This window comes from Curcuma longa, chromosome 7 (assembly GCF_044706935.1).
Source record: "Curcuma longa cultivar G26 ecotype Majalengka, Jawa Barat chromosome 7, ITB_CL_G26_1.1, whole genome shotgun sequence".
NCBI classification, from domain to species: Eukaryota; Viridiplantae; Streptophyta; class Magnoliopsida; order Zingiberales; family Zingiberaceae; genus Curcuma; species Curcuma longa.
The window spans coordinates 8,003,317-8,070,775 of record NC_133867.1 but is presented as its reverse complement, the minus strand read 5'-3'; the positions used below and the strand labels follow the sequence as shown (position 1 = coordinate 8,070,775).

General features: G+C 39.1%; 15 protein-coding genes and 2 non-coding genes across 17 annotated transcripts in view; 9 read left to right on the top strand and 8 right to left on the bottom strand.

Moving 5' to 3' along the window:
- Positions 1-1,286, top strand: part of LOC141832658 (cystinosin homolog) — a 3,644-nt gene extending 2,358 nt beyond the window's left edge. The window contains exons 6-8 of the mRNA XM_074720117.1: positions 463-580; positions 671-720; positions 1,143-1,286. Of these exons, the coding sequence (XP_074576218.1) occupies positions 463-580; positions 671-720; positions 1,143-1,286 (312 nt within the window). The remainder of the gene's footprint in view (positions 1-462; positions 581-670; positions 721-1,142) is intronic.
- Positions 1,287-5,000: 3,714 nt separating this feature from the next.
- LOC141832574 (galactolipase DONGLE, chloroplastic-like) lies at positions 5,001-6,400 on the bottom strand. The gene is made up of 2 exons (XM_074720059.1): positions 5,105-6,400; positions 5,001-5,015 (listed from the first exon to the last, which is right to left on the bottom strand). The coding sequence occupies exons 1-2, from the start codon at positions 6,398-6,400 to the stop codon at positions 5,001-5,003; spliced, it is 1,311 nt and encodes a 436-aa protein (XP_074576160.1).
- Positions 6,401-14,177: 7,777 nt separating this feature from the next.
- LOC141832573 (amino acid transporter AVT1H-like) lies at positions 14,178-16,183 on the bottom strand. The gene is given in 5 exon segments (XM_074720058.1): positions 14,178-14,711; positions 14,869-15,074; positions 15,077-15,475; positions 15,574-15,736; positions 16,058-16,183. Coding segments are annotated over 5 exon segments (1,428 nt in total).
- A 2,222-nt stretch (positions 16,184-18,405) lies between these two features.
- LOC141832346 (uncharacterized) lies at positions 18,406-21,453 on the top strand. The gene is made up of 2 exons (XM_074719848.1): positions 18,406-18,460; positions 19,603-21,453. The coding sequence occupies exon 2, from the start codon at positions 19,688-19,690 to the stop codon at positions 20,960-20,962; it is 1,275 nt and encodes a 424-aa protein (XP_074575949.1). The 5' UTR covers positions 18,406-18,460; positions 19,603-19,687; the 3' UTR covers positions 20,963-21,453.
- A 452-nt stretch (positions 21,454-21,905) lies between these two features.
- LOC141831549 (two-component response regulator ORR41-like) lies at positions 21,906-22,862 on the bottom strand. The gene is made up of 4 exons (XM_074718929.1): positions 22,724-22,862; positions 22,492-22,638; positions 22,262-22,381; positions 21,906-22,176 (listed from the first exon to the last, which is right to left on the bottom strand). Exons 1-4 carry the CDS (start codon positions 22,850-22,852, stop codon positions 22,105-22,107), a joined length of 468 nt encoding a protein of 155 aa, XP_074575030.1. The 5' UTR covers positions 22,853-22,862; the 3' UTR covers positions 21,906-22,104.
- A 1,356-nt stretch (positions 22,863-24,218) lies between these two features.
- Positions 24,219-30,739, bottom strand: LOC141831548 (cysteine synthase-like). Its single transcript, XM_074718928.1, has 10 exons — positions 30,401-30,739; positions 29,607-29,716; positions 29,450-29,507; positions 27,864-28,127; positions 27,642-27,779; positions 27,496-27,547; positions 27,336-27,415; positions 26,404-26,463; positions 24,809-24,889; positions 24,219-24,425 (listed from the first exon to the last, which is right to left on the bottom strand). The coding sequence occupies exons 1-10, from the start codon at positions 30,650-30,652 to the stop codon at positions 24,333-24,335; spliced, it is 1,188 nt and encodes a 395-aa protein (XP_074575029.1). The 5' UTR covers positions 30,653-30,739; the 3' UTR covers positions 24,219-24,332.
- A 1,308-nt stretch (positions 30,740-32,047) lies between these two features.
- On the top strand, positions 32,048-37,387 carry LOC141831876 (2-alkenal reductase (NADP(+)-dependent)-like). The gene is made up of 5 exons (XM_074719291.1): positions 32,048-32,299; positions 34,368-34,545; positions 35,422-35,588; positions 35,968-36,050; positions 36,798-37,387. Exons 1-5 carry the CDS (start codon positions 32,054-32,056, stop codon positions 37,174-37,176), a joined length of 1,053 nt encoding a protein of 350 aa, XP_074575392.1. The 5' UTR covers positions 32,048-32,053; the 3' UTR covers positions 37,177-37,387.
- A 697-nt stretch (positions 37,388-38,084) lies between these two features.
- On the top strand, positions 38,085-39,053 carry LOC141832672 (uncharacterized). The gene has a single exon (XM_074720131.1). The coding sequence runs from the start codon at positions 38,126-38,128 to the stop codon at positions 38,981-38,983; it is 858 nt and encodes a 285-aa protein (XP_074576232.1). The 5' UTR covers positions 38,085-38,125; the 3' UTR covers positions 38,984-39,053.
- A 409-nt stretch (positions 39,054-39,462) lies between these two features.
- TRNAL-UAG (transfer RNA leucine (anticodon UAG)) lies at positions 39,463-39,542 on the bottom strand. The gene has a single exon. It is a non-coding gene; the product is annotated as a tRNA-Leu (tRNA).
- A 279-nt stretch (positions 39,543-39,821) lies between these two features.
- TRNAL-UAG (transfer RNA leucine (anticodon UAG)) lies at positions 39,822-39,901 on the bottom strand. Its single transcript has one exon. It is a non-coding gene; the product is annotated as a tRNA-Leu (tRNA).
- Positions 39,902-42,086: 2,185 nt separating this feature from the next.
- LOC141832199 (uncharacterized) lies at positions 42,087-46,082 on the top strand. Its single transcript, XM_074719685.1, has 3 exons — positions 42,087-42,867; positions 43,420-44,674; positions 45,593-46,082. The coding sequence occupies exons 1-2, from the start codon at positions 42,207-42,209 to the stop codon at positions 43,476-43,478; spliced, it is 720 nt and encodes a 239-aa protein (XP_074575786.1). The 5' UTR covers positions 42,087-42,206; the 3' UTR covers positions 43,479-44,674; positions 45,593-46,082.
- Positions 45,451-46,699, bottom strand: LOC141832198 (uncharacterized). Its single transcript, XM_074719684.1, has 4 exons — positions 46,355-46,699; positions 46,136-46,279; positions 45,990-46,055; positions 45,451-45,907 (listed from the first exon to the last, which is right to left on the bottom strand). The coding sequence occupies exons 1-4, from the start codon at positions 46,697-46,699 to the stop codon at positions 45,569-45,571; spliced, it is 894 nt and encodes a 297-aa protein (XP_074575785.1). The 3' UTR covers positions 45,451-45,568.
- A 2,348-nt stretch (positions 46,700-49,047) lies between these two features.
- LOC141831821 (protein GL2-INTERACTING REPRESSOR 1-like) lies at positions 49,048-49,634 on the top strand. The gene is made up of 2 exons (XM_074719220.1): positions 49,048-49,134; positions 49,211-49,634. The coding sequence occupies exon 2, from the start codon at positions 49,223-49,225 to the stop codon at positions 49,550-49,552; it is 330 nt and encodes a 109-aa protein (XP_074575321.1). The 5' UTR covers positions 49,048-49,134; positions 49,211-49,222; the 3' UTR covers positions 49,553-49,634.
- A 2,678-nt stretch (positions 49,635-52,312) lies between these two features.
- LOC141831819 (transcription repressor OFP13-like) lies at positions 52,313-53,201 on the top strand. The gene has a single exon (XM_074719217.1). It carries the CDS (start codon positions 52,313-52,315, stop codon positions 53,012-53,014), a length of 702 nt encoding a protein of 233 aa, XP_074575318.1. The 3' UTR covers positions 53,015-53,201.
- Positions 53,202-54,641: 1,440 nt separating this feature from the next.
- Positions 54,642-55,420, bottom strand: LOC141831820 (uncharacterized). Its single transcript, XM_074719218.1, has one exon. It carries the CDS (start codon positions 55,418-55,420, stop codon positions 54,809-54,811), a length of 612 nt encoding a protein of 203 aa, XP_074575319.1. The 3' UTR covers positions 54,642-54,808.
- Positions 55,421-56,288: 868 nt separating this feature from the next.
- LOC141831440 (uncharacterized) lies at positions 56,289-56,925 on the top strand. Its single transcript, XM_074718792.1, has one exon. The coding sequence runs from the start codon at positions 56,289-56,291 to the stop codon at positions 56,841-56,843; it is 555 nt and encodes a 184-aa protein (XP_074574893.1). The 3' UTR covers positions 56,844-56,925.
- A 1,721-nt stretch (positions 56,926-58,646) lies between these two features.
- LOC141832366 (WAT1-related protein At5g64700-like) lies at positions 58,647-60,263 on the top strand. Its single transcript, XM_074719869.1, has 7 exons — positions 58,647-58,819; positions 58,907-58,969; positions 59,047-59,163; positions 59,237-59,471; positions 59,548-59,706; positions 59,782-59,933; positions 60,006-60,263. Exons 1-7 carry the CDS (start codon positions 58,647-58,649, stop codon positions 60,133-60,135), a joined length of 1,029 nt encoding a protein of 342 aa, XP_074575970.1. The 3' UTR covers positions 60,136-60,263.
- Positions 60,264-67,459: the final 7,196 nt, after the last annotated feature.

The following is a 67,459-nucleotide window of genomic DNA, read 5'->3' as shown; positions in this document are numbered from 1 at the left end:
GTAGATATTCCAACTTATAAACCAATTAACAAGAGGTAGGCTTTTTCTTATTGCAGATTTTCTGTAGCTGGAAAAGCAGGTATTCCAACTTATAAACTAATAATAGGTAGGCTTTGAGAGTAATATAATTGCACCTCTAAGGAGCAAGGTTTCAAAAATCGTATGCAGGTTTAATACAGTCGACAGATTAACTTTGTGAATTATGTCTTGAATCGAAGGATCCTAATTAACTGAGATAAAGAAAAATTAGTGAAAGAAATAAGGAAGCCATTAAAGTAGAAATAAATACACTATCTTGAACATGGAAAACACCTTTATAATACATGATGTGTCATTTTATATAACAAAGCTGGTCATATTTTTGACTCCTTACACAATTTTTTTGGATTTTGGATTGGTGGAATTCCTGATACCTTGTTTCCCTCCCATATTGTTCTTTAACACTGCTAACTTAATTGCTAGGCATTTATGAACTTCCAACGCAAGAGCACAGTTGGCTGGAGTATTGGCAATATCCTGCTTGATTTAGTTGGAGGCGTGCTGAACTTTGCTCAGATGGGTATCCAATCCATAGACCAAAGTGAGTAACTGGTTTTTCATGCGACAGGATGACCTATCCTTCGTACACTGGTTTCGATATTTTCCTGACACGTACATAATTTTCCTGCAGAGACACTAGTTAACTTCTATGGTAATATCGGCAAGACACTTCTTTCGGTGGTACGTAATTGCTTTCTATGGAGTCATTGTGTTTCTTTCACCAATCGCCACTGTCTTTGTAGTCCATGCCTTATCAATTTACACTAGATTTGCCTGATGTTCTACAGTATTCAGTGTTCTTAAAACCAGACAGTTCAACAAGTTAAACACAATGAAGCAATGAAATCATTCCGTTTGAATGTATCAAAATCTACAAAGTATATTGCAATTTTTTTGTTGTAAAAAGATAATTACATGCATATATTGCACTCGACAAGAAAGTATAGAAACCTTTCCCCTGATACTAATGTGCCAATAAATTTATTACAGAAATCGCCCTATTATCCACTACTCTCAACAGTACTGTTCTATATATATTCTTCAGATATATATATATTTTCTTCTCAAATTTCCTAACATTTTTATTTGGTTTAATTTTGCAGGAAGTAGTAGTCTTTGATGTCCTCTTCGTTTTGCAGCACTATGTATTCTACCCGGTGAAGAATGAAGTCGACACAACCACACTAGAAGGGAATGTAACTTCCCTTACTGACTCAGAAGAGAAACCTGAGTTGAACAACGTATAGGGGAATTAAATCAATGTATATATATATATATCAATATATATATATATATATCAAAATTCCCTTATTTATTATGCAACTTATCTAATTCGACATGTTACCAAGTAGACGTTACATCTGTCTAATAATAATAGGACAGAATGTACATAGATGAATCCTATTTCTTAATACCAAATTTTAAGACAGTGCTAGATATTTAAGAATTATTTTAAGTATTGCTTTGTATTTATGTAGTGAGCTGGCGTTCTCCTATACTTTTGTCCTTTTAAAAAATCGTGATTTGCTACTATTCAAAGATGGCCCAGATCTATTTACTTCTGGACAGTAATAGAAACCAAATCTATTTAACGTTTTCAATTATTGCGGCTGACCAATCACAAACCGATCGATCGTACATGGGAACCATAGATTTCCTACTTTAAATAGTAATTTAGTTAAAAGGAATGTATGTTATTATTAGTATTGATGAATAATTTTTTATGGATTGCAAACTTCTAGAAACGTGGGAAATGATTTTATGTATTCTAATTCTATTTATTTGTCCATGGCTTTGCGTCAGGTGACATGATGCTCAAGGTAGCTAGCAACGTGATGCATGCATGAGCAAGCTGGTCGATTGACTTTACATTTTTTGGTTTGGAAAATTTTAAATTAAAATCAAGTTGAAACCATTCAGTTTAAAACTAGATCGATAACTTAACTATTTTCTTCTATTTCAATTTATCATGAGTTTATTAATCAATATTCGAAGATATATATATATATATAGAGTATGCAGTCCAAGATATATATGTATCATGAAGTTTTGTGTTTTCTCTCATATGTGAACTTTCAGAGCTCTTTCACTTTCATGCCACCATTCACAATTTGAGAAGTTGTTAGTTAATTAGAAACATACAATTTGAGAAGCAATTAATTATGTATCATCATTATCAATGTATATTTAGAGTATTAAACGTAACCATCATAATTAATTACGTCTATGTAGGCACAGCATGAAACGAGGTAGCTTTAATTTCATTTGCTAGCTATACTTTGGTTTAATTTAAACCAACTGTTTTCATATTAATTAATTAATCTATATTAGCGTGCATTTATTAATAAACATGCCTGTGTACATATTTTCTAGCTCAACGGGAAAAATGATGTCAAAATTAATGTTCATAATTAATTAAACTGATCGATATTAACGATGATATATGTATGAACAAGGAGTTAAAGGTATCGACTTGTGTAGGGTTGGTAGAAGAGAAATTAAGAAACATGGAGACATGCACACACTCAAGAATTATTATTGAGTTTAATTAAACTGCAATAGTTAAATATATATAGTTAGTACAAGGTTTTGAAAATGAAAGACAGGTCATGGTTTTTATATGTGATATTCAAAAGATTTAGTTCTTAAAATAATTATTCAAAAGTTTAAGATTGACTATACGTCGATAATGTAAGAGCTAGGGAAGACAATTCCTATGAAAACATGGACTTCGAGTTTGATGAATGCTCAATGATTCAATATTTTATGTCATGCTTAATTAGAAGACCTTGGATGAGTTGATTAATGATCGAGGAAGTAAAATAATTCTCTGCTTTTTTTAAATTTGATCGAGTAGAAACAAGATCGATCAAAATATTAAATCTATTTTTAGGAATTTTGTGAATAAAAAATCAACAATGGAATTAAAAATTGATGATTTTGAGAAAGAAAAGATGAAAAAAAAATATGAAGGCTCTTGATGAAAATGAGAAGAAGAAAATGAACAAATGGTAATAACAGAAATTTGGAATAGTATTATATTTGCTTAAGTAATAAGAAGTTTGATATTCTTATCCATGCTTATCTTAGAAAAAAATATTATAATGTCTTCATTGATAATAACTAAAAATGTTGGACGTATGTTATTATTCCAACATGTATGAGGATTTTAAGGACCGGAAGAGTGAAATACATGTTAAATGTATGTATAATGATATTCCACTATTAGAAATAGAATTTTCTTAATTAGATTGATTAACAAATGATCTTCAAGTAAAAATTCTATTTCTTTTTTGTTTAAAACCTTGGCGGATCTAAGCTACGATCTCATCAAAGCTAAGAGATCCAATGAAATAAAATAAAATAAGAAAATTTTAATTTTTTAATAATTTTGGGTCTGCTCTAACTCTACTTTTTTTTTTTAACTCAAATATAAAGAACTAAAAAATTATTCAAAAAGTAAAAAAAATTTATTGTCTACCCTCTAAAAGTAAAAGTTTTAAAATCATGGATTATCAAAATTTTTCCAATTCTAAAAGGAATAATGAATAAATTTGAAAAAGTAAACCTAATTTATTTATTTAAATTTAAGAAGGTGAAAGTACATGAACTAAATGAAAATGCAAAAGATTGAAAATATAATAATAAAATTATTCTTGAATAGATGGAATTGGATAAATTTTTTATTCATAAAAAATGCAATGAAATGAAAGATCTGGTTGATAAGATAATCATAATCAAGAATCAAATAGAAAAAATTACTAAAAAAAAGAAAAATAAATTTAACTTACGATGATAAAAGATCAGAATTAAAGAAAGATATTTGATGGATACTCAAAAGAATAACTACTATATTAGTATGAAAATCATATTATTTTATAAAATCTTTAAAAAATATAAATGAATATTATGGTTAGCATTTCGAATTGGATAATATTTATAAATGAACATCATAATTTAATTAATAAAACATAAAACTAATCGACATCCGACAGCTGGCCTGCGGCTTAAGGTGCGCTCGACGACTAGCCAATGGCTTAAGCCAAATCGAGCGACGACAGCGACCTAAGCGACGATCGATCAGTCAAATCGGACACAGACAACAAAATCGAGCGCCGACCAGCTAAATCAGACTTCAACCTAATTAAGCCGTCGCTGGTGGCCAGGCAGCGGCCTAATCGGTGCTAGGTGACCAGGCAACGACCTAATCGGCGCCCGGAGGTCGGCCATCTATCGGAGCCACGATCAGTGATCGACTAGTGGCCTAAGTCGCGGCCGGTGGCCTTGCAGCGATCTAATCAGTGCTCGGCGGTCGGCTAGCGGCCTAAGCGGCACCTGACTGGCCAAATCGGGCGCTGGCAGCGAAAGAGAGGGAAAGGAGGAGATTTTACTGTGTTGCACCATCGCCTAGCTCGTTGTCATCGCAGTCGCTGGAGGGATTGGGGAGAAGAAAACCAGAGGGATTTAGGGTTTAAGGATCGGGATCAAGGACGTCGGTGAGAAGAAAGCCAAAGAGAAATCGCATTTTGAGAGAGAAAATCGTGAAGGGGAAAGGAAAAGTCATGGGTGTTGGGTTAAGTGAGGGTTTTTAGTGATGAATAAGGACTCGTCGTCAAATTCATGGTAAATTTAACGATGAATCTGTGATTCGTCATGATTCATCATCAATTTAGCGATGAATCAATAAATCATCGTCAATTTGTGATGATTTTTGCACCAAACATTAATTTTACGATGATTTTTACGACAAACATTAATTTTACGATGATTTTCATAACGAAAATTATTACATCGCTACTTTTACAACGAAATTATTTTCATCATAAAATTAAAATCCATTATAAATTTACAATATTGAAATAATATTTCGTTATTAATTTTATCGTTAATTTACAATGAAAAATCATCATTGATTTTCATTGCTAATACATTATATTTTTATAATAATGACCTGCACTCGATCACTCCTCATCCTCCTATCAAATATTTTAGGACTAAGTGGGTGCCTACTCTAACTAGCTGTGCTTCATCATCCTGCATCAGTTATTTATATATATATACTTACTTGCATGGCGGCGTGCAGCCATGCCCACAAAATCAAATCCAACCTTGGCTCTTCCAAAAACCTCCTCGCCATTGCCATGAAAGCCTCCATCACTCCATGACCACCATCCTTATAATTATTCAAGAGCTGCTTCTTCTTGCTCTTCTTCACTTGTGGGCATTTGAGCAACGCCAAATACTCTTCTATGTCATGCACGCACATTGGGTAATTCCTCACGTCGAAGAAATCCAGCGCCACCTCCACCCCCAGGTGAGTGTAGTACGCGCCGGCGCCGGCGCCCCACGGCAGCTTGCTCGCTGAGCCCTCGTTCAGGAACACACCCGGCAGCTTCGTCACCGGATCGTTCGCGTTGGCCACCCGCAGCACCTTGAGCCCCAGGTCCTCACACCGCCTCCGGAAGCCGGCGTTCCCCACCCGAGGCCCCCCGTAGGAGTAGACCGTCACCGGCACCTCCCCGCTCCGGTTCAACCCCAGTTCCACCAGGTCGTATCCCAGCAGCACCGCCAAGGCGCTCCCCATGCTGTGCCCGGCCAACGTCACGCTCACCTCCTCCTCCTTGTACTCCCCCATCAGCCGCGCCACCTCCGACAGCAGCTGCTGCCGGCAGCTACCCCCGTTGAACCGGCTGCCGGACTCATCCGACGTGTAGAGGCTCAGGAACCCCGACTCGACCCTCACCTCCGGCCGCGGCTCGCTCGGGTCGAGCCGGGCAGGCTCCAGCGCGCTCATCAAGTTGGCGAGCCACTCCGCGTGGGTGACCGTCCCGCGGAAAGATACCAGCACGTCGCGGCGGCCGAGCCGGCGGACTGCTTGGTCCGAGGCGACCGCCACGTACCCGATCCACCGGCTGCAGCCATTGGCCGCCGGGGTGGCGTACACGTAGCGAGTGACGACGTAGCCGGCGTCGGGCAGGCCCACCTCGCGGAGCAGGCTCCCCTTGCCGTACAAGCAGTTGAGGTAGCGGGCCGACGCCGGGTCGAGATCGAAGCCTCTGTAACACGCCGCCACCAGCTCGCCGTAACGGACGATCTCGTCGCGGAGGAGCGGACTCAGCGGCTCCACCAGCCCGGCCCAGTCGCCCTCCCCCTGGATCTGTCGCCACGCGTCGGCCAACGACGCCGCCTCCCCCGCGCGCCTCGCTGCAGGCGCCGGAGGCGAGGTAACTGCCACGGCCTCCCTCTTCCTGGTCGACTTGACGGCAGCCGTCGACGACGATGCTGATGGTTGAGCAAGGGCCCGCGGTCTGACTCTGCGTGGCGGCGCGAAGGAGGGCGGCGGAAGGTGGGAAGCGGCCATGACGCCGGAGATGGAAGAGGTGGACGGCGAGAGGAGAGAGATCAGCTTAACGGGCAACGATCGAATGTAAGCGGGGTCTGGTGTTGGTGGGTGAGAAGTTATTGAAGTAGATATAGAGCGACGGCCGTGTCGGAAGAGGACGGCAACACCTTGAAACTTGAGTTGAAAGTTTTAGCCGCAATGCAATTTTAATTTAATTTTAATTTTTATTTTTAATTTATTTTTTAACGTTGTGTTTTTAGTGGTCGGTTACCTAGCAACTTGGTCATGACAATGACAAACAACGCATCATCATCGTGGATTGTGAAACATGGCCCCATCTTATTCAATAATAATAATAATAATAATAATTGTTAATTATTGATCTGAATTTCATTGCTAATGGAGAACATTTTTGATATATTTACATCACGAATAATCATGTACACAAAAGAAAAGAGTATTTTTATTTGTGTATAAATTGTAAAGTGGATTTATACATAAATTCTAAAGTATAATTTATTAGTATTATATATACAAACACTTAGCTTATTATAGAATATTAGAATTCTCGCACAAATTTTTTTTTTAAAAAAAACTTCTTATGATCACATGTGAAGAGAGAGTTTTGTTAGTATAATTCTAATAATTTTATTTCTAATTGTGATGCTATATATAACCTACCTCATGTTCTAGATATATAGTAAAAATTAATAAAAGAAAAAATGATAGGAATCAAAAATAATGTAAATTGGTGGATCGATGTAAAATGTTTAAAAGTAAGAAAGGGTTGAGTAATTAACATGCATGGAGCGAGTAGTTGATCATGGTGTTTAGGGTTGAGTTACACGTGGGACATTTAATTAATTTTGACGGTGGTGAGTGAGTTCTCCGGCCATTTGCGTCGCTTTCGCTGAATTTTAGCCCTTGAACGTGGACAAAGTAAGACGTAAAGCTGTGTGTTTGAATTATTGGATCGTCTCTAGCAACCCCGCACGTCGACCTTCAATCTTACCCGCATCAGCATGCTGCATGCATGTTCCTTCACACAAATTTTATATGTATACGCAAATATTAATTAATTCGTCGACCAAAAGAAAAAACTTTTAACTACGTATTTGTTCCTTTGCATGAATGAGTAGTGAATAAGGACAATTAAAGCGGTATATTAAAAAAAAATACTATATATATATATTAGAACTCATGTGAATTAGAGGATGAGAGTATTTATCATTTGAATATGCAACGGAAATTTAATATAAATTCAACGCCTAATGTAACACGTTAATAAAATCAGTTTTTAGTACTTAGTTACCGTCTCGACGATTAGTTTACCGTCTCGACGATTATGTTCAAGGTCTAGTTTTATTAACGACTGTCACATTATCTTTCTCTTTTTCGGATACCTTTTGGAAGTCGAGAAATTTCTTATAATAAATTTGCACAATAATATAACGCAAAAAATGAAATACAAAAGTAAATACACAAAAGTACATTTTTACAAAAGTAAATTCAACGCCTGAAAAAGGAGAGAACTAAATGAACGGATTAGCAGGGTACCGGAGATTCCTGGCAGGTCACTCCGACGCTTAAGTCAATCACGAGAAGTAGTGCAATGGAGAAGGAATAGTGTTTTGAATGTATGGGATTCGAGAGAGTTTTCATACCTGCATACGAGTTTATATACTCACTGAATTGAAAGAGGTAGTCTTGCTGACATAGGAGTAGGCTGTGCCTGTATTTGAAGAGACAGGTTCTGCGCATTACTGACAAGCGAGTAGACAGAGCGGCATCTAGGGGCAAGCTCTGCGAACCTATCAACCACCTGTCTTTTAGCCAAGAGTAGAAACCCGTAGGGCTTAGGGGACCAGGCCTGGCAACCTAGTAACTACTTCCATCCAGTGGCAGAGTTTACACGCTTAGTTGTCTAGCTGCTATATATATGTTGTCCTTTGGTGGGGAGGTATCAGAGAGATGCTGCGCCAAAGTGGAGCAGAGTGAACGAGCTCGCTGAGGTGGAGCTGATCGAGACCAAGAACGAAATTGAGCGACCGAGCTGCATAAGGTCGGGAACAAGATTGGGCGGTCGAGTTGGCCGAGTTCGAGAGCTTTATAAGCAAGGACGAATCTAGGAATCATAGATGCATTGACACATACTCTATTTCACACATATTGAGGTCTATTTATTTTAATATATAAAATTAATTTGAATAATTAAATCCTTCTTACTCATTTTTTTATATTCTACTCCGGGTTAAGACAAGTTGATATTTTTTACCTATATTTCATATTTATTAGAAAATTATTTTTGATAAATTTAATTGAGATTGATTGTATAAATGTAACTTAAAATTAATGGGATTATAATATATAATTATCTCAAAAGATTACTATATATATATTAGGATTTCGGAAGAGAAAATTTTCTATTAATATAATAAAAAATTATAATTATAAAAAAGGAAAAAATCTTTTTTTAGTAATGAAAGTGTTTTAAATTAAAAATAATAATAATTACATAACATACTTGGAATATGAAATGATAATAATTAAAAATAATAATATTAAAAATGCTATCTGATTGACAACTTGAGGGAGAGATAATTAATGTAAGATCTTTCTTCTGCATGATTCCATGGCACATTTGGTTGGTTCGCTGTAGGATTTGAAGTAAATGATTTAACATGTATGATTTTTTTTGACTGGGCTATAGCCCAGGACGGGCCTAATATAAATCCGTCTCTGTTTATAAGGCCGGACTGAGTGCAACCGTCGTTGGACCAGTCAAACAGGATCTGGCCTTTGACCTATTGACTTGCCAGGTCAGATTGATTATTGACTTCCATTTTACCATGTCAGGCCGATAAAGAACCACCGTATCACCCATCAATTGATTGATCTACTGTATATTCGAACGTCACTCTAACCTGTCAACCTAACGAGGCTATTCATCTTAGCATCAGTCGACTATTCATTAGTCGCTATTAGTCGAATAATGTCATCAGTCAGTCGAATCAATTTATTTCTGTTCAATTTTTTTATCGCTATTAGTTCGTTTAATTCAATTTATTTCTATTCAATTTTTTTATCGCTATTAGTTGAATAATGTCAATAATCTATTAAAATATCTCCACAATAATATGATATTGTCCACTTTGAGCCTAAGCCCTCATGATTTTATTCTTGGGCTCAACCCAAAAGATTTCATACCAATGGAAATATCTTCCATCTTATAAACTCATGATTTTTTTCATGTATTTTCAATGTGGAACTTTGATTGTATCACAATAGACTGATGCAACCCATCAGTCGACTATTAGTGTAGTAAATTATTGCTCATTATTACTACAGTAGTACCGTAGCACCACTATTGCAACTGTATTTTTGGAGTTTTACGACTATTAGTAGATCGATACACTCTATCAATCAATTAATATTCCTATTTTAATCTTACCAAAGTTGAATTCTCATATTGTCTAGTATTCAATTGAATGTAACCTATTAAAACTTTCTTTATTCAATATTCGATTAATCTTAATCTGTGGGGACTTCATTATTGTCTAGCATCTGATAAACTTTGACCTACTAAGACTTCATCATTATTTGACATTCGGTCAATCTTGACCTGCTGAGACTTCCTTATTGTATATCATCTGGTCAATTTTGACTTATCAAGATTTCATATCTCATGCTAACTCTCTATTAGATTTTTTATCATTAGTATCTGATCAATCGTAATTCATTTGAATTTTTTATTTCTTTATCAAGTATTCGATCAAAACTTAATTTATTTGATTCTTAATCAAATTAATATATTAATCAACTATTAAATATAAATCGAATATATATATATATATATATATATATATAAAATAGAATCTGAGATGGATAAATTTTGATTTGAGATTAAATCGACACAATATATATCTATATATATATCACAAATTAAAATTAAGCATCAAAATTAAGCATTCATGTGACATGTGATACGCATGCATGCATAATTATAAATTATTTGTCCAATCCTACCTTTGTATATATATATATATATATCTTCATTCCCTAATAAATAGATCATTAATTATCACCCTTGACAAAAGTGTTCAACGTCCTTGTCAGACTTTAATTCGTAGGTTCTCGATCGTCAACGACCTGCCCGAGTTGATAGATGTCATATAGGACACGTACGTGGCAGCGATTGTATGAATGTGCTGATGTACGTACGTAATTGATTTCAAGCCATATATCTCCTCCTCAATCTAAGCTCTGTTTAGCTAAGGCCGTGGAATTCATGTGTCACTTCTGTTCCACATTTGAAATCAAGTAACTTCAATTTGTTACGTTTTGCTGTTCTTGTTTAAATAAAAAAAATGCTATCATATATTAATTAATTAATTAATTCCATATATTTTCAGATAGAGGGCGTGAATCGGTAATTGGAAACTAGCTCCATATATTTCATTTCTTGGTAGTGTCCTTGTAATAACTAGCTAGTTGACAAGGTTCATTAAATACACTCATTATATAAAAGAAAACCACAAAATGTCAAAGGCCACGACCGCTAATTAAATTAAGGGCATCGTCGAGTTCGATTCTTCAGTCGACTTCAAACAAACAGACTCAGCACTCAGCGATTCAATACTGACCGACTCAGTAGTCGGGTGACATATCTACTCTACTCTACTCAATTTCCCATTCGAACTCGGAAAGTATCGGAATAACGACCATGTACACTAGGGAAACACAGGAACGTACATCACAACAAGTTGCACTCAAACGAACTTCGAAATTAATCAGAGCAACTCCATTATTGAAATAGGAGCCTACCTAGTTTGAGATTCACTACAAAAATTAAAGCAAATAACGACGGACGATTTCCGTCGCTATTCGGTCACTAATCGAGCTTAGCGACCGAATAGCGACGGAAATCATCCGTCGCGTAAAATTCCATCGTTGACGTCACTTTAGCGACGGAATTTAAATTTCCGTCGCTAATTAGAGACGGAAATTTTTTCCGTCACTAAAAGTAGCGACGAACTATTATTTCTTAGAGACGAAATTTATATTTCCGTCTTTAAAATTAGCGACGGGAATAATAATCCGTCGCTAATTTTAGAGACGAAATTTAGAGACGGAAATTTAAATTCCGTCTCTAATTTTAAAAAAAAAATTAAAAAAAAGTGTTTATTAGCGACGGAATTTATCATTCCGTCGCTAATAATTTATTTATTTATATATTTTAATTTTTTTTTGAATTTCCTGTTTGTATATCAATCAAACAAATATAACAGTAATACATTAATAACCCAATAATAATAAAACAAAATACTAATACAATATTTGAATACACGACATGTCAATATATCTGAATACAATATTAATACAATCTGAATACAATAATATCTGAATACAACACAAATCTTTAGATACACTGATCCTACAAAATACAATAATATATCAAAAACTTATCTAAACAAGCCCGGCCAACCAAAAGAGAAGATCCTACAAAAAGACAATAAAAATAGGTTAGTAATAATTTAATTATAACAACCTATTTGAAAAATGCGCATTTGAATACAATATCTAAATATAAAATCTTACAAAAACGAGCCATATCGATAAGTTGAAGTTGAATTTTGATTTCAATTCAACTATTTTTCCTCTATCTCCGACAACAAAATTATCAAATATATAGTAGAAAAGTTACCTATAATAATATATCGGTATAGAAATGAGACATGCATCATCCATTTTAGCTGGTTAGAAAATAACAATAATGAATTTGCTTTGTGAAAGGAGTTCTCATAAAAATTTTAGAAAAACTCAATACAAGAAAGAAACGTATTGTGCCAAGATCTCTAATGATAAATTCTTGATTAAGAAGACGAAGAAGGATATATAGTGATATCATCTTGATCATTGTCGGCAAGAAGAATATATATCATTCACATAATTAAATTAGGAGAAAAAGGATAGAGCCAACATTGAACTTATAAAATAAAGAGAAGTCTGTCTTTAAGCCGAAGAACACATGAGGGTGTGGCCTAAGTAGAGAGACGATGAAACAATGCATGAGAGAAGAGCTTGTCGAAGACCATACTAGGATTTCTTCAACTAACAAACATGTCTTGAAAGTTGTGGATGAATAAATCTAGATAATTGACCCATAAACACACAGTTTCTTGAAGATGACCAACAAAAACATTCAGAATATGATCTGATTGGTGTATCAGTTTATTAGAACTAATAGCTATAGATGATAATAATTTGATAGTTGTAATCTTAATAATTGGACTACTGAATGTATCATTAAAGTTAATATCTAATTGTTGATTGAATCTTTTTGCTACAAGACAAGCTTTATATCGTTTAAAAGAGCGATTAGCATGATACTTGAGACGAAAGACCCATTTGGAGCCACAACGTTCATGGAGGCAGTGGAACTAAGCACAAGTCCCATTACAAGGGAGAGCATCAAATTTTGTGGTCATCTCAGCATGCCAATTTGGAGAAGAGGTTGAGGAAGCTACTGAAAAAGGGAAGAAAGACTATCACATAAAAAAAATAACATCTTAGGGAAATATAAATCCACCCAGTTAATATATGTAAGCAAAAATACTCATCATGCAAATTACTATTACCATGAAAAATATATTGTTGAGAACTAGAGTCTAATTTATATTTAGAGAGGGACGTAGCCACGGATAACATGTGTAGCCAAAGTCTCAAAGAAAAGTATAGTCGAAAATTTGATTATAAAATTTCTTTAGTAGACACTTTTGATCAAGTAATGGAGTAGGAAGGCGATTTATGAGGTAAATTGAAGTGCTAACAACTCCATCCTAGAATTTATGAGAAATTGATGCATTATTAAAAAGAGCTAAGGTTGTTTTTCCTACATGTAGATTTTTTTTTTCAATAGCTAGAATCATTTTGTTAAGGAGTAATGTGAGAATAAAAGACTAGTAAACATTCCATAAGAAACAAGATGGCGATGAAAAGCTTGATAGTCATCTCCCCAATCAGAATAAAAAGTAAGGATTTTGTGACTAAAATAATTATTATTTACATTTATATTGAAGGATTTTATGATTAAAATATTATTTTTTTGTCCTGCTTTTTTTTTAAAAAATTTTAAAAAAAATTACAGCTAATCAAGAAACTAAATGGAGAGAAAAATAAATGAAGTTGACATCAAACCCAAATAAGGAGGCGGGGCTTTCTTAGACTCCGACGACGATGGTTGTTTGCTATTGCTTGTTGGAAAAAGAGGGAGAAGCTAGCCGCTGGTAAGAAGAGAGGCTGGAAGAGGACAACGGCTGAATTAATCTGCCCTAGCTAGGTGCTAATTAGTCCATGTTTCCTTTCCACCTTCGTCTTTATTCCTTGACGTTTTCGTTTCGACGGCTGTCTGTGGCGGTGACGGCAACGGAGACAGCGGAGGCGGGCAGTGGCTGAATCTGAATGATGCTGGAAAATTGATAATGTTGTTGTTGGCGGAGCCGGCTCTTGCTCGTGCTAGTACAGGGCAGCAGAGAAAAGAGAAGGTTGCTGGTACGGGGTTGGTGTTGAGTGCTTAGCTTGCTGTTGGAAGAAGAGTGGGAGAGAAGGGAGAGAAGAAATCTGGTGCGTGGGAGGAGGAGAAAGAAAGAAACAAGGTCGGCGCGAGAACAAACTGTGTAAATCCGTAAAGGTCATCTTTTGATATTGATTCATGCCAATGATATCAAATATGATAAATATTTAATCAATTGAACGTAATATGATCTATCGAGGGAAATCCACTTATACAATTTGTTTAATGGCCTCTCTGAATGCTTCGAATCAGGGCCTTCGAGGACGAGACTGTGCCCATCACCGTAATCGCAGCTCCGAACACGATGAGCCCGACGTGGAAGGCGACACTGACTCGCGAGGCGCGGGCCCAGTAGATCCTGAGGTAGAAGGCGCAGGGGAAAATGATGGAGATGGCGACGCTGACGAGGGAGCCGGTGAGGCTGAGGACGTGCTCGAAGTAGGGGACGGCGAGGGCGATAGCGAGGATGAGGAGCAGCAGGGCGGAGCCGACGGCGCCGCGGACGATCGTGCGGGCGCGCGAGGACATGGCAGGGGGCAAGCGACGCTCCAGCTGGATGGCCAAGGGGGCGAACTCCAGCGCGTACTTGGTCATCGGGGTCAGCACGGTGGCCCAAAGCGCCACCTTGGTGGCGCCGAGGCGTGGCGGCATGCTGAGCGTGATTTGCGATCTCACCGCCGGGCCGAAGAGCTGTGCGCCCATGAAGGCTAGTGCGGCGTAGAGCAAGGTAACAATGGTGAAGCTTGTAATGGACACCTGCACCATCATAGATTCTCTCTCTCAAGTTCATCCGTGTCGCCCATCAATTGGATAATAAAGCAGGAATAAGATTTATGTAGACGATTGAATTAGTTTTTGGCAAATTATAGCATTTCCTTTCCTCCTCAATTGGATGAAAAAGGAATTTCTATACCTTGGTGAAGTTGGAAGGGTCTTTCATGGCGGTGTAGATATTGGGGAACACAATGTGGCCGGCGAAGCTGAACATGTACAAGCCCGAGATCCTCGGAAGCATCTCAACCCTCAGCGCCGGAATCTCATGACTTCCTTCCACGCCGCCGAACGCCGCCACCCACGCAACCGTCGCAAACATAAGCAGCGACATGAGGATCCCCCCAAGGAGAGGAACGAGATCGACGACATGTTCCGCAACCACAGCGTCGGCAGCGCCACCAGCACCGCCGTCACCGTCAGCAGCTGCGCAGTCGACAGGTGGAGCCACGGCGCGTGAGCATGCACGCCGGAGAGCACCAGCGGCAGGTTGTCGCTGAGCGAGATGGTGTAGGACACCAGCGCGAAGAAGATCTCCAGGTAGATGAAAGCAGAGGCTACGATCCTGCCTTTGGATCCGAAAGCTCGCTCGCCGATGTCTAGGTAACTCTTGGAGCCACCGCCGTCGTCGAGGCACCTGCCGATGATGTGCGCGGTGTACGCGCACATGATTCCGAAGCCGATGAGCAGCAGCACCGAGCTCCATCCTCCGTTCTCCAGTGCGTAGGGAGCCGACAACTGCCCCAGCCCTGAACCGATCGACAAATCAGTTACGGAAGCCAATTAACTTTAACTGCAGTAATCAACGGAAAATCTAGGAAATTCGAGGATCCATGCATGCGTGTACCTATAAGCATGCCAATCATGTTGATGACAGAATGCGTGAATGAGCTGGTGGCCTTGGCATTTGGCTCACTCCGCGACTGAAGGAGTACTTCATCGTCTCCACGCACACAGGCACATACTTTGCTCTCCTCCAAGCAACTCACGCAGTCCCCGGCCTTCATGGCCTGATTCCGACGAAGTTTCACCGAGATATATGAATGCTTGGATCGATGTTAATTGTGGGAGGACTTGGCGGTGGCTCTGCTGGAATTTATAAGGTCGATCGACTTGAATATAATGCAATGACTTGGTGGTGGATCGATTGGACTGATCGCATTGCTATCGTTGCTGGGAACATTAATTCTCCTGATCACTGCTTGCTTTTGGTTCTTTTATTTGTGTTAGTTGCAAGCAAAAGGAACTATTATTTGATGTATTTAATGGGAGTGTAATCCGTCTCAGAAAATCTATTATTGGTGATTCACGCAAGTGATTCAGATATATACATGCATACATGCATAGTCATGGATCAACGTACGTGAAGATGATCGCTTTAGCCACTGAGATATGAGTGGCCGGAAAGAAGAATCCCATTTGGCTTCCAATTCCTTGTGATGCTTATCAGCATCCATGCACGCATCATGCTTAATTAAAGCCGTGTGAGTAATAAACCAATTATACTTCAATCTTCATATTATGCAGGTGTTATAGGTGACGTGGCTTCCTCTATGATAAAATTCAATAGTCAAGCGAGGGTCAAAGTTCATGCTGAATTGGTAAGATTGGTGATCAACATGAATCCGGATGAACTGATTCTACCAATGTGGAATAGATGTCGCTTTCGGCTCAGACCACACTTCAATCTTGACATGGATTCAGTCGTCCTTGACATCGTGTGGGCCTCCAAAGCAATCTTGATCTCGAACCTACCTTGGTTTTAGAATCGTCTCGGTCCTGAGTCTCGTCTTGGCCAGTCTCATCTCGGCTAGCCTTGTCTCGATCGTCTCATCTTGGTCTAGCTGAGTCTCGTCTCGGTCAGTCTTGTCTCGGTCGGCCTTGTCTCTGCCGTCTCGGCCAGTCCCGTCTCAACTAATCTCGTCTTGGCTAGCTAGCCTTGTCTTGGTCGTCTCGATCATCTAGGTCCCGAGTCTTGTCTCGACCATCTCAACCTCAAATCTCGCATCGGCCACACCACCTCAGCTAGCTCCATCCTAGGCCCTACTTTTATACCGTCTATGAACCACTGTCTTATATGAGCCTAAAGGGGAATGCATTCTGTAGACACGCGACAACCCAATAATGAACAGGGAGTTACTAGGTTGTCCTTGGCCCCCTCAGATATTCCTTTTTCTACATATAAGGTTAAAAAGAAATGACTGTCTCTGATCCCCTCGTAGATTTCTATAATGACACTATCCCATCCGATGTGGAGATGCTCTTAGCAAGCTATAAAAAGTCTAACACACAACCTTATTCTAGGTTCGACTCAAAAAACTCTTCTAAGATCATCTTCTTTTTTGTCTACATTCATCCATTCTAAATAACCCTAACTTGAACATCGGAGTGGCTTGCTGGGACTCCCTGGCACCAGTCTAACCTCTCTCTGAAGTGTATTTCAGATTCTCATCATCTTCTTCGTTGAACTCGTTCGAGAGATAGCACACATCGAACTGTTCGTTGACTGGTAGCTTAACCATCTGAGGTATTTCCGGAACAATCATTATACATCAATGCGTGCAAAATTCTAAGCAAATCTTTCTTCGTCTTCCTTTATTATGTAAGGATTGCAATGTAGAGTATACTATACTCGCAATCAAATAATCACTAAAAAAACCTACAAATAACGACCGATTTAATTTTATTTGACTCCGGTCGCTATGTAATCCCTAGCCAAATTCATATATATTTTTTAAAGAAAATCAATTCCAACTACTATACGTATAATATGTTTAGAGTATGGTATTTTACAGTCTGATTGGTTTTATTACGTGTCTGAGTTTTTTCTTGAATGAAGAAGACTTGAATTTTATTTTAAGTTAGAAGACTGAAATACATTTTCTCAATTAAATCTATTGCCAAATGCTCTTAAAGACTTGGATTTTTCGACTTTTCCTACCAACTCCTCTTTATGGGAAATTAATACTCAAATGAAGTCTCCTTTGTAATAAAATTACCAACAATAGTAAGGAAGAAAAGATTTTCTTTCGTCATGCTGATGTCATTTTTGACCCGGTGGATTGGACCGGTCGGGTTTCAAGTTTCAACCCAACGAGAAAAAAAACTGCCACGTCAACAGATGAAACGGACTTCAGCAACCACTTCCGATACCCGTCCAACCAAAACTTGCTTTGGGTCAAAAGATGAAACCCACTTCAGAAACCACTTCATACCCGTTCGATCAAATCATTGGTTCAATTATCCAGAGTGGGATCGGGCCCATATGCCAGTTCAATAGAGAGAGAGGTACATCTTTGAGTGCCTAGAACGGCGTGTGAGGAAGATTTTTGGCGCGCGCAAAGCCAACTCCCACTGTCCTACGATGGTCCAGTGGCCGTCATCTTTTACTGACGGCGTTTATGGTTCACGTCTCATGTTGAACGTACGATTTCGATCGAACGGTCTGTGACGGACCTCCGTTACTTGACACCTTTTCGTTCTTCCCTACTCCCAAGCTACACGGCCTCCACAGTCGCGGGAGTGAAATGACTACCTTGCCCTCATGTGACTGCTCTGATCACCGTCTGATCGTTATCAGACCGACGAAATTGGATTGAATGCATCAAAAGGTGTGCATCGACGGGGCAGACGGAGTCTATTTCAGACGCGGGAAGGAGACGCCCTGCTCTCCGGCGCGCGCTCGCACCTTGACGAGGAGATCACCCGAGGTGATGACTTTGCTGTTGGCAATGGTAATCTCTGAGGATGATTCGCCACTAGCTCTTTCGATATGATCTGATTTTTCCTGTGTTTTTCGTTGTTTTTTGGGATAAGAAAGTCATCTTTTTTGGGTGCTTTTGAGAGAGCATATAATCGCCATTTAGTTGTAGCAGTTTTTTTTGGGGGAGTTTAAGTAGAAAAGATTGTGTCTGGGCATGTTTGTGTTTTAGCTGTAGGGCAATTGAGGTTTGTAGTGTTTCTTTCTTCTGGTTTTTAGGTAGATGATCGTGATCTCTTAGGTAAGAAAATGAGTTCATTATTTCTTTTGTAGATATTTTATACATGTTCTTCCTATTAGGTCTTATGTGTTTGATTTGTTTTTAAAATCTTACTTTTGGACGACATGGTGAAACCTAATTAGTAGAAGTCTGTGTCTGTAACAGAGGAATGCCTCTACCAGTGTTCTTACATGGTGTTCAGTTTGCTTCTTTGTTTGTTTGTTATCATTTATAAAGATGTTAATTGATGGAGAAGAAACTATAGGTCCTTGCTTTGTTATTGAAAATCTTTCATACTTATTTGTTTAAAGAAGGCCATCTACCATGTTTCCCCTCTTTTCTTTCCGTTTTAGTTTATTGAAGCATCAAGATGGCATTTCGCTGCATTAGTAAATGTAATCTAATGTTTGAAACTTATTTTATTACCTTTAAGGAACACCGAAAATAAGTTTCAGTGTAGAGTGATTTTCTCAAGTAGAATTACTCTAGTAGTTGATACCCGAATGAAATAATATTGGAGATTGAAAGAAACACAGAATTGTCCTTGCAACCTCTATGTGAAGTTTGGTTTGTAATATACTTTCTTGGAGAACAACTCGATCTCTTTTCCTATTCATTCTTGCCCATCCTCACGGATATGTGGATAGAGCATTTTCCACTATCGATCAATTACAGATGACCACTTGTGGTAACTTGGGCATTGCTATTTTCCAGCAAACAAATGGATCCTTAGGGCATTGCTGTTTGGTTTATAAGACGATTTCACAAGCATAATTGATCCAAAGCATATGCATAGTTGATTTGTTCAATGTAGTACTTCTTAGCCTTTTCCTTTGTAGCAGTTATACAACATTCCAATATAAATCCTGCATAATGATTTTATTTATGTTATCTAGGTGGATTAGCAAATGGTATTCGCCGGCAGCAATGGCTCTTTTTGACGAATGACTCTTGTCGAAAATCAATACTGACTGTTAAAAAATGACTGAAATTAAGAAGTTAGGCGGCGCTCAACCTTGTCTAGAAATGACCTCTTTTGATTTGCCAGAATGTGAACAAAGGGTTATTGATGTGGATGATCCAATTAACTTCACTGGTATTTTCTCTGAAGAAAGTGAGCACATGTCAATATCTTCAGATAGCTTGTCTTCTTCTATCCTAAGCTCTGATGGGTCACAAGATGTTACACAGTGTGGTAACTTTAGACTCTCGCTGCAAAGTCAATTCTCCTCGATGCCATTGTCGACAATCCCCCTTGTTTCTTTAGACAAGGGAGATATTTCTGAGGGAAAAGATGAGGAGGGACTACAAGCAGGTGTCATCGGAGGTGAAGGGAAAGAGATCTCGGTTGTCTGTCAAGAGAGTTGCAATTGTCACCAGATTGAGAATTCGACGGGCAGCAGTATGAGTTCAGATACATCATCATGGGATTTTGATAGAATAGATATTTGCGTATCATCGTTGAATCTGGAGAGGGAGGATTCTGGGCTTGTTCAGGGTAGAGAAACATCACTCAGCATTTCTGATTCTGTTCTTCCCAGCCCTTCTTTCGGCGCCGTAAGTGCTGTGAGAAACTTCAAACCTTGGCTGTCCAGTACATCCTTAACATCTGTTGATCAAGGGGATGAAGTCAATACGACAAGTACCGACTCAGATGAACCACTTTTTTGGCCACTTGACCACAGCTTGTACTACTTCCTGGACTTTGAGAAGTTTCTATGCCCATCTCCCTGTAGCAAGGAAGATAAAAATGTCACGACTACGGGAATTCCCTCGTCAAAGCTCACTAAGTTGGGGATCCATCAGCACAGCCCACAAGCCAACAAGAAAGATGTTCGAGGATTTAGAAGGATCCCATTCAATACAGCACTGAATTCTGCTGCTAAATATGATTCAAAAATTCGGGGCAATGGAGCTCCAAAGGCTGCCTCGATGCCGTCTAGGTTAAACATATCTGCAAGAACTACTCCACCTCAACATCCTTGCAATATCTCCAAGAGAAGAGGAAAGCCTCGGTTGAAGATAGACGTGGCAAGGGAAGACTATGATAGTAGTGAACCAGTGAATCTACTTTCAAAGGAAGCTGAGCTATTTGATTGCATGTTGGAAAGGGGATCAATTGAAGACTTAATCGGTTTAAACGAGTTCGATGGCCATGAAGGGATTGATGCTAATCTTGGGGAACAGCTTACACTTCTTTTATCTCCTTGTGGAGGCCTGATTCCGCGGGACACTGAGTTCGTCAAAGGGCGGTAGGGATCGTAAGTGAAACAAGCATGAATAAGATGAACTTTGAGCAACCTTTTCTCCGTTTGATTTTTCATAGAGTGGCAGGACAACTACAGCACCGGGTAGGTCTCAACATGGAAAAAAAATTACAGAATCCTGCATAAAGATCTAGTTCATCACGAAGATGATCCATAACATTGCCACTGTTTAGATCATATAAGTTCTGCCATGCAACATAATAAGGGAAAGTTCAACCAAGTTATCGATATTCAGTATTAATCCCAAGCTTGAATTGTTCCCTGAACACAGATAAGAGCTGTAAGTGTCATGGTTTAGTTAAGTTCCTCGAAAGCATTACTGAACTCTTCACGTACCTGAAGGGCTATAAATTGTAAACATAATATCGACATATAAACTTATGTAAAATTCTTAGCTAAACGATGAGATCGATCAGTATTTCTTACCTGCAGAACTGTAAGTGGTGCTCAAAGTGAATTTACCTGTAATATTGTGTCCAAAGAGTGTTTGAACTTTTCTTTCAAGTAGTGCAATAATATAAGTTGTGCTGAAAAGGGAGGTTACATCTTTTTAGAGTGTTTGTACTTTTTTTTCTCAAGGAAAACAACTCAATCACAACAGTTGATGTTCATGTCTCTCTTCCGATGTATAATTGCCACGTGCCTGTAGGTCCCTGTGGTCCCCATGGTTATGAAGAAATTGCCACGCACGTCGTTGCATAAGAGGAGAAAGGAACATGAGCCTCTGATTTCTTCATTCTTTTCTCTAATTTTTCTGATTTATTTTAAGTTGTTTGCTAATTAAGAGTGAAAGAAAATTAAAAGGAATTAGAAACAGTATGAATAATGGAACAAAATAGCATCATCTTTAAACTCACTCGATTAATTAGATATATATATAGATCTAAGCTTCATAATACGATCTGGAGCATGACCTAAGGAACCCACCAGTAGTAGTGATACTTACATATACATACTAATTTCTGTCCAGTTTATTACGAAGATATATATATGCCAAACTCGATCGATAAATTAAATATAGTGCTTCATAAAACAGCAGCTAAGCTAGCTCCTCACTGATATATTATTCAGAGTGGACAACAACCGGGCTGCATGCGCCATGCAGGGATGAACATGCATGCAGAGATACGGCTACTGATCAGCTTGGCCATCCTGAAGGCCATACTTCGTCAGAACCAAAGCAAACTTATCTATATTTAGAGGCTGCAAACCAAACACATCCACGGTTACAGATTCTGTCAAAAAATTTAACTTCGAAGATATTTCAGTAATGTGTATATATATATACCTTCTCTACGAAGTCGTCAGCCCCGGCTTGAAGGAAAGAATCCTTGTCAGACTGCATGGCGTCGGCCGAGAGAGCTACGATGGGCGTCGTCACTCCCAGTGACCGCAGCTGCTTAGTGGCCTGTGAAATTCTCTGTGAGCGAGAATGTGTGTGTAGTATAGTATATATATATGCATGCATGTCGTCGTAAGGAGTAGTTGCTGCATGCAGCTAGCAGTACTGTTCATTACCTGAGGACCATCCATGATGGGCATTTCCCGGTCCATCAGGATGAGATCGAAGACCCTGCCTTCCTTGACCAGCTCCACCGCCTCTTTCCCGTTCTCCGCCTCCTCCAAGGCAATCCCCTGCTCCTCCATCAGCTTCCTCACCACCATCTGCACGCCACGCACGCACCCATTAAAACAAGATTTGTATGTTTATATAATTAATCAGTTAATTGCTTCCAGTGCAATTAATTACTCGGTTGATGACATTGTCGTCGACGAGGAGAGCTCTCCGGCCGCAGGAGGAGATCGCCAAGGCCGCCATCGGAGGAGGAGGAGGAAGGAGAGAGCCAGCTGCTGCAGAGAAGAAGAGGAGACGGTGCATGGATATAGTAACTAACATAAATGTGCATGGATTATATTCCTGCAGGATCGTGGGCGGGCCCGTGCGTGCCCGGGCGGCGTCTGTGTCCCACGCGGGCAGCGCGCCATGGAGCAGAGGCCGGTTATGGCAATCCAGCGACCATCCTACTTGCTACTGCTCGCTGCATTAATGCGCCCGCGGCGGTGCCGTCACCGCCCGCGCTGACCTGCCGCGCGCTCCGTCGCCCGGGATCTCTGGCTAGCTGCAGCTAACGTTGCCCGTGAGCGGGGCGGCGGTGAGGATACCCCTAGACGGCCGGGCCGGGTCCCGGCGCCGGCTCCACTGACACGTTCGCTACTGTGCTAAAAGGAGAGGAGTGGGCTTTATGATTAAAGGAGCCATTTGCAAATTTAGCAGGCTCTCAACTGCCAGTAATTTAATATAAATGTATATATTAGCACCGCCACCTGTACAGTCAGTGCCGTGATCTCCTCCTTCCTTGAAATGGTTAAGAATCTTTGCCGCCGAAATTTTACTATCAGAATTAAGGAATTACCGATCGAGAGAAAGGAATCGCAAGATCTGCGCAGATCCTTTGTGACGACAACGTGTCTCATGATTAAAGAACTGCCTTGCATCATGACAGATAGAAGAGGGGGTGGCTATGACTAGACAATTTGCAACGATCAAAGGTTTGTAAGAATTCTTAACAGGGTAGTTGAGGAAGTCGGTGTGTTCAAGGACGAAGAGGGTGGAGGAGTCGTTGATTGATTTCGACGAGCGATGAGCTTAATGACGTTGCCATGTCAATGAATGGTAATGGCAAGGTGAAGAAGAGCATGCATGCTAAAGGATAGGGCAGCACCTAATTCTCTAGGCCATCTAGACAGTCAATGGAATCTCCAATAATAGACTTCATTTTAAAGATATCTTCCTTCAAGCTATCAATTAACACTAAGCTCTATTCTAATTAATGTACCATTGAAAATAGTTTACTCCAAATTAGCAATCCAACTTCAAAAGCATTCACTATCATTGTCTTACCATTATCACATTTGCTTGTGTATACATATATTCAAAAATATTCTTATAAAACATCTAAGATTCTAAAGCATGACCAAAGAGGATAAATCAAAGAACAGATAAACAAAAAGGCGGCTAACGAGTAGATTAAACTTATTGTATTATGCATATTATGATAGAAATATAAACTTGTAGAACAAAAACGATCAGCTTTGTGCACATTTTTAGACCGAGTTTAAAACTTTGTGAGTTGTGCACAATTCTATCACTGCCTAAAATCTCAGCATACGACATGTATTCAAAGAAAGTGAAACTAATATACCATCTATGCGATTAGTTATTTGCTTACTTTTTTTTCTCTGAGAAAAAAAAACAAAACCATGTGTTTACATTTTATGCATTAAAAGAGTATACATGTATGCTTATAGCTATTGCCAACAAGCTGAATAAAATGAGTTGAAGATGTTACAAGTTTGCATCAGGGCTCAGGTTGCATCTTCTCGCATTCATCTCGAATTGATTGGAAAAGGATAGAGGACAGGTATCTCTCACCAAAGCTAGGGAACACAACCTAACCAATGAAGAAACAACGGTTATATAATTTTGTTTAGTTTTGTGCAGAACTCAAGAAATAACTAGAAAGAAAGCACCCAAAAAAACAAAAAGCAAAATCAATATGATAGAAATAACAAAATATAACAATGCAATATCAATAAAGATGCATGAAACAATTATAGAATAGGCGACTGAGAAGGGAATCCAATATTTCCCTATTCCTTATAGTTTAATAGAGAACATATATTTCAAGCATGATAAGTTGAGTTATTTTTATTCTTTGATTAGTACTTGTCTTTTACTTGCTATATCATTGTGATCACAAAGTTATTAGTTTAGTTTTATTTTCCACAAACGTCTATAAAAAAAAAAGAACAAAAATTGTAAGCAGTGACATACCACAATAAGTTTCCCAGCATTTTCTGGTCTACTTGCAACCTTTATTGCTGCAGCTGCTGCTGCTCCGGAAGAAATTCCAACCTGAAGAGTATCCAAAATACTAAGGATCGCATGCTGAATGAATTTGATTGTAAGTTCATTGCAAGATGGAGCATCTCAAAAATAAAAACGGTTTGATATCTCATCTAATGTTTTTGGTGACACATGCAATGAATAAATTCCTATTGTTTATGGTAAAATAATAACAAATCATATATTTATGAAAAATATAAAATTCATAGAATACCAGTCTTCCTACATTAATCCTGCAATGAATGAACTACATACACTACACGATGCTCATAACACAATCCTAACAACAGAGGAACCTTGATATTTAAAATTAGAATTCAAATTTAATGTGAGCATAAAATTTTACTTCGTCTTTTTTTATAATTTAGGGACTTTAGGTCTGATCAACTTCTAGTTGTAACATTATCATTCTATAAATGCATTAACTAGGAAAAATTCAATAGCAGTATGAATCATGTTTCAATGAATTTAATTCTCTTTAGAAGAGATTCAGGAGTTACATCAACTATTTCTAAAAAATTGAAATAGCTTTCTAGACATTGGTAGTTGACCTGGTCAATGCCAAGGTCAGACATTTTTTAGAAGAAAGAATATACAGGACGCAAGAATGAATAATAGGTACCAAATCTCCATCATCTCTTCAACTTTTCATCTTCACATAGCTCTCATACTTCAGTTTACTGATATTAATGTTTCTGCATGCTTTGTATAGAAAAGAAGAGTTGCTTTGAAACATGAAATTAATTATAATTTAAGTAGCTTCAATTATTCATATTTACATAAAGTAATATCATAAATTGACTCCTACAGCCAGCTACGAGGAAATTTGAGGCAAACACTCCTATCCATCAGAAGCAATAGGTGACTACACTTTTTTTTTTTTGAAGGTTAACTACCATGCTTCCCAAATCTTCATACTCTAGAGAAATCTATCATGATAAGTAACAAGATTGTCAGTTGCAAAAAGATGAACAAAATATGCACGACTTGGGAGTATGACAATATTGAAGGATAATTGATATAATTGCAAAATAGTTGCCTGAATTCAGGGAATTAAACAAAATCAACAAAAGATTTATGAAAGAGCCGCATGAATCCATAGAATTAAACATAATCAACAACAATTAAGAAAGAGTTCATGAATTCAAAGAATTCAATAAACAGACCACCATAGGAAGGCATAGCCAACTAGTACAGTAATGCAGGTAAGCTCATAAAACATTTGCATCCAGAAGAAATTTGGAATATCTTTACACCAAATAATCAGTTTGAAACATGCCCCATGGGCAGGTTATTTTCCCAAAAACTGGAAGTATTAAGACTACAGGCAAATCTTAAAAACTAGGTTTTCTTTTTCAGTAAATTTGAGAAGAAGAAAATATCACACAATGTGACATGAGTTACAAGTAATACAGCACTTAAACATCATATATTTAAGGTGATGGTCATAAGTTAACGAGCAACTATGAACATAGGCTGACAACAAAATTTGGAACCAAAAGTCATAAAGAGGGTATAGATACCAGCAATCCTTCTTGGAGAGCCAACTGTTTTGCAGTTTCAACAGCTTCATTGCTTGATATCTGCAGCAAAATAAGTAGGAGATGATGAAAAGTGAACTAGGAGAGTGTTTCAGTATGTGTCAGCATATGTATAAAAAAAAAACTGTCATGTCATTCATACAATGTAGATTGCAGTAAGTTCCCCCACACAGATCATAAATGAAAGTGAAATCATTTATCTATCTTATTGCATCATCAATGGTTTAATCTGCAGAAGTTTAAAAAAATAAAGCAGTCTAATTAGATTACAAGGTGCAAAACCTTGTCACCATTTATGTAAATCAATGCCATCAAATTTCACCATATATAACATTGCAAAGTCTTCTCCTTAGGAAGTTGTATCTTAGCTGACACAATTTAAGTTGCATATAAAATTGTCATGGCTTACAAATGCAGGTGTTGCCACTAAATAATGAATATTCAGACCTATTTATTTGGCACATTGTTCAACACCTGGAGACACATAAAGAGTAGGTTCCAATAGGCAAAGGAATTGACAATGGCATTCCAAGTTAACTCAACAAGCCACGGTGGGAATATAGAGGAAAGTAGGAAAAGGATAGTGTACATCAATATTGAGGTAACCATATATTCAGATGGACCCGACAGAATGAAGGTTTAAGAGAAGAACAATTTAAACTTTATTTTTAGTAAAGTTTTAAAATGCTCAAATTTTTTAGACTATTGACAGGAGAAATAGAACTTGAAAAGAGAAGTGATCAGAAACATAATTGAATAGGATATGAGCTTGAAAGTATGTACTCTGTAGATGCACTGCTAGCAGATGAAGAAGATTTTATCCATCAAATGCAACGAGAAGATGACTAGTGAATAATTCAATCATCAATAACACAATCAAAATGCCAAAGCAAATAATTTTCACAAGCTCATACCTCTAAAATCTCATCTACTACTTCAAGGTCCAAATTCCTGGGTACAAAACCTGCTCCAATTCCTTGAATCTTGTGCGGACCTATATGTGAAGAGTTTTGTTTAAGGGGATAAAAGCATGTTGAAGCACAATAAGAAACACCATATAATGGCAGTTCATACCAGGTTTCCCTCCTGAAAGAATGTTGCTTTCAGCAGGCTCAATGCCAATGACCTGAAGAAGTGATGGAAGAATAGCAAGATTGAAATTCAGGAAATAAAAAAAGGAAAAAAGGGCAATGATAAGGAGAAGAATCATAAGGAAGAACCTTAATGTTAGGATTCTTTTCCTTTAAATAATGGCCAACACCAGAAATAGTTCCGCCTGTGCCAATTCCAGCAATAAAAATGTCAACCTTCCCTCTAGTATCTTCCCAGATTTCAGGACCAGTAGTCTCATAGTGTATCTGTAAGAGTATATTGGAATGAAATAACATAGCGCTGGTAATAGAACAAGAAAACTTCGAAGAATTATGTTGGTAGAATGTCACCTTTGGATTTGCCGGATTGTCAAACTGTTGGAGCATGTACGCACCAGGTGTTTTCTTCAAGATGTCTTCTGCCTTTTGAACTGCTCCCTTCATGCCTTTAGCAGAATCAGTAAGGACAAGTTCTGCTCCAAAAGCTTTAAATAGAACTCGTCTTTCGATGCTCATAGAAGCAGGCATAGTCAAAATCAGTTTGTAGCCTTTGGCAGCAGCAATGAATGCAAGACCAATCCCCGTATTACCACTTGTTGGTTCCACCAATATACTCTTTAGAAACATCAATAAATAAGCTTTTAGTAAGTAATTATGACTATGAAATTGAAGATTTATATAGTAAACTACAATAAGATCCTACAAAAAAACCTCAAAAGGGCAAAAGAGGCAAATATTTAAATAAAAACTGATACCATTATTGAAGCATTTACTATGACTTAAAGCCGCCAAGAAACTCACTTTTTCAGACAACATGACCAAAATTTCAACAATTAAATTTTATATTTGATTGTTAAATTGACTTAGCTAAATAATTGCTGCTATATTCATGCATATGATTATTGATTAGTTTCTTTTTTTCCATTACAATGGATGTTTTAGTTCCAGTTTTTTGAGTTTTCTTTTAAAGATCATTTATAGTATTTTCTTTTTCTTCCTTTCACGAAGATCAAATATCTTTTCTGTATATTTCTTTTTAAAAATTATTGTACAAAGTTGTCATAAATCTGTAGACAAATATTTGCTTTTATTTTTTCCTTTTCGCTTTTTAGATTTTTTTTTCAGGGAAACAAAAACTGAAATAGAAATTTTTCACAAACTAAAAGATTTATTACATCTCCTTGTTCAATGTTCAGCATCTACTCGTGTTAAGACAAATTGTCAGTGCCATCTAATTCCGACTCTAATTACATATTTAACTAGTTTTACATTGTCAAATATGTCACAACTCCCAACAAGAAAACAATCAAGCATGTACCAATGTTAAATTTGACTCGTCTTTCTTCAACTTCAACACCTACTAATAGGAACTACCAATGTTATTGAATTATATGTACTGTGCTGTCAATAGACAAAGAATCTTTTTTCAAAGTTCATTCAATTTGTTGTACAAGTGCACAAAAACCAAGTCAAGTTTTCAGTCAACTAACGGTCAATGTCCTTGCCATATGGCGCTACATGTCAAGGAGAAAATTACAAGGAATTTTGTGTCAGATGCTCAACCTACACATCAGGTTTTCACCATGTAGATGTCACAGGTTGAGGCATTAGGAGCAAATCAAATGGAAAATAAAAAAAAATGAAATTCTCTTTATAATAGAATATGTGTACCATCTCCAACATGTTAGAAATGTAGCATCAACCTAGCTGCCATGTGGATGCCACATGGTGTCGACCATTACATAATATAACAGAATCTAGCTTGAGCTTTAAACCAAAAGCAACTCACTTAGGAAGGAATTAAGATTTTTTAAGGGCATTTTGAAAATAAAAAAAATTATGTGAACAAAGTGAAATTATCCCCTATACAATTTTATGATATATTGATATGGAAAAATGGAAGGAAACAATAACAGTGAAAAAAGCCATTTGATTACCTTTCCAGGTGTAATGAGCCCTTTTTGTTCAGCATCAGCTATCATACTGTGTCCTATCCTGAAAAAACGGAGCAAATATATTATATAACCTTGTATAGTTTCTTGTAAAAAATACATTAACTGTTCTAAAGATACATTAACAGTTAAATCAACTTACCTATCTTTAACACTGCAGCATGGCTCCATTATCTCAAGTTTGACAGCAATGTTTGCAACACACCCTTTTATGATATTGTTCAGATACACCATTGGTGTCTTACCTATAAGCTGTAAGAAAGCAGCCAATTATAGATGCTGGATGATTAGATAGATTTAAATTCTAATTTAATGGTTTGCAAAAGAAAGCAATAAAACATTGTAATATAAAAAGAAGAAGCATAAACATACATTTCAGACAGTATAACTTTGCCATTACCAAATAGAGACGAATGCGATTACAGATTGATCAGTGAGACACTTTTGGATCATTTTGCTTAATTTAATAGTGTCTCCTTACTTTAACTTGTTAAAATAGTTCCCTTACGGTATTGCAACAAGTGATGCCTAAACAAGATCTCCAAAAGAATACAGTTACATCAAACAACTTAACTGATGCAAAGCGAAAACTAGAATACAGTAGTTCACAAGTGGTATCAACATCTTTCAACCATTCCTGTGAAAAGAACCACTAGGCTCCAAAATTACCAACCTAAACAAAATCGAAAAATAGCCATAAATAAATATCGTCTACCATTTGGAAAAAATTAATAATAAAAAAGTGTTGTAAAAAATCTCGACTTAAATATATGTTCAGTTCTCAAAATTGATTTATACTAGAATGATAAGGTTTACAGACAAGTAAACATTCATATCAAGCCATCTATGAAAATTTTAAAATAAAAACTATTTTATGATTCCATCTCAAAGAGACAAAGACCTTATCCTCCCCCAACAAGATAAATCTCGAAGTACCTGCGTCACATCTTCGGCTATGTTGAGACCCTCGATCTCCGTCTGCGGTTTCACGGAGACAGCTTCGCAGACGAAGGGGCGCCGAGAGGGGTTGGACGGAGCGACTGCGATCCTTCTCCTCCACGCCGACACAGGGCTGCCGAAGAGAGATCGGGGCGCGAAGAAGGTGGGCTGGGAAAGTGGACGGGGTTCGTGCGCCGTCCGTAAGCGAGAGGCGAACGAGGACGGGATGGAGCTGGAGAGCGAAACCATGGAGGGGGAGTGAGAAAGGTCAGAGAGAGAGAGGGGCGGGGGCGGAGGAACCCGAAGAAAACTAGAAAAGCGAAACAAACTCACGCCCCCTCGCTCGTGAAGACCAAAACACTTGGCTGGGAAATTATCAATTCATTCTGGATTTAGATTTGGATTCATCCGCGAATTAAAAAAAATAAAAATTTAAAATAAAAATTAAAAAGTTCAATGAACTTATCTATTTAAATTATAATTTAAATTTAAAAATTTCATTTTAAATCGTAATATAAATTTAAAATATTTAATATTTTTTATTTTTTAATAAATCCTTGAGTTAATACTGTTTAATTCATAACTCATTTTGAGTTGAGTTAGATTAGAGATTTTTTAACCCATCGAATTAATAGGTCAGTCTATCTTGCTCCGTCATATGATGAATTTTTAATAAGTTGATCTGTTCGTTATAGATTAATCTGTTTGACAATTCTACTATCCAAAAGTAGATTTTTGTGATATGAAAGGACAAATATAAAATAAATATATAGGGAGAAATAGAAATACATGAAACATAAAATGTAAACCTAAAATCCATGAAATAAGATAAATGAAGCAGGTGAAACAAAGGACCTTGAGCTACCAATACAACTAACTAAATAGTTTTTGGGGCATATAATCAAATAATATCTTCATCTGTTATGACCAACTATAATTTTTCGATTTACTCCTCATAAATAATTATGAGTCTAATCGTATGTGGACTGTTGGAGTGATAACTTTTATCTTTTGTATAAATAGATATAACTAAATAATATTATTAATCACGATTTCATCGAATTACAAAGGTTCGATTAATCACAGAAGTCCACATCAATCACAAGAAACATGAGTGAGTCCTCGCGGGCTCCCATGAGTAATTCAATTATTAAACGTGCGACACATGTTTTTTTAGAAGAAAATGTGCGACATCTACCGTTGTTTTGGAAGACATTACAATTATTAAAAAGACTTCCATATAATTGAGTGTTTTTCTTCTCAATAAACGTGGAACACACTTTTTTTTTTTTTTTTCAGTACAGAGATTTTTAAAAAATTTCAAACCACATTTTAAAAAAATTTCAAATCACACCTCACTTCTTTTCCAAATCTTAATTATTTCATCAAAACTTTCATTTAAAAGTGACTAATAATTTTATTTTTTTTGTTTTTTAAATTAAAATGCCTTTTAAATTTAAGTGATCGATGAAATAATTAAAATTTTATTTTAATATAATTGATTATTTTTTTTACTTTGATTTAAAAGTGTCATAGTCATAGATCGAAGGGGTGCCTTTTGTAAAATATAAAATATATGGTGTTTGATTTGAAAATCGCCCTGAAGGCTTATTTTATTCGCCGACAGGCGCAGCAGAGTGGGAGAGCGCGATGGCATCGGCGGAGGATGTGGTGGTGGCGAACAAGCAGGTGATACTGAAGCACTTCATCCCGGAAGGGGCGCCTAAGGAGACGGACATGGAGCTGGTGACGACGGGCACCATCCGGCTGCGGGTGCCGGAGGGCTCCGCCGCCGTGCTACTCAAGAACCTTTACCTCTCCTGCGACCCTTACATGCGATCGCGCATGACCAACCACGAGGGAGGCAGCTACGTAACCGAATTCGTCCCCGGCACGGTATACAACCACTCGCGCCACGCCACTCACCCTAGATGATAATCATTCCGATCATTTTAAATTCTTCTAAAATGGAGTTTCTGGAGATCTCGCAAAGTGTTTCCCTTTTTATTTATAAAGAGAAGGGCGTCTATAGGAAAAACTGTAGAGATGGAATGGTTTATGGGAAGAGTTCCATGATTCTTATTTTTTATGACTAGAGACACTTGGATTCATGTGACAGGGATACGTTACTTTAGCTCGAGGGGAAAGACTAAGGGCGAGAAGAAAAAAAGTATTTTTATAATTTTTAAAAGAGTATGTAGATTCATAGGGAATTAGTATCTTGCCTTAGCCTGCACAGGTCTCAGGAACCTTGCCAAGGGAGTAAAGAAAGGGCCTTTTAGTTTTATGAGAAACTGATCTTCGTCGAGGACAAAATTGTTGGATTCTTAGTAAAATAGTGTATGCTTTCAGCTTGCATAGAGTGTTATTTTAGCTTTGAAAAGTTTGGAATTTTGGATCGTCAGTAATGGAATAAAATAGCAGTAAGTAGGATGAGGGATGCTAGATCTCGAAAAATTAGTGATTCAACAGGCCTGATGCTTCTATTGTGGACATGAGTACAAAATGAATTGAGAAGTATAACATACTGCAAAGAGAATGAGGGATAGTTTCGATTGGCTACTACATGTGGCCTAAATTTCGAAAATCTCTCTCACAAGGATACCAGTGTTTATTTTGAGTTGTACACATTTGATGGTCTTTTAATTTGGCTTGTTTGATGTCCCAGGCTGGCTGATCCTTCTATGTTTTTACTAAGAAATTGCAGACATATTCTTTGTAGTCATAGTTTACTGAGAGTGTGCATCTGTCATAGTCAATATTAGTCCCCTGATCTCTTTGCTAAAATTAACTTTATATGAAAAAAAACTCAAAGAAATAATGAAGCCTTGGATAGCTAGATCCAGTCAGATCTATGTGAATTTAGCTGTACAGATTTAATTTTTTCGAGGCTTGACAGTAGTATGTGTAAAGAAGTGAAACTTGAGCAAAATGGATGAACTGATGAGGCAAACATTCCAGGTATTCTCTATCTGGAACAGTTATGCAACTAATGTCCTGAATCTACTGGTTGTCTCTCTTCAGTAAGACAAAAATATATATTTACATGTGTTTCTGATTTCAAGATCGTGGGTTGACAATGTCTTAGTAGTGCTGCTCTAACTTATTGGTAAATCCTTTGCTTTATGGACTTGATAAGATGTGAAGGCAAAAACTAAGGTATGGATTGAAGGTAGTCATAGGCTTTCATTTCAGAAGCATCAGCTTATGAACATTCTAAGTCATATTTCAAGTGTAACGATAGGTATAAATGATATAGTCATACAAAACACTGATTCAATTTTAAAAAGTGTTTCTGTATCTTAGAAGTTTCCCTTGAACAATGCAATGGTGATAATGTAAAAGCAGTTATACATGCTGGCATAGGTTGCCAGCTACAACTAAAATCCATTTGAATACTAGAAGATGTAGTTCATGAATGACAGGAGCAGCGGTTAGTTACACAATATTTTAGGTTTTCATATAAAGCTTCGCTGTATCATTTGTGCATGCTTCAAGTTTGTTTTATCCTGTTAATACTAAATTTTCCATCATTGCTTGTATTCATTATACTCCAGTCAATGCATATCCTCTTCCCCACATTTGTTTATTTTATTTTTATTTTTCCTCTGTCCAACTGTTCTTTTCATTCATACTATAGATTCCTCCACTATTTTCACATTCTTGGGACAAGAAGTGCTCGGTTTAATTGAGTACATTTAACACCTCCTAGAGCTTCTTCACAACTAGCCATTTCGTTTTAGTGCAGTTGCAAAGCTTTAATTTTGAAAGGCTGTCCTCTACTAGCTTAGTTATTTTCATTAGTAATTCATGACTCAAGAGAATCCATTATAGAATAATTCCCTTTTAGATAGACTGTAATAACATCAATGCAGGTGAGCAATAATTGTAATAATACTAACATGCCTTAGTTTTGATTAGTTTTAATATCTGGATTTTTAATGTCATTTTTGTTCTTGTACAGCCGATAACTGGTTTCGGTGTTGGAAAAGTTGTGGACTCCAGCCACCCTGATTTTAGAACTGGTGACTATGTGTGGGGCCAAATTGGTTGGGAAGAGTATAGCCTCATTACAAAGCCACAAGGATTTTTCAAAATTCATCACACTGAAATTCCACTTTCTTACTATACTGGTATTCTTGGTGAGTGCTGTTTTCTGCATAATTTTAATGAATATCGTACATTCTATCCTTTCTAATGTGATACTGCATGTTAATCTGTCTGCAACATTATAATTTAGTAGCAATCATATCAAGACAAAAAATTTGTTGATTACTTTCTAGTTCAATCAAATTGATACTAGTCAACCAAATATTGGCTAGCATTAATGTTTCCTTTTAGTGGCTGTACTGCTTTTAGATTGATTTTTCACTAAACGTAGAATAAAGGACAGTCTAGTGCACAAAACTCCCGTCAATGCGGGATCCTCTGGAAGGATCTATTGTATGTAGTCTTACCTTGCTTTTCAAGAGGCTATTTTCGAGACTCGAACTTGTGACCTCCAAGTCACACAGCAGCAACTTTATCATTGCACCAAGGCTCACCTTCTCACTAAACATAGAATAGACACACAACATGAAGTGATAGAGAACAGTTTCAGTATTCATGCTTGTGCCTCCATTTAAAGCTTGGGCTAAAGTTCCGAACATTGTTTCTTTTTCAAATTTCATAAAGCAGCAAGTTTACTAATATTAATCACATCTGTTATCTTTTATGTGACATTAATCACATCCACGAAGACCATGTTAGTCCTATGCTAGAAGTTTTAGTTGACATACTTAAAAGTCACTTCTTAGTTTGTTGTTATGCAGATACTTTAGCCAACAGATTCATACTCAATAATAATTTTGTGGTATATACTTACTTTGTGTTGGGCAACAAATTCATCCTCTAATATTAATTTTGTAGTATGAGTTTACAAACAACGATGTCACTTCAAGACGAACTACCATTTTCTGAGTTGAGATGAGCTATCATTTTTCTAACTCTAATAACAGTTCTACTGTTGTAATCTGTAGGTATGGCAGGTCTTACAGCTTATGTTGGATTTTACGACATTTGCTCTCCAAAGAAGGGGGAGCGCGTTTTTGTATCTTCAGCAGCAGGTGCTGTTGGCCAAATTGTGGGACAATTTGCCAAACAATTTGGCTGTTATGTTGTCGGAAGTGCTGGTTCTGACGAAAAGGTTTGACAAGCTTTGAATTGTCGTTTACTTCCACGAGTAAATTAGTTTGTGGCATACTTACTCAAAGCATCTATTAAAAAGGTGAATGCATATTCGAATCAAAATACTGCATCGAGTCACATTAGGAAGGCTATTACAAATCACTTTTCTACAATAAAAACTGAATGCAAAGACAAGGGCCTTGTGTTTACATGGATAGACGAATGAAGTGCTCATATTACTTTCTAGTATCCAACATTTAATACATTGACATTTGGCAAAATGGAAAACACTAGTATGTTGGTCTGACATACTATTGTATAGTAAACTTACTTACAAAGGCACATCAACTTATATTATTTGTAAATTGTTTAATGTTCCTTTTCTTATTGTTCATTAGGTAAATCTTCTGAAGGCTAAGTTTGGCTTCGACGAGGCTTTTAACTATAAGAAGGAAGCTGATCTGACTAAAGCTTTGAAGAGGTTGGTCACTTGTCTGAATATGATTTATGGTTTTGAATGTCATGCAGCTGTTTTGCATAATGCACTCTCTGTTATAAGTAACACTCTCCTGAGACCATTTAAAAGGTATGTGAGAATGGAAACTAAAACTAGTATTCTGTTTCTTGATGCATCTGAGCCTAACAGGGTGTTTATTATGAAAAGTAGGACAACATAAGAGCCTTCTATGATTATCCACAAAATTGATACTTTCAGGACTAAGCATTTTATTCAAAGAGTCATGTTTGTTAGATTTGCATGTCATACAAAATGAATGAATTTCGCTTTAAAACAAAATGCTGTTTTAGCAAGGTACTTTCAGTCAGAGTCTATAGTAGTGTCTACATCATCTTGTAAAGGGTTGTCTCCCAATGTAAGGTTGCTTCATTGCATTATCGGCAACTGAGATTCGGTTCACAACTAGTCTCTTTACTATGCAAGGGGTAAGATTAGGTACATTGAACTTTCCTAGATCCAACATTAGGTGGAGTTTGTTGCATTTGGAAACCCTTCCTAGTCTATAAAATGAGGATGGGCTACCAAAAATATTTCGCAGAACTCTTTTTGCGGTAACTTATGGTTCAAGCTTACAAGGTTTGGTTATGGCATAGCACGGATTTGTAAAAAATACACTAGATTTTCAATTATACATTTCAGTTAACTTTTTTTATCTTTGCCAGCTAAAAGAGCTCTCTAATTTGTATGTTGTTACTATTCTCTATTCTGCAGGTACTTCCCAGAAGGCATTGATATCTACTTTGAGAACGTAGGTGGTTCAATGCTTGAAGCTGTTCTTCATAACATGAGAAACAAAGGTCGAATTGCGGCTTGTGGGATGATTTCTCAGTACAACCTTGAGAAACCTGAAGGGGTGCACAACTTGTTCCATATTGTTACCAAGCGCATCCGCCTCGAAGGGTTCCTTGTATTTGATCACTTTGGCAGCTATCCAGAGTTTGAAGAGAAGGTTGTGCAATTGATAAAGGAAGAGAAAATTAACTACTTGGAAGACATAGTTGAAGGCCTTGAGAACGCCCCTGCAGCACTCATAGGCCTCTTTGAAGGGCGAAATGTCGGAAAACAGGTGGTTGTAGTCTCCCGCGACTAACCGATTGTGAAACTTTGCATCGAGCCAATAAATCAAGGATTGTAGAACAACAAGAAGCCTGTGGTTGCTATTAGTATATTCAAACCTTGTTTCTGTATGAAACTTTAATGGAAGAAGAGGATATTCTCTTCATGTAGGACTTATGCATCTTTAGTTGTGGTTTGTGGATCTTGTGGCAAATAATAAATAAATTTGCAATTTCGTTTTGTTATTTTTGTTTCTAGTTGCCTTTGGATATCAAACTAGCTAATTAGATTTATCATGCTGAGGTTTAGATTGAGGTAAGTTCTTTTTTTATTGTTTTTTCTCTCTTAAGAAAATCTACCTACAAGAGTAAATAAAAATCAAAAGAAAGAAGTTTATGACGTAAATTTAATCAACAGAATGAACAAATGTGCATGCCAAATGGCCAAAAATCTGAGAAGCTATCATATATATTTTTAAAAGAGCATGTAATTGTTTGAAGCGTTCTAATATGTCACATCATTGGATGCAGCTGTTCTTGGGTGACAAAGTCAACGGCAGTTGGAGCCAGATCCATGGAATTTTCTACTCTATTAAAAAATATGAGCACAACCGTTTCTGAACATTTTAATGCTTCAGAAATTTTCAGAAGCAGAGCTACAGTGGTGATGAGGTTAGCTTCGACAAAGTCAACCATAGTTAATGTTGGAGGAGAATTGTCAACTGATCGGCATGAAAGTTGACTTACTGAAAGTCAAAGGGCATGGGTTATGGGAGTCATTAAGGAGACATGCGAGTCAACGACTGAGCAAATCCGCCGCCTGTGGCTTCCAGAAACCAAACTCTTAAGAAAATCTAAATAAATTAAATTAAATTACCAAAACACCCTTTGAGTTAGATTTTAATTCCCGCTCCAGTTGTTTCGGATGCTGCCCTGCCTTCTCTCGTCGTCTCCGTTCTCGTTTGTCTTTCTCTGCGTCGGAAAATGCCGCAGCTCGGCCTCGCCGGCGGAGACGCACGAGTCGGATGCGAGCCTGAGAAATCGCTGCCGCCAGCCGACCACCCTGACCTTCCGCCGGATTCGATCGTAGTCCCGGTCGGGGACTTCGAATGGGACGACCTGGGCGCCCCCGTCGTCTACGAGCGCGACGACTCCACCAAGGGGAGCACCAACCCCAAGGCGCAGGCGCAGCAGCGGCAGCACGGCAACCTCAAGCCCTCCTCCACCTCCAAACGCTTCTCCGGTAACCACCAGCCGAAGCCCCCCATCATCGGTCTCCCGGGCCCGGCCAAGATTCAGTGTCAATCGGGCCCCCTCGGCCAGAGCAGCCGCCGCTCCACGGTCGCCCCCTTCTTCCCTAATAAACCCCCCGGAGAGCGAGACCGTAGATCGTCGGTGCCCGGGGAAGAGCCCGGTTCGCCCAAGGTTTCCTGCTTCGGAAAAGTTCGACCCGAGAGGGAGCGGGAGCGGCGGCACCGGCAATCAAGCGATTCTGCAGGGTGCTGGTCGAGCGCTGGGGCGACGGTCTCATTCTGCCAGGAGGATCCAGATGGCGGCGGCGGTATGGAGGCGGCGGCGGTGAAGAAGGCGGAGGCGGTGATGGAGCCGCCGCAGCTGGCGGCGATGAATCGGTTTTCTTCAAGGCGGCGGCAGTTGGACTTCGCCGCGGTTGTCCCGGAGGGGGAGGAGGAGCGCGTCCAGCCGTTAGACAGGGAGGCGGCGGAGTGGGCCCCGCGAAGGTCGTTGGGATCCTTGCCTCGAACATGGCCGATGGGAGAAACCGTCGGCCTCGTCTCCGATCGAATGTTTGACTTCGACCATGTTCGAGTTGGCATCGACTAGATCTTCCTTTAAATATTACCAAATTTGGTGTATTTTCCGCCTATAAATAGTTTGAATCGAATCCATCTAATTGGGCCAAGAATATATAAACAGTTTGAATCAAATCCATCTAATTGGGCCAAGCCCAAAAGCCCATTTGTTCAATGATGAGACGAGGAAGAGAATTAAATGGTCTAGGGTAGAAAAAAATTGACAGCTGTGGGATTCTTGGCCGATGGGAGAAACCGTCGGCCTCGTCTCCGATCGAATGTTTGACTTCGACCATGTTCGAATTGGCATCGACTAGATCTTCCTTTAAATATTACCAAATTTGGTGTATTTTCCGCCTATAAATAGTTTGAATCGAATCCATATAATTGGGCCAAGAACATATAAATAGTTTGAATGAAATCCATCTAATTGGGCCAAGCCCAAAAGCCCATTTGTTCAATGATGAGACGAGGAAGAGAATTAAATGGTTTAGGGTAGAAAAAAAAAATTGACAGCTGTGGGATTTGAACCCACGCCCTTTCGGACCAGAGCCTAAATCTGGCGCCTTAGACCACTCGGCCAAACTGTCGCCATGTCCTGATGTTGGAATAAAATTATTTTCAATCTAAATTTAAACTGTATCATTAAACTCTTGGGTGTCGAGTTGGCATCGATTTGATCTTCGTTTAAATATTACCAAATTGGGTGTACTTTTTCCCTATAAATAGATCGAATCGAATCCACCTAATTGGGCCAAGAACATATAAATAGTTTGAATCAAATCCATCTAATTGGGCCAAGCCCAAAAGCCCATTTGTTCAACGATGAGACCAGGAAGGCTGGAACAGAATTAAAAGAAAAATAAAATTGACAGCTGTGGGATTTGAACCCACGCCCTTTCGGACCAGAGCCTAAATCTGGCGCCTTAGACCACTCGGCCAAACTGTCGCTATGTGATGATGTTGGAATAAAATTAATTTTAAGTTAAATTTAAACTGCATCATTAAATTATTGCAACACCATGATTAGCAGTGAAAGAGCATAGATTTTAGTAGGCAAAAGACAATTAAACACCATAAGGCAAATAACTATTAACATTTAAAGTAACAAAACAAAGAAATCCTCTTTTCTTTTCCCCCTTTTTTTATTCTTTCTTCTCTTCTCCTCTCTTGGCTTCTTCTTTCTCTGTTTTATCACTTTCTCTCTGTTTTTGTTCTATCATCAACTTGCATGGAACGTCACTGTTGATCATCACTTAAACTGCCAATTTACTTTAGTGTTCAGAGATGTCAAAATAAGAAAAATCACGTTCATAGTGATCACGGAGAGAAACCATGAGATGATCATGAATCATCCTCTAATTTCAACATGATTAATCAGTACTGACTACTGTTTCATCTCAGTACCAGTAGTTGAGATGTTGCTGTCAGCAAAAGTTGGCTAATGTTGTGACAATATTATATTTGAATTAATCATTCCAATATTTTTCCAAATTTCTAGTTTATAATAATCAAATTAATACTTTTGAAAATTTTCATGCATTACATTACATTACATAATTATTATATATGTTCTTGTAAGATGATGAAATTTCATTTAAATACACTTGTTATAGCTTAGTGCTAGACACTGTGTTGTGTTCTCAAGTGTTCTTTTTATACTAATTTGTGTGTTGTGCTCTTGTGCTCGTTCCTTTTCTCAGCAGAATCGGCAACCATTCCACATGCACGTTAATATAATGCATGCTATTCATCATTAGACCAAAGTGGATGATTTAAATATTGTATTTATGGCAACTAGTTATGATAATTAAGATTATAGTTAAGGTTAATTATAGCCAGAGGTAATTAATTAGTGTAATTGGGTTGGTTGGCTTAAACAAGTGGGCAATTATGGAGCAAGAGAATCGGATGCAATATAGATGGAGTGGGTTTAGTTTATTGTGGGTTCGGATTAGGGAAATTGTAGTAGCTAGGTCAAGGTGAATGGCAACATCAATTAATTATTTGGGCAATCATTGCAAAGAGAATTAATTAGTGATTGAGATAAGACTAGAGATGGTGTCAATTTGAATGATACATGTGTTAATCGAAGAAGAAAAAAATGATTAATAATGATATAATATGATAAAATTTATTTAAATATAGATAAAAATATAACAGAGAATTGAATGTAATAACAGAAAAATCAATAATATAGAGATTTAGTTGTTATTAAAATAATAACTTATTAATAATATACAAATACTATTTCAGTAAAATCATCTTATTTCTATATAACCAGTCTTGCTATCATATATTTGAAAAACAATTTACTTCACTATCATCTATATTTACATTATTTTCTAATCTACTCAATTATTTAATTAAATAGGACCTTGATAGGAACTCATGACAACTATGATTAGAGTTTAAATTGTCGTTAACTGAATAACACGTCAGCAAGTATAAAGTAGACCCAGTCGGTGTGGTGTTCATTGGTTGCGGATCCATATCTCTAATAGGATCCGAGTTCGACCCATTTATTTATTTTTTTAAAAAACGAACTCAATTATTACCATTATGCGGGTTTTGGGTGGATATGTGTGTGTAAATCCATGCAAGGGACAAAAAGGAGGTCCCGCAGAATTGCGTCCTTATCTTCTTACGACATCACGACCGTCGAATCATGATCGTACAGAGACCATAGGGATCAAGTAGAAGACAAACTCTCGGGTGACGTAAGCTATGCTGGCCGTGTGTCCTTTACCGCCCAGCGTACAGGGAAAAGGACGAACGTGTTTTGGTTTCGTTGGTTTTGCTTGGTCGATTATTCGAGTCGATGATTACGCGTTGTGGGTTAAACAAGATCGCTGGCCCGGGATATATACCTGAGTTCGGCTCCGCATGGCAGTGAGATGGATTCCCAGGAGGAACGCATGTCCCCGCATCAACTTCTATGCGAGCGCGTTTGTTGCCGTTGATCTGTTCTGATGCCAGAGCGGGAAGGAGATGATGCGGTATCGTACGCTTAGAATGCGCGATGGGGAACACGCGCATAGGGTTCTAACAGTGTCTCGCCACGTAGGACGATGGCCGGCTGATTTAATCCTCTCATTGCATCGTCTTCCCTTTCCCCAATTTCCGTCCTCGTTCTCTCTCTCTCTCCTCTCTCTCTCTCTCTCTCTCTCTCTGATGGTGGTGGAGCTTAACCGGAGGGCAATTAGGAAGCAGCGCCGCCTCTGACGCCGGAGAGCGAGGGCTACGCGAGAGCCATGGAAACCTTTCGCCGCCAGCGAGGCCCCTTTGTGGATCGTTTCCTAGGCCTCTTCGCTGCCTCCTCGCGGCCCACCACCCCCGCCGTAGGGGAGGAGTTCCACGAGGACGCCGCCGCTTTCTGGTTTGGTTCGGAATCCAGCCCCCGTGACCCGATCCGCCCCACCTTCCCTGGACCCGCGCCTCTCGGCAACAAGGAACCTCGCGGCGTCTCCCGCCTGAGTTCCGGCATCCTCGCCGCTCTCTCGGAGGATCACCAGAAGCCGCACACTTTCCTCTATAGAAAGGTTGCCTTTGCTGCTTCCCAGCCCGCCGCGCGCGCGGAGTCGACTCCGGTGGCTTCTGCCCGGATGATCCCCGGGAAGTCGAAGCCGAAATTGGATTACTCAAGGTCGGTGCCTGCCGGGAAGATCTACCAGCAGTCAGCTCCAGTCAACGTGCCTGCGACTCCGACCTCGGTGGTGCCCAAGGTGAAAAAATGGTGGGAGGGAGGCGACGATGACCGGGATGAGCACGAGATGCTTCCGCCGCACGAGATCGTGGCGAGGGCTTCCGGGAATGGGTCGCCTATGCTCACATTCTCCGTCCTGGAGGGAGTCGGGAGGACGCTCAAAGGGAGGGATCTGCGCCGAGTTCGCAATGCTGTGCTCGAGAAGACAGGTTTTCTCGATTGAATTCCAAGCAAGAGTTAATTGCTTTAAAATTTTGTCTATTTTCGTTATGCGGTCATAATTATGTTATGTTACGAGAGAATCCCAGTATGTTTACATGATCTAGTAAAAATAAATAACGCTGTGCCTCTTATTTCTGTTCTTACCAATTGCTGATGTCGCCAAACGATCTCCCACACAAATCTACTTGTCTTTCTTAAATTGACTATCGACCATTTGGAAGTTTGCAAAATGGAGATTCTACGCTTCACCATACTTCCTTGAAGGCTCAGAAGTTGGAAATGAGTAGCACTTCCATGATCCAGATCACGGGATATGGCTAGATTACACAGAATTTAACAGGCAGATTTCTTTTTTCCATGGTGATTACTAATGTATACGGTACTTATTTTTTCTGAGAAATTGTCGTGTAAGATATTATGCCACTCGAGAGGATAAAGAAGCCTATCTATTTGAAGGATTAGTTTCCTTCTAACTCCAAGAACAAACCATGTTAACTTCCTAACCAAGACTGAAATCATCAGATACTGTCTCCTTTCAGATGGAGGGATTCCTGGTGACACTGATACGCTTGAAGATAGGGTCCTCTGGACAATTTAGAAAATGCTTGCTTTCTTTTCTGTAATGGATTGCTTTCCTTTGTTGTACCTAATATTTTGGCAGCCACTATCTTCTACCACTTTCCTTCTGTCTATGCCATACTTTTTTGTTTGAATTGATGATACTTAAGAAAATTGTTAGTTTTCCTCTGTATTTATCACCAGACAAACTGATTTTTCCATTTATAACTTTGAATATATGTTTCTTATGTTTGTGTCAAAATTTTCTATATGTTAAAAAATCATGTTTTTGAGTGCCGTGTTAGTTGTACTCGATTTATATTTTAAATTTGTATTTCTGTAAAGTTCCTGGCTTTTCTAGAATAGGCTGTCGTCAAATTTACATACTAACACTCATATTGTGATCAGTGCACAGAAACAGGAAATTCAAGGGAAAATGAGCTAAGGTTAATTTATTGAACCATTACAGTGTTTAATTGGCTTGATCTTTATTTGTTGTAATACTGCAAACGGATTTTGTTGCCTTTTACTTGAGTTGTCAAAGAAATCTTCTTAAGAAGTTGAATTTGTAGATTCTTGGTTATATAGCAATATGGTACTGCTTTTTGCATCTCACTCTCCCTTCATATTTTACGCAAGAATAAAGCTTATTCTTATTTTCTATTGTGTTTTCCCTTATCGTCATCTGTCATCGTGATTAATGATTCTGGCTAGGACGCTCAGGTGTTCTTGTGTGAACTTGTGTGCCCTACAGCAGGTAATAGAATGCTCCCAAATTCCTCAATTTTTATGAGGATATAAATATGAAGGTGGTGCACTGTACATGAACCTGTTGTATCAGTAACTAGGAAAGTTAGATAGGATGTGTCAAATGTAAAATTGCCAGGTTTTACTGGTTCTAACCTTGAAGAAATATGCAATATGTTCTCAATCTAGTTGATGGTTTATGTTGCATAGGCTGCCATCACGAGGACAGCTTTGTATCTATGGCTCATAGCTGCGATTTGAGTAAGTATTCTCACCGTAGGGGTTTCAATAAAAATAATTGCAATCTCTATTTTCTGCTGAACAGATTTTCTGGAGGATCAATCCTCCGACTAATTACAAGTTCTTAAGTGACCTGTATAACCCTTTTGTTTTTTGTAGTTGGGCATCACAGTTTTCTGCAGGTGGCTAAGTCTTTCACACTAAAAACTACATCATTGCAACATGTGTACAGTATCTTCTTACTCCATTGTATGCAACATCTTTTTGGTATGCAAATAGGAATTTTTTTACTTGTGCAAACCTGGGTATTTAAGAGCTAGTAGTCTATCTGTTTTTTTAGTCCATGACACTTGTTTTCCGTAGGCATCTTTCTTTGTTTAAACATACCATCAATTAGCAGTTACGTCTCTATTGTAGCCATTCACTTTCTTTTGCTGGGTCATTGTCATTATATCATGCATTAAAATTAATGGGGCCATTCCTTTTTCTTGTTCAACATATTCACTCCCTCAATTGGCTTGCTTTTCCATTTATTTAAATGCAGATACCATGCTCTGCTTTGGTGGTAAATGTCCCTATTCCTCTGTTCAATCATCCTCTGCTTTTATTAGACAAACTTTGCAGACTAGAGAGAGTTTATAGTGAAGTGTTTCTATGATAATTCATAACTTAGTAATTGATGTGTTGGGTTAGCCTTATCTCCTCTATAAAATGTCATCACTGCCCTGATACCATGACCTCTTTGTATAATGTTTTATGTACTCGGTTTGAAAGACAACATATGAATGGTTATTCCAGTTCACATATTATTATCATCTACACCAATTTTTTGTTGATATTCAAGTATCTGAAGTTCACCTGACTAATCTGAGAGTAGACGATCTGAAAGAAGAATTTAGGAAACTCCTATTTTCAGTTTCTGCCTCGAAAAAATTGTTTTTTTTATAAATCATCTGCTGAGATTCTTAATTATAACATCCTAAATGCATCCTCTAATATGATACTTCAAAGTTGATTCAGTTGGATTCTTATAAACGCAAACATCTCAAATATCATACTTTCTCTCCGACATTTGAATTTTACATGCAGCTACAAACTCGCTACCTAAATAAACTCAACTGGTTTCTGTCATTGACTGTTTCTCTACCTTGCGTGATGGTGTTTTAGCTTGGTGAGCTCCTTCCTCCTCTTCCTTGCTTCTGCTGCAGCTGCTTTATGAAGGACTTTATCAGGGGTGCCAGGATCCTGATACAGTTCGTCCTCAGCCGATGCCAGTTTCACCTGCAAATCGCCTCTTGGTTCCTTCTCATTCTCTGCCGCCGACTGAAGCAATGGACTGAACCAAGCACAAGCTGGCACATAAAGCGGCCTCACAGATCCAGCTGCGGCTTGTTGATCTACGAATGAAATGATGGGGTTGTAGGGTTCCACCTCTGTGGCGGCGCTGTTTATGTCAATTTCACCTCTCGCAGTGTTTGCGATCTACACAAGGAGGAAAAGCATCTTCACTATATGTATGGTTCAAACCTCAAATGTTCATCCCGAGAGTGTGGAGAGGCCAGACCTGCTCTTTTAGCAGTGCATTTGTGTCCTTGAGTGAAAGATACTCTTGCGTTGCCAATTCCTTTTCCTACAACCAATTCCAATGATCAATCAGAAAAATTAGCAGAAACCAACTTTTCAACGTCTGCAATTTGGTAAATGTCTTACCAACTTTATGCTATCGTTTTCCAGTCGTAAATAAGCCACCTTCTTGGTGAGCTCATCTCGGAGGGCTTGACGCCGGCGAATGGTCTGCCTCGCCGACTCCCTGTTAGCCAACACCCTGCGCATTCTCCTCTCTTCCTTCTCTGCCTGACCTCGCCAATCGAAATATATGACATACTCCATAAAAAGCATCTTGATTGTAAAGATGAAGTTAGTCATCACCTCTGTCATGCTTTGCCTAGTTCCTCTTTTGGTAGATGGCCTGAGGCTACTCGAGCCGGCCATTTCAGCGGCGGCAGAAGAACAGATACCCTGCAGGAGTACAAAATATCCAAGTTGAGAACGATTTAAGCTGGAAAGAAAGAGAAGTTTAAGAGATTGATGATCTTGCTTGCATACTGCTTGAGTGGGGTTGTCCTGAGCAGGGGAGCTGGTCGCGACCGCAGCCGCCTGGCCGGCCAGGTTCGCCAGGGCCACGGCGGCGTCCAGCTCCATCTCCACCATGCCGTAGCCGGACGGGGACGACGAAGGCGGAGGAGACGCGCAGGAGCTGGAAGTGGAATCCATGATTCCACTGAGAGGTGAGGTGAACTTGGCGGCCGTCGGGAATTTATGCGATCGGCGTTCTGCTTTCTTACTCCGTTCGCGGTTGGCCACCTCGGAGGAAGCCGAAAAGGGGGCAAGCACCTGCGGCGGCGACGCGTGGGGGATCGAGAGCGTCCGACCCAGCGCCTTGATGGGCCACCGATGGCCGCCAGGAAGAAGAACGTGGATTGCCCCTCCGGACACGTGGAGAGTGGAGAGTGACCGTGGGTTTCCATGCTGGCGTGGGTCAATCTGGAGCTACCACACGCTCATTATTATCCCTTTTTAAATTTCACTATTTTAATCTCTCTTTTTTTGGAAAAATAAAATACACTATTTTCCAGAACAAAATATTTATTTATTTATTTATCTATTGAGAGAGTGCGAAAATGCAAAAAATAATTCCATTCAGGTTTTAAAAATAAATATAATTTTATTATAATATGAATATGAATACTCAAATATTCCTGTCAACTGTGTGATGTGATTGAGTGGAGTCGTGAAAATGAAATGGTAGAAGAGGGTGATAGGGATCACGGGCCGACTACGAAGTAAAAAAGTGGGCAAAAGTTAAAAAAAAACAAAGGATTATCTTTTTTATTAGAATCATTAAAAATAAAAATATTTATTTATTTATTATTAAAACAATATTTTATTTTCAATAATATTATTGCACAGTAGTTAAAATATATCAAACTACTTTCAACTCCCAAATTAAAATACGTGAGAGACTATAATTGTGATCTTAAAGCTAAGTAGGAAACTCATCTATGATGTTTATAATTACATTTTTATAACTATATATTTATTAAGGTAAAATTGTTAGATTTTATCTCGTTATTTGGTAGGATAATAAGTTATTTTGTAGAGTGATCATCTAATTAATTATAATTGCGAATTTGTATTATTATATATGAATTTACATATATAATAATTCGTTCCATTATTATTGAGATGAATTAGTTCCATGGAAATGGTGTTCTCGATAAACCAAACAGATCTGAACAAAGAAGAAGATAAAGAAGGGGGTGAGTTTTGAATTGCTCAAATTAATTATCTGGGAAACCACAATTTTAATTTTCTCCATTCCAATTAACTCATCCTCCATCAATGCAGAGCTAGCTTTAATTTAAATCTTTCTTCCCTTTCCTTAACCTCGATCGATGATCTAATTAGAATTATATATATATCAACCCATCTGCTTTAATTAATTCCTTTAAATTGCTTAACTTCTACCCAATATATTCCACCATTAATCCCTGCAATTAATCACTTTTGAAGACGTAATGACTGTCACATGGTGATCCTTAATTGCTCCTCCTAGCTAGCTAGCTTATATTAACAATATAATTAATTAATATAATCCACTATATAATTAACCATATTAATTTAATTCATCATTACTCTAATCATGCACGCTAGCTAGCGCTATCATGAGGAATGGTGGGAGAAGTTTAAGGAGAGCAATGCAAAGTTGAACTCGATCGCTGCAGTACTGCTTAATTTGTTTAATTTAATGGCTAATTAAGAAAGGCACTAATCCTCCATTAGTCCCTAAGAAATTAATACATAATTACAGATTTATATATAATCATGCATGCATGGGAAAATCTAACCTGTTGACTTGGAGATCGATGCTCGAGAGAACAAGGTCAACGCACCTTTGTGCCTCGATCGATCGAGCATGGTGCATGCATCGATCGATCGATCAGAAAGATTGGATTTTAGTTGGAAGAGTTGCACCCACGCGCCCCAAAGTCCAAACAATTAGTGAAGTAATTAATGAATTAATTAACTAATGCTTATCATAATATTATTCACAGATCCATTCCTTGTCATTTATTTATTAGTTTATTATTAATTATTTTTATTTATCGATGAGGATAATTATTTCGAGTGCGATAAAGCTAGCTAGTACGTAGCCATGATAGTTTCGATTTATGACTCGATAAATAAAATAAGAAAGAATTAAAATAAAATTAATTAGTTAACGCGTTTATGAATTATGATGAAGATTCCAAAAATCTACTGAAATCAAAAGTCAACCGCACGCTCACAAAGAGAGAGAGAGAAAGTCAACGGATGTTTCATTCCTACACCACTAATTTTTAATTCCTATTACTTCATTTTTTTTTGAATCCAACAAAAAAAATTAAATATCAAAATTGAATGCTTTTGCACGTTAATTAATCTTTTTAATTGTTTTGTCGAATCCGTTTTTGGTTTTTTCCCACCGGTTGACCTCCACTAGTGCTCCATTTTCTCCTCTATTATTAAAATCCTTCGTTCCCAGCACCTTCATGTTTCCTATATATGTCGAGGCTTCCGGTGGGGTTGTTGGTCAAAATTAAGCAGCTCCGGTGGTGCTCCGGTCATCTCCCTCCACCGTTATTTCAGTTGATCTGGGCTAAAAGAAGGTGTTTTTTTTGTTGTTTGGTTTGGTTTATTGATGTTTTTGTGAATTGCGATTATTGATCAGTCGAGGATTCTTAGTGCGACGGCGAGATGAGCCGCAACCGGAGAGGGCAGAAGCTGGACCTGAAGCTGAACCTGTCGCTGGCGCCGACGGCGCCGCGCGGGGAAGCGTCGAGGAGGAGGGGGGCGGCGGCGGAGAAGGAGGAGGCCTCTTCGCCGAGCTCGTGCCTGTCGTCGGAGGCGGAGCAGGGGAGTCCGGGGGAGGCGGCGTCGATGGTGGTGGGCGGGTGCCCGCGCTGCCTCATGTACGTGATGCTCTCCGCCGCCGACCTCCGGTGCCCCAAGTGCGGCACCGCCGTTCTCTTCGACTTCTGCGCCGGCGCCGCCTCCGCTAAGAGCTGCAACAAGCGCAGGGCATGAAGTGGACCTGATAATGTTAGCTAAACTGTAACACCTCGTTTCAATTATAGTTTTTCTTTTATTACAAATTTTTTTGTTTGAATTTTCTTGCTCATTGTTCTTTCCCTCTCTTTAAAACCCCCCTAAAAATGAATCTTCATCATCTTCTTCTAACTTGATCGATCGATTGGCACGAGCATTGGGCAATCAGAATCATGGAAAAAAGAAAAAGAAAACACTGAACTGAGCATTCTGTTCAGAAAAGAACCAACAACAGAAAAGGCAAATGAAATCCAATATTGGTTTTGAAAACATGCATGAATGATCTTGCTTCTTTTTTCTTCCTGCAAAACACTTTCAGATGTACAAAACACCAATAGTTGCGATGTGTTTATGCCTGACCTAGTGTCATTAAAGTAGATATGGTTGACAAAGTATACACAAGCATTAAACTTTGTTTGCATTACAAAAGTCATGCTCTTATCCTCTCACTGTGCTATGTCAACTTTACATGGTCAGATTGTGACTGACCATTCGAGTTATCAGTGGCTAATTATTTGATTACTTTCTTAGCCAAGCAGCTAATCGAAATGAGCAAAAATATTTCTGCAACAGTGTGTTTTTCAGTGGTCAGTAGATGCTTGGAATCACAACCACTTTTGAATGTTTGTCAAAGGTCTGGCTTCCAAAACTGCACTTTGAGTTGCAGATGTGCTTTTGCCTAATCTGTTTCTATGAAGGGCACTTTATACATGTATTATGAATCCCTTGGTGAACTATCTTCATGTCTTTATAGGTATAACACACCACTGATCAAGAGAAGGAAGCGAGCAGAGTTTAGGAGGTGCCAGAGTTTCAATCTGAATTTGGTTTCATTGTTTTTTTGGTTCTTTGTAAACCAAACCCAATTGAAAACTAAAGTTTGTTTAAAGAAAAAAACTGAATTTTTTTTCCTCTACTTTCCATTTAGACATACTATTTGGGAAGAACCAAACAACAAACAAATCCCCAATGACTTATCTCGCCATTATTGTACTCATTATGATTTGACATGACCTGTCCAAACATTTTGTTGTGTTATAAGACTCGTATGTTGATCATTCAACAACGTTGAGAAACCCAAAGGCAATCTCTTTTTTTCCACTTGTTCCATAAGTTTCAAGCTATGCAATTGTGAGGCATTTAATGTTAACACCAAGAATTTGATTCCAAAATAAAACAAAAAACAAGTGCAGAAAATGAATTTAAAATCCTACTCTTTCTCTCCACATGATCGAGGATGATCCTGATAAAATTAAATATGCTCGGAACCTAAAATCTTCCAAGAAGGTTCCTGCACCCTCACCCAATGCCACACAGAATCAAAGCTTAGTTGTCCCATCCATGGAGTTCTAGTTTTTCATCATCTGTCCCCTCTGAGCACAGGGCACCATTTATGATTGATTCAATCGTGTATGTACATATATAATTAAAAATGAGGAGAAAACAAAATAGATTAGGTGAAGGACTTGTTGTTTTCAGCAGGACAGTCACAGGGAGCATGGATGATCATGTATGTGATTCATGGTAAACATGCTACTGTTTTACAACTAAACTGGTTGAAAATGGGCAATGAAATGAGGAGAGATTTCTTGTAGAACAATAATAACAACAAGACTGACTTCGATTAGAAAAAGCTAGTCTAACGTAATACCTGGATTTTGCAGGCAAGTCAAGGGTCCTTCTTTACATCTGCCTTAACTGCTATCTTGGCTGCTTCTACATCTTGGGAATGCTCCTGCTATGCAATTGACTAGACAAACGCCCAAAGAATGCAGCACTGTTGGTCCAATGAACATCAGCCCTACTCCAAGCGAGCATGATTAAAGAAAGATGCAAATTCCTTTCTAAGTGGAATTAGTTTAAGAGCTCTAATTTTCTTCAGAAATAAAGAATGGAACTTGAGATATGCAGAACAAAGGTGAAAGGCCTGTGGCAATCACGCATGATTTTAGCAGGGAATCCTGCACAAGGCAACAGGGGAGGGGAGGGGAGTGGGGAGGGCACTATTCTCATTGATTAGTTATTACACCCACATAAGGCCAATCTAGCTAGAACATTACAATAGTTTAGTCTAACAATTTTTTTTGCTTTTCAAATTCTTCCCCCCTAGAATTCAATGTTGTTAACTTCATTGATACACTGTGAAGAGAGGCATGATGTGACATGTACCTTGAATTCGCTGTGGTCTCAGGACTAGACCCACAAACTGTGAAGGTGGAGCATGAATGGCAGTGAGTGAATCAATAAATTTGGTATCGTGCCTCACCCTTCCTCCATTAATGCAGGGGAAATTGGGTGAACAACAACACTCGCTGTTTTATTCCCTCCATCTTTTGCCAAGCTCCAAGCAAGACAAAGATTGATTTCCCTAGAAAAGTTGACTGTAAATCCAGCAATACAACTTGTTTTGGCTTTCTTTCGTTGCTCATCATTTATGAAACTGACATGATTTCTTACAGTGAGAAGGACATTAGTCATTAGTGCGATCAGTGGAAGACTAATGATTTGTCTGATGGGCATCGTTAATGTTCTCACCGAACGCATGGACTTGTAAACGAAGATTAAATAGATTCTTAAGGTTGATTGAAAAGGACCTATTCAATGTCTTATTTAATACTCAACACCGTCTCTCTCGCCTCCTTCATCGACATGCATGTTTATGATAAGTTTTAAAAGCGAAGGAGCTCAAGTTTCCTCGACCTCCATTAATGAGAGCTTGACTCCCGCCTCGAGAGCCTAATGGGGAAGAAGCTAGGCTTGGGGTCGCTCTTCTTCAAGCTCAGGGACTCGCCCAGGCCCCCTGCTGGCCTCTCTCCTCCCTCTCCTTGGCATTTTTGTAAACACCCAAAGACGATCTCCTTCCGCGACGCCGGCGCCGGCGACGGGGTGTTCAAGACGGTGAACTCGGTGTACCTCGAATCCAACGACTCCTGCTTCACGTCCGACCACGAGCGGAGCGTGTCCACGGCGTCGTCTGACTCCGCCGGCGGTGAGTCGTCGGAGACGGTGGTTCGGCGGCGGCGGTCGGACCGGCTCTTCTTCGACCGGAGCGGCAGCACGAGGTCGATCATGGAGGAGGCCAAGGAGGAGGCAGAGGCCGCGGCGGCCGAGGCGCCGTTCGAGGACAGCGTGGCGCTGGCGGTGGATTCGGAGGATCCGTACGGAGACTTCCGGCGGTCGATGGAGGAGATGGTGTCGGCGCACGGCCTCGGCCGAGACTGGGAGCAGCTGGAGGAGCTGCTGGTGTGGTACCTGAGGCTGAACGGGAAGGAGACGCATAGACTCATAGTGGGAGCCTTTGTGGACTTGCTCGTAGCCATCAGCGCTTCCTCCTCCTCCACTTCTTCCTCCTCCTCCTCTTCTTCTTCCAGTTCTTTCAAGATTGAAGGAATAACAGAGGAGGAAACCAACGAGCCAAGTTCTTCATCATCATATCCTTAACTCCACAAAATCCATCACACTGTACATTTGCTAGATTTTTCTCATTAACTAAGCCCATATTTTTGATCGGAGAAGACAACTAAGCGCGCTCGTATCCAATTATAGCAGTAGCCAGTAGATGCAATTGACACCACTGGTTCCACCAGATCATGAGAATCCTTGCACTTCTCTCATGCAACTACTGTAATAGGAGATTGCTTTGGTGTTCTTGGTGCCAGATTTTGCAGGTCACAAGTATTTATCATAATTTTCATAAAACAAAGTCATAATGAAATGCTAGCTATTAATTTCCTGTTGCTCTGTCTCTGCGTGTTATACTTTGCAGGTGTGAATTAAGTTTCTGATTCACAAATTGAAGCTTTGCAGTGTCAGAAACTACACTGTGTACCAGTTCTCTGCTGCAAAATCAAACTGAAATCATGGCAAAGCCATGGAAAGTGCCCTGTTTGAGTGCAAAATCACATTTCAAAAATATAAATCTACTTAACACCATTGTGCAAAGAATCTCGTTATATTTATTAAATGTATGCTTTAGAACTGAATAAATGTAGATCAACATGGTTGAATTTAATTTGTTTGAGCTGTCCATGAAATATTAAAAGGTATAGCAAATGGAGCTTTCCCTTGGTCATAATTAATATTGCCCTGCCCTCGCACATGGATCCATACAATTATTTAGAGATTATCCAAATATAAAACTAAAGATTCTTGTCTCTAGTTTCAACGTGAGAAGCTTCTAAATCTTGCATTAGATTCAACGTTTGCTTGTGATGCATGCAAGGGGAGTTAGTCTTTCGCATTCAATTAATGTAACACGGCTCGAGACGAAAGCCAGCTGTGAGATGGCTACTTCAAAGAAAAAATTCATCTAACTTTTAAGACCCTACCTAATTCGTCTGAATCACTCTCCTGCTCGCTTAGATTATCACAAAGATCCTCTAAAAACATTGTAGTTCCATACTTGTTTTCCATGTTTTCATGATCAAATGCTTCGTTGAGGTATACACAACACTAAAATATTCGTGATGTAGAAAACAATCTTAAGAGCCTGGATTTTAGGGAAGTTACCGGTGCTCTTTTTGTTTAAATTTATTATTTATCGTTAAACCCAAGCAAAGCAGCACTGAGAAAAATCAAACAGGTTGAACGATGAAGCTCACAGGTTTCCAGGCGAGCCCAAGGGTAATTAAAGGCGGCCATTAATGGCGACTGCCATGGCCATTGGTTTCATGCTCTAGTGGTGCCCGTCTCCGTCAGCCATGGGATCAGTGACCACCACCACCACCACCGGCGGACACGGACCTGCGCCCTGCCGCTGTCCCTCGTGACTTTGCTCTTCATGAGGGTTGCACAACATTAATTGGGGATCAGTAAGTCCTCCTCTAATGTATCTTTCATCTCCCATACTCATTATTATATTGTTGTACCTGTCGCTTATTTCAAAGGAGTATGATCGAGCGATCTTACCTAAATATTTGTTTAGTGAAAGAGATTGTTGCAAGCGATAGTGACAGAGGAAGTTTGCATAAAACAAACAATAGATTTCTCATTAAGTTGAAGAACTTGCACATTTTTAACACCTAAATTAATTCCTACCATTAGAGAAGAACAGACAATTAAAAGGCAGTCAGTCCATTACACTGAAGAGAAGATATTACTAGTAATGGTGGGATTGAGATCCTATCACCACCCGGTGTAGTCACCGACAGGGCGCGCTTACACGTGGCACTAGGTGGGGTCAGGATCTCAACTTTTTTTCGGGTCGCGTGCGGGCTTGAGTGCTTGCGGTCAGCGTCAGTGGCGGCGTGGGCGAGTCGCGAAGGTGGAGGCGGGTGGCGGCGGGGGCGAGGCGGCGGCGAAGACGCCGTTCCAGATCTCGGCGAAGGCACGGAAGATGAGGTGGTGGTGGCAGGCGGCGTTGAGGGCGAGGAAGCGGTGGAGGAGTTCGCGGAGGTCGTCCCACGCGTAGATCTCCATCTCTACGATCATCTGCAGCATCGAGTCACGGAAGTCCAGGTACGGATCCGAGGAATCCTTCACCACCGCCGTACTCCCCTCCGCCACCCCGTTCCTTGCCGCCACGCGCTTCCCCTTCTTCTTGCTCTTCCCTGTCGCCGCCGAGCGGAACGGCGGAGAAGGGGAGGAAGCGAAGTCGCCGTAGCGGGAGGGGGAGGAGGAAATAGCAGTCGCCGTGGTGGTCATCGTGGTAGTAGTGGCGTTGGTAGTGGACGTTAGCGTTTCAGAAAGTGAAGTAGTAGTGTACGGGGAAAGCAGGCTAGGGCTCTTACTGGACTTGGATTTCGTCGACGAGTAGAAGAAAGATAGCAGCTTTGGCCGCCGGCAGCTGCACCCGACGTCGACCACCACCGGATGACGGAGCACGAACCTCCTCCGCGCAGAAGACATGGAGAAACTAAAAAAAGGAGTGATTTTTAGGCTTTGCAGATCGAAACTTTTCAAGAGAAGCAAAATAAAGCTTTTTTGACTCCGAAACCCCTACAGAAGCAATGGGAATGGAGGAACACAAGCTTTTGGAATGGGAGAGGCACGCTTCAAAGGAAGGGGATAAAGATAATGAAATGCTCCACCTGCATTGAAAGGTGTGACAAGTGAGATATCCTTCATTGTCTTTGAAGCAGAGAAAGTTGGCATGTGAAGTGTGAACCACTCTCTCTCTCTCTCTCTCTGCTTTGCCTTAGTATTTTTACTGCCACGCTGCAGGAGTGCCATCATAGCAAAGCTAAGCCATGGATGGAAAGCAAGGAGCGTGTGATACAGACACTGATGGAAGATGGAGGAGAACCTGGGGCAGAGCCCATGCACTGCACGTGATGGATATAGTTGGGCCTGAAGTGTATAGTTGGGCCTGACTGGCTACCAGTGCCAAGTGTAGTAAGTCGACCTAACAAAAGGAAATTTTATTGATATTTATTGGATTTGGTACTTAATTTGGAAAGGAAGAAGTTATGGGTATTTTAAATTTTATTATAAAATTCTTTTTCTAAATATGTTTAGTAAAAGAATTTTAGACTTTTTTAATATATTTTTTTAATGCCATGTCACTCCCTCCGATTCCGCCACCAACGGCCACTTCACCGGTCGAGTAGGTGATCCAACCACCGTTTCATCGCTCCCCTCTTCGCTCCGCCACGCCGTACCGGCGCCAGCCGGTCCCCCTCCCCATTCTGCATTTAAACGTTTCCCCAACGCCTCTCGCCTTTTGGTTTTATCGGTCTCTTCTTCTTCTCGACGCTCATCGTCTCTCACGGCGGCCATGAAGGGCCGCCTCACCAAGCTCGGCTTCGCCCTGATCCTCATCCTGTCGCTCTTCCTCCTCGGACTCACCGCCGAGCTCCTCTACCTCCTCTTCCGCCGGCGGAGACGACACCCCGACTCCGCCGATCCCGAGCGCGCCGCCGTCTCCTCCGCGGGACCCGCACCCAGGGCGCTTCTCTTCCACGCGCTCTGCCTCGACTCCAAGCGCCGGTCCCGCGTCGAGCCTGCCTCTGCGGTGGACCCTTCTCGCGCGACGGCTAGTAAAGCGGAGCCGAAGGAGGAGGATGAGGAAGAGCGCGACGACCTGGCTCGGTGGTCCGCCGTGTGCTTGGGCCCCTCGAGGGCTCTCTACACCATCAAGGAAGAGGAGCCCCAGGAGGAGGAGGAGGAGGAGGGCGGAGACGACGAAGCGCAGGAGACGACGCCATTCGAGACGCCGTGCGCGTCGCTGCGGTTCGAATCGCCGGCGCCGGCGCCGTCGTCTCCGCCTGAAACGGCGGAGGCCGTAGATCCCGCGCCGGGCGGGGCCCACCGGAAGTTAGAGCTCACATGAGTCGCATAGCGTCGAATGTACGCACGCCCGTACCAACAAACATTTATGAGGAGCTACCGTTTTCTGTGATTTTTTTTTTTGTTTTGCCAAAACATGTTTGTTTTTTAATTTGCCAGATAAAAAAAAGACATGTTTCTAATTTTATCTCCTCAAAAAAAAAAAAAAAAGAAAAGGGAAGCAAAATCTTTGAAGCTCTTCTCCATTCTGCTTTGCAGTGGCACTATGATTCCAACAAGCTTCTCTCCAGTCGTCACTTTTGCTTTCCAAGTTTTTCATGAGTTTGTCTGCTTCTTTTACAGTTCACCCTTTGCCTTTAGTTCGAATGAGCTCCTTCCCTCTTCTTTACTAGCTCGGACTTCGCCACCGCAGCCATCCAAGCAGCTGCCTGAAATGGCATTTCTTGGTTCAGCAATCCAACAAGAAAAGAAAGCTTCAGATTGTAACACTGTTCTGCACCAACCATGAACCATGAATACCTACAACCCAAATATGTAGTACTTGGTTGGCACCACCAACCATGACTGGTAAATATACTGACGATCGATCGCTTGGGCAATCCAATCAGAGGCCTTTTCCCAGAGAATTTGTCCTACTGCTAATTATATTTCCTATCGTTCTGAGGACCTCAAAAGCTCAGGCCATGTCTTTTGGGAGGAAAAGTGATACAGACAAACATGTGCCTGCATTGATGTTCTGGTGCTGCTGTTGAGCTAGCCATTAAGGTACGTACGTAGCGGCCAGACATCTGACCACCCCACGGCCTTCATCAATGCCACCTTTCATCCTTCATCCTTCATCCTTCATCCTTCCCCTGGGCAACTTGTGTGGTGTCGTCTTTTTGTTTTTTCCATTAATGAAGAGGAGGAGTGCAGTGCAGTGCTGTGCAGTGCAGAGTTTTAAGATCTGAAATAAAACCAGGAGGGGCGGCAATTTAATGAACCGCACAGTCAGGCAGGCGTTTTATGTTTATCAAAACTCATAATTATTTTTTATTATGCCCTTCTTTTATCAATAGGCATACTGTCTCTTATTATGATCTGGTAGGGCCTTTATAGCTGCTCTTAAAATATCTTAAAGTTATGACAATTTTAAAAATCAATAACTCTCTATTTAAGCTTTGAAATCCAAGGATAAAATTCGTATCTAAGCATCTCAAAGATATTTCAAACTATCTTTTGTTAGATATGAAATGACAAAGTGAATACAAGTTATCTCACATCAAAGTAAGATGACTACTAAAATATTGGTTTCAGGGTCTTCCATCAGCATAGGAATCTTTCAAGAACAATTATCCATATATATTTTACGTAAAAATTTTCTTTATTCAGTGTGCGAATTTACTCCTAGTTATATTTTAATGTAACTGGCTTGAAGTGTAATCTTCTATGTCTAACATCTTGTCTGGAGCTTTGAATCATATACTTTCGTTAAAATCTATTCCCACAGAATGTGTTTTCCACTGAGAGAGGAATATTTTGTGATATGTTTCGCTTTTTTTTTAGACACTGTTTTCTGATTATGATAGCTCTTTGAATAAGGCAGTCCTTTTGGTATTGCATAAATGAAAAGTGAAAGCATCTGGAAAGGATTCCTCATGTTTGGTAAGTGATGGAATACTTGACTGAGTGAGTGTTCATCTATCTTTGCTAGAATATCGATCAACTATTCATGGATTTGAGTGTTCATCTGGAAAGAATTCCTCATGTTGTCGGTTCGACCGTTATAATTTAAACCCTCATCATCTCCATTTATCACTCCCTAAGCTCCTCTCTCTTAGGGTCTTTAGCTCAAAGGCTCGCAGCTATGAGCGAGAAGAAACCTTATTTTGTAGCCGTCTTCATACAATTGACATACACTGGCTACTTCGTGACATCAAAAGCTGCCTTCGACAAAGGATTGAGCACATTCGTCTTCATCTTCTACAGGCATATTGCTGCTTCTCTGCTACTTGCATCACTTGCTGCCATTTTCCAGAGGTACTCCTCGCAATCCAAATGCTCTGTTTATCCTAAAGTAAAGGATTAGTTCTTAGTTGTTGTTCATCGTTTGATATCTGATCGCAGAAAGAGTTCTACTCCTCTGACGTTCACAATATCCCTGAAACTGTTCCTGCATGCAATAATTGGGCAAGTTCTTTGGTATCAGGTCAGTTTGAGTGGTCTGAGACTGTTGGCTAATGGTGGACAACTTGTTGGCTTTTCAGGATTCCTTTGAGCTTGAATTTGTATAACACGGGCTTGAAGTATACTTCGGCTTCAGTTGCTGCAGCAATTACAAATTGCAATCCAGTGTTCACCTTATTCATTGCAGTGCTCTTCCGGTTTAATTTGCGGCTTCTCTTCTACTACTACTACTAATGTTTCTTCCTTACCAGTTTTTTGTTTACATTCCAGGAGAGAGATTTTTATGACGAAGAGGGTCGCAGGAATCAGCAAGGTTCTTGGAATAACACTCTGTTTAATTGGAGTTTTGATCGTTGCTCTCTACAAAGGTCCTCACTGGAGCCTCCATCGCCACCCAAGACACAGAAACCAGGAGCCTGTCCTCCTCCCTGATAAACGTTGGATCGAAGGCACCCTCTTAATGATCACTTCCGGCATGGCCACGTCTCTGTGGCTAGTTCTACAGGTGATCCAAATCCAATTAATGCCTCGACCACTGAGCAAAAATATGGCACTCGTTAAATGACCATCATGTTTTACAGGGATTTCTGTTGAAGGAGTACCCCCCAAAGCTTCTCTTCACAACACTCGAGTGCCTCTTTGGCACATTGCAGTCCCTGTTCGTGGCGTTGGTGTTTGAGAGAGATAGTTCCAAGTGGAAACTACACTTAGATATGGGTTTGCTAGCCATCTTGTACTGTGTAGGTTCCAGGTCCCTTATTTCCACTCTATCGAAAGAGAAACGAGTATTCATCAAATTTGTCAGTGCATTGCAGGGACTGGTCGTCACTGGGGTTGCCTTCTACTTACAAACTTGGTGTCTAGAGAAGAAGGGACCTGTTTTCTTGTCCATCTTCACACCTCTCAGTCTCGTTTTCACTTTGATCGTCTCAACTATTTTAGCAGGAGAGATGGTTCATTTAGGAAGGTAGAGAGGAGTCACCTAGTTAGGTTCCATATTTCAAGCTGATTAATTGACTGTTAATGCTTTAAATTTCAGCATATTAGGTGCAGTTCTAATGGCTGGAGGCCTTTATGGTGTGCTATGGGGAAAGAGTATGGAAAGCTTACCTGGCGAGGTCACAATTGAAGATGGAAAATCATGTATGCAAGAGAAGGAAGTAACATGAACAGCTCAAACAACCTACTACTGCATATAGGAACTTGTGATGAAGCAGGCATTCCCTTAAGATTGTCCCAATGGTATTTCATGCTGAAATCCATTTGAACAAAAAGTAGTATATGGAACTAAAAATAGCTGATTACAGTGATGATTTGAGAAAGAGAAGTGATTTGGGTGAAGTTTTTTCTTTTTTTTTTCTTGCTCAAGAGCTCAAGGAATTGTTCTCTGCTTTTGCATAATAGAGAGAGAATGCAGATTAAACTGAGAATAGAGAATGCAATAAACAAGTGAATTAAATAAAAGAAGGGGCAGGAAACAATTAATGGTTCGTCAGCTGTCAGAAATGAAAATTTGAAATTTTATGCAGCATTGAACAAGCCATAAGATTTCTAGTGATTTTCAACAACAACAATGAAAGACTAGTAGGATTGACGTGACTTCAGTTATTCTCACTTCTTATAATCATCTTCTTCTTCCATCTTGTTTTCCTTTTGATCTTATTCATATCCTTCTTTCCTGCATTTGCTAGACAGTCTTTATAAATAATATCATTTATTTCGAATTGATTGCTTAACCAATTATTATTGTAAAAAAAGTATAATAATAAAACTAACAATGATGCGATAATGACAATAGAATAATACTTAAAATCTTTAAAGATCCGATGTCCATATTTCTATTGATTTTGACAAGCACACTAAGAACATAATCTCTATATTTTTCCTTCAATGTCAATATCAATATCTTTGTGGACTTTGACAATTAAGAAGATATGCTATAAGATCTATGACACCATAACCAACAATAACAGATTCAAAATATATGATAACTTTGTTTGAACCAAAATGAAAAGAGTAACCACAATCATCCAAAACAGATATTGAAATCAAATTTCTTCTCATAGAAGGTACACAAACAGTATCTTGCAAAACCAACTCATGTCCACCACTTAGTTTCAAAACAACTATTCCTATGTGCTCTACTTTGACACTCATTCCATTTCCAACTGCAACAGACACCTCCCCTTCATTTGGCCTTCTCCTGGTTTTGAGCTCCTGCACAGAATTTGCAATATGAATTGTTGTGCCAGAGTCTAACCACCAAGTATGAGAAGGTACATCTACAAGATTAGATTCAAAGCACACTAAAGCGAGACGAATACCTTGCTTTTGCTTCTGCTTCATCTCTAGCCACTTCTTAAACTTAAAACAGTCAGATTGTTTGTGCCCGAACACATCACAAAACTTGCAATTGCCATTAAATCTCTTTTTAACTCTAGATGGTTCACTATCTTCATGAACTACAGAAGGTCCTGATTTATCATTCCACTTTTTCTTGAATTGAGGCTTGTTACTCTTTCCCTTAGAATATTTCTTCTTTTTGTCATTACTCTTATGGGAAACCAACTGAACAACTTGAGCCTTACCCTTCCTCATATTTTGCTCCTCTTGATTAAGAATGGCTACAAGTTCATCAATAGTCCATTCCTCCTTTTGTGCATTATAAGAAGTTTTTAGAATATCAAATTCAGAAGGAAGAGAGTCCAATATTTGCCAGACCAAAAAATCACTTCCCAATTCCACTTTCATGGATTTCAACTTGTTGTACCAATTGGTGAGCTTCATAGCATGCTCACGAACACCCGACACACCATCATATCTAGTCTTTGTCAGTAATGAAAGATATGAAGCCTTTTCCGTCTTATCAAATTTCTTAAATTTCTTGCCCACAGACTCAAGAAACTCCTTAGCACTGTTCGTCTCAGGAACATTATCTTTGATGGTCTTATCCATAGTGAACTTCATGGTCATCAGACAGACTTTATTAGAATGAGCCCACTTTTCATGTTTTGTTATAACAGCAGCGGAAGATTCAGTTGTGTGAACATCAGGCTCATTCTCAGTAAGGGCAGCATCAACATTAGAAATGACAATGAATAACTTAACAGAGTCAACCCAGTCCTCATAATTGGTTCCATTCAGCTTTGGTAAAGAGTTCATACTCATAGGCAAAGCTGAAATTTAAACATTAATGGGAGATTATTGTCGAGCATATCCAACAAAAGAAATAGAACTTATGACCACAATAAAGTTATCTCATGCAAATGCAATCCCGCCGAAGGGTCCCGAATTACAATGCATAAATTAATTCTCTCATCACATAAAATAATTATATTCTTAAAGCTAATATCGAAAGGATACTGAAAACTTTAAAATATAATTACCAATCATTAGAACTATATCAATAAAGACAAACCGATAGGGTAAGTGCATTATTAAAATAATTCCTAATGTCACATTAATAATAATTTTCCAACAATAATATTTTATCATAATCCGTCTCGCGAAGGCGAGCTCACAACTATGAAAAAATATCAACAACAATACAAAATGGTCTTAAATTTAAAAGACCTCTGATATATAAATTTAAGATAATTTAAAATAACCGATATTTATGAATTCGTATAATCCATTAAAAATTTTTTAAATCAGATAAAATAATTTAATTTAATTGTAATTAATGTAATCACGATCTGAGATGAGATCGTGATTTCTAACTTCCCCAAAATCGTGCCCTAAGCACGCTTCAGCCAAAAAACGAAGATGATGATCGGCGCCGCACGATCCGCCGACCAGCCGCTCACCGCTCACCAGCAGCTCGCACAAGCGACGTCGATGTCATCCGCCTGCTTCACCTGCACTCTGGCCGCGCCCAGGATGAACCCGATGGCAAGTGGCACGATGGTTCCGAGGTTCCCCTTCTTGGGGTCGATCGCCGTGGCGTACACAGTGTACATCAGGCCGAAGGTCATCACCACGAGCCCGCCGGGTGTGGACGCGTCCTTGTACAGCTTCCCAAGGCGACATGTCTATCTCCGACTCTTTCGACGGAAAAAGATTCAACGGATCTCGGCGCGTGTTCTCCAAATCGCAAAAAAAATTAGGGAAAAAGATTGATTGAAGAGGAAAGAACTCATTGTCATATTAGAATTAATAAACCTGGCTCTGATACCAATTGATGATTTCTACAATATTTAATTTATGATATGACAAATGAGGAAAAACATGATAGACATAATTAGATGTTAGAAAAATACCTGGAGCAGAGGATGTCGATGAGTTCATCTTTGTTTCTGTGAGAGAAAACTAAACAATAGAGAAAAAATAGAGAGAAACTTCTCCTATCACCCAAGTAGACAAAAAAAATTCGTGAGACGTCTCAATGGGGCGACAATCCACATTTAAAAGGGTTAGGAGTAGGGGCCTCTGCAGAAATTAGGAAATAATGGGCCAAGCCTACCCATTATAGCTAAGCCCAATATCATCCTATTAATTATGCTAGTCCACATAAATTATCCAACAAAATGATCATGATCGAGCTTGGGCTTATGCGTTTTGATCGATTATTGAGGCTATCAATTTATGAATTATCTCTTCTTCATCAAAAAAATGAAATTCACCATCCTAGCGACCCCACACGATCAACCCCACGATCATTTATGAGGAGATAAATAAGAAAGTTACAGTTGATTACAACAAAGAAGGACATTGTTTCGACTTCATCGAGATTCGACCATTGTCCACTTCAGTAATTATGTTCTATCGTAACCAATTCAACTATGTCCCAAGGTTAATTTATGAATTATCTCATTTATTGAACAAGTTGTAATAGTTAATATTGGAGGATCAGATTAACAATGAATCAAAGGTGATATATTCAAAGTCATTGGACATGTTCCTACTTAGAGATAATTTATGTCTATCAAAGGTGGACACAATAACATTAGAGTATGGGGTTTTACGACATATTAAGTAGGCCTAATACTTGATTAGGTTAGACAGCCAGATAAGACCTTAGTTATGATTTAAAATTATTTGGAGTTGGCCGCCGATTATCTCGAATTGACTATTTGAGAAACTAAAGAAATAATAGATTTACTTATATTTGTAGTTGGAAAACTAAAGAAATAGGTGGGGTTGGAGTCCACCTTAGCCCAATGACGACTCCGCCCCTGCAGCTAGATTAAACATTTGCACAAGATGAATTAGGTTGAACTCTGATAAATGGGAATGCAAACTTTAGTTATTATATGAATTGTCCATGCAAATCTAAAATCAAAAGTGAAGATTCAATTCACCATCTAGATATTAAACAATAATGAATGAGTCACTGAAGGAATTTCTCTGTTAGTTATGATTGTTCAGGGTGCTCTACTTTCTTCACAAATATCTCTTCATAATTATTCTTGTGTTGTTCATAAATAGATTTTATTTTTGTACTTAGATGTGAACATTCGATCAAACCAAAATTAATAAAATTAAATTTATCATTTTAAAAAAATCTTAATATATTTTTAAAATTTTTATTTATTAAAAAATCAATTTAATTGATATTTAAAATTTATAATCAAAATTGAATCGATTTAATAAAAATAACTGATATTTAAAAAAATATTTCTACATAAAATAAATTAAAAATTTTAATTAGTTCATTTCGAATATTAATGGAATTAAAATTTTACTCACCCCTACTTAGTGTTGCCAAACTAGTTAACTCGCGGATGGGTCGACTAATCAAATGTCATATGGTAGGGTGAGACGGGCCAGTCTACCATCTTGGCAAGTTAAAAATTCTCTAATCTAATCAAATCCAAGACGGGTTGCAGGTGGCGGGCCTGTCCATTAACTCGTCAAAAAAATAAAAAAAATATATAAAAAATATTAAAAATTTTAAATTTGAATCATAGATTAGGTGGATCAAATCCTAATACTCATTAAATTTTAAAAGAATTTTTTCAACCCACGAGCCAACCCAAGCCCACAAACCCATTGAGTTTTCCACTTTAGTATTAAATTTTAAAAGAATTTTTTTTTCAACTCATGGACCAACCCAAGCCCACCACTTTCTAACCTATACATTGGTTGCATGCCTTGGTTGGTTGACCAGTCTAGACCCTTCTTAAAATGAGTTGATAAAATTTAACCCAACTCACTTAAATTATTTGACGAAGTGGGCCAACACGACATGCCTAATCTAAATTAATGACACTACCCCTATTTTATCTTTGAGCGGTATATCATGTACTTGTGTTTTTGAGCAAACTAGGTAGTTTTTTAAAGGGCACGTAGCTAAAAATTATTAGGACTTTACGAGCTAAAAGTGGGGCTGAATAGCTCAAATCACTTCGTCTATCAAATTTGACAGCGGAAACTTAAAGCGAAGACACACCATAACACACACACAAGCTAACATGTTGATTTCATTTGGTATCCACCTCCTTAAGGTGACTAATCTAAAATTCTACTCCTATCTCTCTATTTCCACTAAACCTTCTTCTTCTCTGTCAAAATTGCTTAGAGTTCTTGCCGCATATGTCTAAATTACTTAGAGTTCTTGCCTATATTATTTTCTACCTTCTTATCCTTAGGTAAGGTTGCTCTAGCATGATGTGAACTAATACTTTCCTTAGATCTATTGCATTCTTATTTTTATAATAATTGACACTAAGATGATAAAATCTATTTCTAACATATTCGTTATCATGATACAAGGAAAACGCATGATGAAATAATACGTTAGGTTTGCTCTTAGAAGCTTCCCCTTGATTTGAGTTTCCTCGTTGGTCCTTACTTTAGTGCCTCCCCCTTGGACATTGATTTTGATGGTGCACTCGTTGATTGCATGAGAGACACACAATGTGCTCCTTGCCTTTGTGTGTCAAGGTATCGACCTCCTTTTGCTTCTCCTTTGCCATTTGTGTCACTTGAACCTTCTTCTTTATCAATTTGGGACACTTGCTCTTTCCTTTTTGCCTATACTCAAAACATATTACATGCTCTTTATTTTTGATAGTTGAAATTGTTATACATTCTTTAATCGTAGGAGTTGTATGTGCTTCATCTTCATTGACTGCGTATGTTGAGGGTTCATCTTGTTTTGATGTTATTGATTTATCCTCCCCCTAACTCTTGAGGTGGATGCTTCTTCAAGTTCATTCTCCGTATCGAAAATTGAGTGCCTTTTGATTCCAAGTTTTTTGGTTCTTGAGCCAATGAATCTCCCTCCTCTCCCTCCTTAGAGCTATCAAACGGGCCAACCTATGGTCGGGCGGGTCAACTTGCTAGAAACCTAACATATGGTTGGGCGGGGTGGACGCCCCATCAATTTAGTGGATTAAAAATCTCTAATCTAATCCAACCCAAGATGGATTACGAGTTAAGCAGGCCAACTCACGGGTCTGTTAAAAAATAAAAAAGTATAGAAAATATTAAAAATTTTAACTTTGAATTATAGTTTAAATGGGTCAACTTGAAATTTTTAATTTTGGATTGTGGTTTAAACTGATCAAACCCACTAGTCCATTGAGTTTTCTACTTAAATTTTAAATTTTTTTTAAAAAAATTTTATCAACCCGCAGGCTAACTCAAGCTTGCCGCAGATCGACCCACGCAATCGATCCACGTAAATCCACCTTAAATGGCTTGATAAAATTTTAACCCAGTCCGCTTAAATTATTTGGTGGGGCGGGGCAACCCAACGAGCCTAGCCCAAATTGACGACTCTACCCTATTTGGACTCGTCTTCACTTTATATTGTGATTGGATCTTCATGAAGCTTTATTAGCGTCGCCCATAATCCCTTAGCATCTTAATATTCACCTATCCTACACAAAAACATTATTAGGGATCAAATTAACTAAAATTTTGGTTACTTTGTCGTTTGACTCAGATTTTTGAACTTGCTCCTTAGTCCATTTTCTCCTCCGAAGAAGTCTTCTTTTGTATCTTTCGAGTGCTTCAAATCTTTCCATTAGAGTAAACCATTGCTCTGGATCCATCTTTAAGAAATACTCCATTATTGATTTCCAATAATCAAAACCTCCTAATCCAAATTGTGGAGGTACTCGGATGTCGTATCCAAATCCATCTTAGGGATACATTCCAAATTTTGAACTTACTTTAGTGTTGACTTCTTCTTGTGGTCAATTGGATGCTTTGTTCCTATCAAATAGCTCAAACTCATATCTTCTTTTTTTTTTAAACTTTGTGCTCCTTTTGGTGGTTAGTCCAATGAGGAACAACCTGTCTTTGATACAATTTGTTATGACCTTACGAGTTAAAAGGGGAGGTTGAATAGCTCAAATCGCTTCATCTATTAGATTTGGCAGCGAAAACTTGAAGCGAAGACATACCACAACACACGCACAAACTAACATATTAATTTTACTTGGTATCTGCCTCCTTGATGCAACTAATCTAAAGGAACACTCTTATCTCTCCATTTCTACTAAATCTTCTCATTCTCGGTCAAATCCTGAAGGCAGAAAAATC

Excerpts from the sequence above, each read along its gene's own strand:
- LOC141832346 (XM_074719848.1), top strand. The coding sequence starts at position 19,688 with ATGACTGAAATTAAGAAGTTAGGCGGCGCTCAACCTTGTCTAGAAATG.
- LOC141831549 (XM_074718929.1), bottom strand. The coding sequence starts at position 22,852 with ATGCACCGTCTCCTCTTCTTCTCTGCAGCAGCTGGCTCTCTCCTTCCT. Across the intron at positions 22,639-22,723 it reads ACGACAATGTCATCAACCGA|ATGGTGGTGAGGAAGCTGAT; the intron begins GTAATTAATTGC and ends CGTGGCGTGCAG. Across the intron at positions 22,382-22,491 it reads CCATCATGGATGGTCCTCAG|GCCACTAAGCAGCTGCGGTC; the intron begins GTAATGAACAGT and ends AGAATTTCACAG.
- LOC141832198 (XM_074719684.1), bottom strand. The coding sequence starts at position 46,699 with ATGGATTCCACTTCCAGCTCCTGCGCGTCTCCTCCGCCTTCGTCGTCC. Across the intron at positions 46,280-46,354 it reads CTAGGCAAAGCATGACAGAG|GCAGAGAAGGAAGAGAGGAG; the intron begins GTGATGACTAAC and ends TGGCGAGGTCAG. Across the intron at positions 45,908-45,989 it reads ATGCACTGCTAAAAGAGCAG|ATCGCAAACACTGCGAGAGG; the intron begins GTCTGGCCTCTC and ends CTCCTTGTGTAG.
- LOC141831876 (XM_074719291.1), top strand. The coding sequence starts at position 32,054 with ATGGCATCGGCGGAGGATGTGGTGGTGGCGAACAAGCAGGTGATACTG. Across the intron at positions 32,300-34,367 it reads CCGAATTCGTCCCCGGCACG|CCGATAACTGGTTTCGGTGT; the intron begins GTATACAACCAC and ends GTTCTTGTACAG. Across the intron at positions 36,051-36,797 it reads CTGACTAAAGCTTTGAAGAG|GTACTTCCCAGAAGGCATTG; the intron begins GTTGGTCACTTG and ends TCTATTCTGCAG.
- LOC141831821 (XM_074719220.1), top strand. The coding sequence starts at position 49,223 with ATGAGCCGCAACCGGAGAGGGCAGAAGCTGGACCTGAAGCTGAACCTG.
- LOC141832199 (XM_074719685.1), top strand. The coding sequence starts at position 42,207 with ATGGAAACCTTTCGCCGCCAGCGAGGCCCCTTTGTGGATCGTTTCCTA. Across the intron at positions 42,868-43,419 it reads TGCTGTGCTCGAGAAGACAG|ATGGAGGGATTCCTGGTGAC; the intron begins GTTTTCTCGATT and ends GTCTCCTTTCAG.
- LOC141831820 (XM_074719218.1), bottom strand. The coding sequence starts at position 55,420 with ATGTCTTCTGCGCGGAGGAGGTTCGTGCTCCGTCATCCGGTGGTGGTC.
- LOC141831548 (XM_074718928.1), bottom strand. The coding sequence starts at position 30,652 with ATGGTTTCGCTCTCCAGCTCCATCCCGTCCTCGTTCGCCTCTCGCTTA. Across the intron at positions 27,416-27,495 it reads TCTTTCAGGAGGGAAACCTG|GTCCGCACAAGATTCAAGGA; the intron begins GTATGAACTGCC and ends CTTCACATATAG. Across the intron at positions 26,464-27,335 it reads TAGTAGATGAGATTTTAGAG|ATATCAAGCAATGAAGCTGT; the intron begins GTATGAGCTTGT and ends ATTTTGCTGCAG.
- LOC141832366 (XM_074719869.1), top strand. The coding sequence starts at position 58,647 with ATGAGCGAGAAGAAACCTTATTTTGTAGCCGTCTTCATACAATTGACA. Across the intron at positions 58,970-59,046 it reads TTCCTGCATGCAATAATTGG|GATTCCTTTGAGCTTGAATT; the intron begins GCAAGTTCTTTG and ends TTGGCTTTTCAG. Across the intron at positions 59,934-60,005 it reads GAGATGGTTCATTTAGGAAG|CATATTAGGTGCAGTTCTAA; the intron begins GTAGAGAGGAGT and ends TTTAAATTTCAG.
- LOC141831440 (XM_074718792.1), top strand. The coding sequence starts at position 56,289 with ATGAAGGGCCGCCTCACCAAGCTCGGCTTCGCCCTGATCCTCATCCTG.
- LOC141832672 (XM_074720131.1), top strand. The coding sequence starts at position 38,126 with ATGCCGCAGCTCGGCCTCGCCGGCGGAGACGCACGAGTCGGATGCGAG.
- LOC141832574 (XM_074720059.1), bottom strand. The coding sequence starts at position 6,400 with ATGGCCGCTTCCCACCTTCCGCCGCCCTCCTTCGCGCCGCCACGCAGA.
- LOC141831819 (XM_074719217.1), top strand. The coding sequence starts at position 52,313 with ATGGGGAAGAAGCTAGGCTTGGGGTCGCTCTTCTTCAAGCTCAGGGAC.